We start from the raw sequence: 60,403 nt of genomic DNA on the forward strand, positions 1-60,403 counted from the left end.
GATTTTGCAGAAGTGGTTATGAATCTTGATGTGGGATTATTTTAGATTATCAAAATGGCCCCAACATAGTCTCAAAGTCTTTGTAAGAAGGAGGCAGGAAAGCCAAAGTTAGAAAAGGAGAAGTGGGAATAGAGGCAAGAATTTGATATGTTAGAATATGGGAACTATGAGTAAAGGAATGTGGACAGCTTCTAGATTTTGGAAAAGCAGGGAAGAGATCTCCGAAGAAAGGCATGATTGACCCTTGGTTTAGCCCAACAACACTAATTTTGGATTCCTGATCCCAGAATTTTAAGATACTACATTTATACAGTTTTCAGGCACTAAATGTTTAATAATTTGTTACAACAGCATTTGGAAACTAATATAATGTGATTTCAGAATGGGAAAAAAATCCCAGAGATTTAAAACGTTGTGTTACTTCTCATTTAAACTACCTGTTCCTTGTGTATTGGAGGCTCTGCCATCACTGTCACTCAAGTATCCAGACAAAGGAAGGGACCTCAGCATGGGATTTGCATGTGAAAGAGGAAAGTTGGTCCACAGAGGTTCTTGAAGTTAAATGCACAGCCCAGAAAATACATGTTCCCTTCAGCTCACACACAGTGGTCTAACGAAGTCTCGTGGTCCTGCTGAATGCCAGGGATCAGAAAGTACAAACTTTCATGAGGCTAGAAAGTGGACACCCAGAGACTTTTGGTGAAGTATGATGCTTCCAGAGTGTTGAGGCACTCAGACCTGGTGTGCCACACCACTGTGTCTCTCTGTGCCTTAGTTTCCTCATTTCGATAGGGTCTCACCTTATAAGCTCATTTTGAGGGCTGCATGCATGTACATGCAACATGCCGAGTCACGTCCCACTCACGGGGTGCACTCAGTCAATGAGCTGTTGTGGATCAACCCTTGAGGAAACATGCAGGATCACATAAGGATGGATAAATGACTGCTTTGTTTCCCCTCCAGGTGTGGCAGGTGAGGCAGAGCTGCAGGTGATCCAGCCTGAGAAGTCAGTGTCTGTTGCGGCTGGAGAGACAGTCACTCTGCGCTGCACCCTGACCTCCCTGATCCCTGTTGGGAAGGTTGAGTGGTTCAGGGGGACCGGGCCAGGCCGGGAGTTGATCTTCCATTACAAAGGAGGCCACTTCCCCGAGTAACAAATGCTTCAGACTCTACAAAGAGGAACAACACGGATTTTTCCATCCGCATCAGTAATACCACCACAAAAGACACGGGAACCTACTATTGTGTGAAGTTCCAGAAAGGAAACCCCGATGTGGAGTTGAAGTCTGGACCAGGCACCCTGGTCATCGTGAGTGGTGGGTATGGCATGACATCCTTCTTCCCCTGGTTGTGACAAGTCAATAAGAATGCCCTCCATTGTCTAGGCAACCGCTAAGAATCAGGTGTTGTAGTGGGTGCCCCTGATTTCAGCCCCTTCCACAGATCAGAGAAGTTGAGGTCTAGAGATGTTATGCTATTTGCTCAAAGTGCCCAGTGGGAAAATAGTGGGAAAATCTAGAATCGCAGGCTGAGGGCCCCACAGCTCTTACCTTTTCCAATCCTGACCAGCCCTCTGGTTCCAGGGATAAGGGAATGAAAGTCTGAGTGACTTACCCAGTCTCGAGATCTGACCTCAACCCTGGCTCCAGAGAGCACTCCCCTCAATGTATCACTGTTCTCTTTACTCAGCACTTATTGAGCACCTGTTGTGTGCAGGTTCTGCTCTGGGTGCTGGGGAAGCAGCAGGGAACAAAACAGGCAAGAGCTTCTCTCTCATGAAGCTTAAGTTCCCTTCCCTTCCAGTGACAATAAATGCCCCCTTGGCAGAGAGGTGGGTCAATGTCTTTCTTTCAGCTTCAGAAAAATCACAGTGAGAAGAGGCACAGGCTCAATGTTCACTCTGACATCTCACTTTGGAAATGATGCCAGAGTTTGGGCATATGTTGTGAGTCTGTAAAGAAAGCTTCATGCAATTCGAGTTCTAAATCACAAAATAGTGACTTAATCTCCCCACAAGCCCCTGGACAGAGACAGGGAAGGTAGCTTCATCCTGATGGTGCAAGTATTACAGAACTTCCCAGTGGCACATCCCCTGAGGACGACTGGGGGGCATCTTCTGGAGGGTGTTTTAGGTCCCTTGAGCAAGAGTTCCTATTCTAGACTCAGTTCTTGGGACCCCCACGTCTTCCCTCTGTTGCTGTGGCGTCAGCAAGTCTTGGCAGCCAGAAGGTCCCTTCCCCATAATTGCTTGCAGTGCAGAAACTCAGAGGAAAAGGAGGATGGTGTCACTGTCGGGCAGGGAAAGTGGGACACTTGCTCAGTTGTGGACAAGAAGCCTGGAGGCCACAGGAAGTCCCTAGGGATGCAGTAAGGGGTCGGAGTAACCTCTTTGTACCCGGATGAAAATAGTTTGGTTCCTTGGTGAGGTATAGACAGAGACTATCCAGGGGGGTTCTCTCACAAAGTTGTCTTCATTTTTACAGATAAGGAAATCATAGGGAAAAATTTCCAAAGCCAAGCTCTGCACAGGGGCAAGCAGCTCCATTTACTAGGGCTTGAGGAGAATATTCACAGGGGGATTCAACATTATAATGAGGTTGACTTAATTGTAGGTCACTTTCTGATTCATCTGCTCCTTTCATCTGCATTTCTGTGTTAAATTCCAAACAACTGCATCATTGCCTCACTTGCCCCTCACTGCAACCCCAGGGAAAGAGAAATGCCTGCTGTCCCATTTCACAAATGGGGGAGCCTTGCTGTGCCATGGCCACACCTCTGGTCAGCCAACCAGCCTGGTTCTGGCTTCCATGGGGTCCTGCTCCGCCCTTGCTTCCCCTGTAAGGAAGCTACACATGCTCTCTGAGGTTTCCAGGGAGGCAGCGAGGAACCCTGGATACCAAGAGTGAGAGCCATCAGAAATGTCCTTCCTGTGCCCAGATTGCTGGGAGTCACCTGGCAGAGGAGAGAAGGGACTCTGAGGTCAGGCCTGGAACTGCACCTGAGCCCCTGGGACCAACTCACAGTTCAGCTCTGGAACCTCGTGTCCTCCTCTGTTGATGAGGAGATGACACTGCCCTCCTCACACTATCAGGAGGGCTGAGGCTTCTCCACAGTGTCACACACGTACGGTTAGTGCTGATGACCACAGTCATGTTACTGTTCATTGATGCTCCTCTTGTAGCCAAACCCTCTCCCCCCGTGGTGTCCGGCCCCACAGCCAGGGCCACGCCTCAGCAGACAGTGAGCTTCACCTGCAAGTCGCACGGCTTCTCCCCCAGAAACATCACCCTGAGATGGTTCAAAAACGGGAATGAACTGACAGCCTCTCAGACCAGTGTGTACCCAGAAGAAGACAACGCCTCCTACAGCATCTCTAGCACAACCAAGCTGGTGCTGGCCCTGGGGGACATTCGCTCCCAGGTCATCTGCGAGGTGGCCCACGTGACCCTGCAGGGGGGCCCTCCTCTTCGTGGGACTGCCAACTTGTCTGAGACCCTTCGAGGTAGACGCCCCTCACCCTCAGCCCAAGCCCAGGTTGCCCCCAACCTAGGAGCCTGCCCCTCCCCTACTCTCTACTCTTGGCCTTCCATTGCCTGGAGTCTGACTCCTCACAGGCCCTCCCAGTCACCCTGCACCTACATGTACAGTCACCTACAGTCACCTCCCTTGTTTCCATGGCAGCTGCCTAGTAGACACCTACCACGTGCCGAGCACTGTGCTAGGCAGTCTCATTTACTTTACCATAGCGCTTCCAATTTTTGAGCACCTGCTGTAATCCAAGCCACCGCATGCTTGGTGATTTCATTTATTTTGCTACAGTTATTCTATTCCAACTGCCTGCCAGGGGCTGTGTGTCTTGATTTCACTCATTCTTGCCCTAATAGGAGCTATGGGTCCTTGAGCACCTACTGTGTGCTGGCACTGTACTTAGGGGTGTCATTCATATGCGAAGACTGCCCTCAGTATTTGAGCACCAGCTGCATGCCTGGCAGTGTTCTGGGTGATTCCCTTGCTGTGTGGTGGGAGCTAAGTTTTCAGCCCCTCCCCTGTGATCTGTTTGTTCCATAAGGTCAGAGCTTCTGCTCTGTGCTGTTTCAGTTCCGCCCACCTTGGAGGTTTCCCAGCACCCCATGGCAAGGGACCAGATCTATGTCATTTGCCAAGTGGAGGAGTTCTACCCTCAGCGCCTACAGCTGACCTGGTTGGAGAATGGAAACGTGTCCTGAACAGAAACTCCCTCAGTGGCCTCCAACCTCCTAGAGAACAAGGATGGGACCTTTAACTGGATGAGCTGGCTCCTGGTGAATTCATCCACCCACAGGGAAGATGTGGTGTTCACCTGCCAGGTGCAGCATGACGGGCAGCCTGCAGTCACCAAAAACCATACCCTTGTGGCCTCTGCCTCCCAAAAGGACCAGAAAACACAGAAAACCCAAGGTGAGGTCTCAGTGAGATTATTCCTAGCACCCTCCCCTTTGCTCCTTACCACAGTGATTAAGTCACTGTGCCAGGCCAGCCACCTCGTCCCCCAGTTCTTTCTCACCTAAGGGTGGTCTCTACCCTTCTAGAACTTCCCATCATCACCAATGCAAGTATCTGTACCTGCCTCTCTGAAATCCTAGAAGGTAGCCCTGGGGACCTGGAGTTTTAAGTTTTAGGTGACCATGGGTAGTCACAGCATGGGCCTCCTCTCTCCCACGATTTGGGACAACAGGGCATCAATAATCATGATCGCTTACAGCACATTTACTTTATGTCCAGTTCTTTTCTGATCTCCTTTCCTGCTTCAACCAACCCTGTGACCTTGGAATTTTCAGAAGGGACTCAGGGAGCAAAGTGGGACAGATGGTAAAGATTTCTTGCCCTTAGACTAGGTGATGAGAAAAACGATTGAAAGGAAACTGGAGTTCCTAAAACAGGTCAGAGACTTGTACAACAAACACGTGTTCATTATCGCAGCAGGGCATTGACTCAAGGGCGTAGAGAGTCCCCTTTCCATGATCAGAATATTTCTTATTTCTCTCTCCTGTAACATCAGGAGGAGGTTGAGCCAGGTTTCCAGAAGTCTGCTCTGGAGTCCCTCTCAAAGGCCCATGATCCTTCTAACATGCCCTATGGCATTGTCTTCACTGCTCAGTCAGCACTGGGTCATCGAGAGTCCATGTTCTTGCTGGCTCTGAGAGTAGAGAGAGGTAGGTTGGGGACACCTAATGATTTCCCTTAATACGAGAGGTATGCAGAAGTTGCATCGTTGTGTCCAGTAATGACCTAGTCATGGGTGCACATCCAGTTGCAAATGGAGTTCATAATGGTGTGGTCGTGTGATTAATGACATTGGTTTTTCTACAAAAGCAATACCGTTACACACCTTGGACAATTTAGAATAATTCCCTAACATCACCTCAAATGGTGTATGTATTCATATTTTCCTCATTTCTTCTATAAGTTTATTTTGCACATCGAACTTGGTTTTAATTCATCTGTAAATACTTCGAGGAAATTTCCTGTGAAACCCCTGGGCCTCCACAATTCTTTCTTTGTTTTGAAAAGAATCTGAATAGCTAAGGCTACTCAAATTCTTCATTTCATATTGGATGCTTGTGCCAGGCTGTGCTTTTGAGGAATTTGGTCCTTTTCCTTTCCGGTGTCAAGGTTCTGCCCATAGATTGCTCGTAATGTTACCTTGTTATCCTTGATGTCTGTGGTGATACCTCGTTTCATTCCTGATACTGCAAGTATGTCATTTGTCTCTTTTTTTGTTGTCAGAATTGTTAGAAGTTTTTCATTTTATTGAGCTTTTCAAAGAACCCCGCTTTTGTTTCAGTGATTTTTCTCTATTGTTTCTCTTTCCAATTTCATTGCTTTTTCCCTCATTTTTCTTGTTTGAGTTTATTTTGAAATGGGAACTGGTATTATTGAGTATAGACTTTTCTTAGTCCGAATGCCACTCTTGGGCCTCCTTCTGTGCTGGTGGAGTCAGGAATGTGGAGCCAGGGTACCTGGAGCCGTGTTCTTCCTCCAGTCCAGGGCACCCATCGTGCCTGCATTCCTCTTCCATCTCCAGGGCCCATCCTATGCTTGGACCTCATGTGATTTCCAGAGGTCAAGCTTGTACTAAACCAGGAGAGCAGGGAGAGAGAACTCTACATAATCATGTCTGGTCTACCTGGGTTGGGTTTTTGTCTTTGGTCTTGCCCGAGGCTCAGACCAAGGCTGTTACTTCTTATACTTCCAGTGGTCTGGAACTGACAACTTTCCTGTGTGCTAAGGATCGAAATGGATATTGGGGTTGTCTGGCTTGGCCTTCTGGGCGCAAGTACGATATGCCTATGTGTCCTGATGTACAAGGGTGCCACCCTCCCCTGGACATCCCAGGCAGTGACCACTGCCATCACAGGACCAACGGGTGTGGTGTAAGGATGCATATCTTTTTGTTCATGTTTATGGTACTGAGGAATTTTACATACTTCTAGCTTAAAAGAGCTCCCTTCTCTCAGCATAGCATGACCAGGTATGTTCCTAGGGCTTGGGGTTTGGTGTGCTGGGTTCGGAGAGTAGGGAGAGAGGTTCTGAGTCTCTGATCTTTCTAGTACTTTGTGAGGAACCCAAGTTTGCCTCCTCCATTGTTCTTTCTTCTCTTCATCATCACTCAATGGGAAAACACACTCTTTCTTCTTCTTTTTTTGCCTTTGCCCCCCACAAATTATGCCATTTTCATCAAGCCTCTCCCCTTTATTTCACATTTGTTGGCCTAAAATGTCCCTACCACCACCCCGCCAACCCCCCTGTATTAGGTTTCCTATTACTGCTATAATAGTTAGCAAGTGAATAGTGGCTTAAACACAAATTTATTTCGTCCATTTCTAGAGATGGGATGGCAGGGGCTGTGTTCTTTCAGGGACTCCTGGGGAGAGCGGTGCGTCCTTGCTGTTCCAGCTTCTAGAGGCAGCCACACTCTTCGGCAGAGGCCCCCACACACTCTGACCTCTGCTGTGGTCGTCATGCATCCTGCTCCCACTCTCTTTTGCCTCCTTCTTTTCACTTGTAAGGATCTCTGTGATTAAGTTTGGCGCTCGCTCAGGTACATCCAAGATAACCCACTCAAAACCCTAGCGAAGTACCACACAGTCTTTCTTGCCATTGTAAGGTACCAATTGTTTCCAGACTCTAGGGGTTCTGGGCCAGCCCTCTTATGTCAAACATACTTGGAAACCCCCTCTGTGTCCTGATCTGCAGGACACTTTCCAATATTTTTCTACTTTTAGCTGTATTTTATATGGGAGTGGCATTTCTAAATGCCTCTCAAGCTCCTTGGCTAGCTACCCTTGTCTGCTGCACTTGCCCTTTCCTGAGCAAGTGAGCGTGAGAGGGCAACATGTAAAGAGTAGTGCATTTGGATTTGGTGGCGTTTTCCCTTGTTTCCTCCCAGAGATTTTGCAGTTTGGGCATTGTTCTCCAAGGACTACTGAGAGCCAATTTTCCATAGTTTAGTGTCCTTTGGTTGTGTTTTCTTTGGGTTCAGAGTCTGTGTTTGGAGATGAGTAGCCAAGCTGCTACTTTTGTCCTCAGCAGACACAAGTGTCCTGAGGGTTTTGAATGCCTTGGCCCGGAAGTCCTTATCCCACATCTCCGTATCAATCTCCCATATTTCCCCCAATACGTTCCCTGTTCTGGCACAGCAGGTGCCCTGTAGCTGTAGACTTCGATCCTCTTTGTAGCACTGATGCTCTTAGGATTATGTTGAACCCAATCATGTCCTCAGCTTTTCTTCCTTTGCCTGTAGGAGGTAAAGAGTCTACAATGTTGCCCAGAAGTTCTGACTTTCCCAAGAACCTTTCACGTGTGATCAGTCGGACTTGGCTTTCTTTTGTTTTAGTTTTTTTCACTCAGCTTTCTCTTTGCATTGTCCTTTTCCAAAGAGTTGATGCCCAGTAACATCCACCCAATCCCATAGTTCTCGATAATTACCAACTCATTTCCAGAATTCCAGGGCACTCCCCTCCTCTGCTTACACCCTCCGGGGTCACCACAGTGAGGTTCCAGCAGTGACAATAGCAGAGCAAGCTGGTACCTACCTTACTCTACCTCCTGCCAGTACTGGGGCCCTCTTGGCCAGCCAGTTGATAGAGATCCTGGTCCAAAAGTGCACTTTAGAGCTGGCTTTCCAGACCCCCTCCCAGACAAGATCCACATGTCATGTGTCCTGGGAAGCAAACTCCAAGATGCTATGAGAAGGGGTAAAGCTCACTCTGAAATGCTGCCCAATCCATATGTGTGAGAGAGGGAAGGAGACAGGACTGGCAAAGGGAGATGTTGAACACAATCTAGCACAGCAAGACGGGGAGCTCAGAGAGAGCTGGCAATCGGGATGCTCTTTGTGAGTTGTTTTAACTGGAGTGAAGAGGCTAGTGTCCACTTAGCCTCCACTTCTTCAGTCCTCTACTTCAGGCTGCCTGCTAGAAGCAGGTGCAAAAGTGGGCAATGCAGCTCTTTCTACTGAGAGAACACTAGGTCGGGACCCAGCTGTGACCTACCATCCTCCAGCACCCCAAGGGCAAATATGGTGTGTTCTCAACAGCTTCCTTTCTTCTAGTTTAAAAAATTTTATGTATTTATTCATGAGAGACACACACACACACACACAGAGGCAGAGACACAGGCAGAGGGAGAAGCGTACAAGCAAAAACCAGTCATTGTGAAAAGGCAAATATAAAGTTGTGCTTCCTGACCCAAGCTCTATGTCCACAGAAACAGAGCAGCTGGTGTAGGTACTGGGGTCCAGGTGGGCTGGATGGTGTTTAAAATGCACTCCTAAGGATTAGACTCCATTTCCTTCCCTCCCCAGGAGGTTTCAAGAGATCAGGCCACCTTGAGGCCTCCCTCAGCACATGAGAACTTGAGGTCATCAAGCCCCAGCACACGGAGCAAGCAGGGCAGCCTTGCACCCTTGTTCATTGACACCTGTCCTCACTCTACTCAAGGCTGGGCTGACATTGTTCTTATTACCCTGGTATTAACTGCCTGGCCCAAGGACAAGGTCTCAGAGTTATCCCATGAGACACCAATGAGGGAATGCCTGGGATTTCTCACTTTCTGTGACCCTCCTTCAACTATGAGCTTATTCCCTCTTCAGAAGAGGAGCATGTGACCTGACCCATGGTGTTTAAGGACTACGTTAGTAAACCACACTTACAGGTTACTGAGCCCCGATTCTCTCCACTCCTTCCCTCAAGAAGGACTTTGAGGGAAATGTCCTGAGAAAGGTGAGCAAGATAAGGAACATCTTACTCTGAATTCTGGCCTCAACTTGAGTGCAAGGGCGATTCATGACTTTCAGAGTGTTGATGGGGCACCAGGGCAACCCAGATGGAATAATTGGAGGCCCCACAGAATGGACTCCACGGTGGCCCCTTCTTCTGCTTTTCAAGATCTTATTTATTTACTCATGAGACACACAGAGAGGCTGAGACATAGGCAGAGGGAGAAGCAGGCTCCCTGCAGGGAAGCTGTTGCAAGACTTGATCCCAGGACTCTGGGATCATGCCCTGAGCCAAAGGCGGATGCTCAACCACTGAGCCACCCAGGTGCCACCCAGGTGCCATATTAAAGAGGGTGCTCCTTAATATGGTGCCTTATATCCCTTCATTTCCATACCCAGATTCCTGCCAAGCCCCAGGTTCCCAGCCTTGGGTGAGGGTCCCCATTGGTCTTGAATAGAAATGAATTCCATCCTGGTCTGATGAGAGAGAATGATTCTCCTTCTTCTGCCTCCATGTCCTACTCCTCAAATCCCAGTGTCCTGCTCCACTGCTGACAGCCCTCCTCCTGAGCCCAAAGCTGCTGCTGCTCATCACTGTCCTCTGCCATCTATGCCCACAGGAAGCAAGGACCTAACTGTAAAGTTTGGGTCAGGGAAGGCAGGCCAAGGTCAGTCCCAGTAGGATCCAGGTCAGGAAGAGGGGCAAGCCCACAGAGCACAGAGGGTCAAGCACCCATCTGGAGTAAAGAGCAGGTAACACACTTCCCTTGATGCCCTCAGAAATCTCAGGGACCCTCCAAGAGGTCCCCAATCCCAGGGAGTGTGTGTGTGGGGGGGCTGTAGTTGGTGGTTGAGGTTCAAGGCCATCAAGAGTGTGCACAGAGTCCTAGAGATTCTGGGAAGGGAGTGGGCAGAGGGCCTGAGTGAGGGGCAGCTGGGTGCAAGGAATCCCTTGGAGACCATCCCTAGATTATCGAGCAGGGCTTCTAAGGATACAGGAGTCTGCTTCTAGGAGATGCTGATAGATGCCAGATAGTTGCTCTGAGGAGGGCTCCTGGCTGACCCTCTGTGGGACAGACTGGATGGGATGGGGAAGGGGGGTGAGAACCTGGGGGAGAGCCTGAGGTGGCAGTGTCCTATATCAGGGGCTGCCTGACCTCCCACAACAGGTGCCCCAGGAGGAAAATAGCACCAAGGACATAGCAGACACGTGGGGAACATTTCTGGAATGATGAGCAGGTAATTAAATGTGGACATGGATCCCACACCTCCTTCCTCCTCCCCTGCCACACGCCACCATCAGTGTCTGCTGCCTCCTTCCTTCCCTGAGAGGCCCAGCCTAAGAGAAGGAACAACTAGAACGCTTCCACAATTCTGCTCCATATGCATTGCTTCCCCCAGAAGGTCAGCCTACCCACAGATCTTGCGGCTCCTTCTCACAGTCCTTCTGCCTCAGCACTGGGTCTTCATCCCTGGGCCTGAGCAGGATCCATGGGAACTTGCTCTGGGGACTTATGTAAGGACATATGTCTGGAATATGAGGAACAGTTCACATCTACACATATCAGGCATCTCAACCATCTCCTGGGGACTGTGGCCATGAACTACACAGTCACGTCCATACTCTCAGGACGTATTCCTGCCAGACCCAGATTTCCCAGCCTTGGTGAGGTTCCCCATTGTGTCTTGAATAGAAATGAATTCCATCCTGGTCTGATGAAGAGAAATGATTCTCCTTCTTCTGCCTCCATGTCCTACTCCTCAATCCCAGAGAGAAATTCCTTCCTCCCAGTGATTGAAAGGTTAGCTCTTCTGTCACCTTCAGCCCATCCCAACCCCACTGCTCATGTACACCAGCTGGCAGTCCAGGAGGCCGAGCCATCCTTGATATCCTTTCATTATATACCACATTCAATTCTGCCTTTGGAATACTAAGTCCCATAGCAGGATGGTAAATGTTAAACAATCTACTCCCAGAAAGGAAAAGAAACCTGATTTGTAGTGCTTATGGACATCTGTGGGTGTCAACCACTCCGACGTGGCCAATGACAAGCTGCCAGCACTTTCACAATTAGCTCACAAAACTCTCAGGAGTGAGTGTAAGCCTCCTCCCGCACACCAGTGAGTCTCTAACCCAGAGTCTGCACACTGTTCCCTCCCAGGGCTGCTTGCTCCTGATCCTGGCCACCAGCATCTGTTCCTAGGACCATTGCTTCCTCTCTAGCAGGCCCTCTAGTTTCAGCCACAGTGTTCCTTTAAAAATGGAAGTCAAAGTATATGTCTCCTCTGTTTCCTCCCCCTAAGGATCTGCATGACCGTCTCTCCCTCTTTCAAGTTCTGCTGACATGTCACTTTATTTAAAGCCCCTTACATAAACCACCCTTATAAAATATCAATTCCTTTCTCTTGCTCTGTGTTCTGATAGATCATAGCTGAATTGAATTGTTTCCCTAAGAACTTATGGTCAGCGGACATGATAATGGAGGGCCGAATAAATTAATAAATAAGTAATAATAAATAATAAATAAATAAATATAAAAAAATAAAAATAAAAAAAATAAATGGAGGCCAGTGCTCATTTTGTTGGAGATTGTGGGACAGAAACTATCACTGTTTGGCTGAAACATGCAACGTTAACTCAGTAATCAACGGGCAAAAATAATGATTCTTCTGTGACCTTCACAAATGTTTTTCAAAACATAGAAAATCTCTTTAGCTATCTATTGTGAAAGTTATAGGGAAATTAAAAAACAATAAAACTATTGTTACTTGATATACGGTCATTTGAAACATTAGCAACACTGAAAAGGCTTGTGTTTATTTTTTGTAAAGACCCTATCAGAGTAGTTTGCACAGTGCTTGCATTCTTCTGACCTCACACTTGACAATATAGAGTCAGCATCTGAGTTATCTCACTCTGTTCTCAATGGATCAGCTTCCAACATTCCAACTCCTTGCACTTTCTTTTATTTTTTTAATTGTTTTTTTAACTCTTGCACTTCAATGTTGTGAAATCTTTACAGTATTACATTTAATTATTTGCTGGTGTCACTTCCTTGGGACATTTTCACACATCGCCCCTGCTTCAACCACCACTCTCCTGTTTCCACGGGGTAAGTTTGCCTTCATTCTGTTCCTTAGGCTGCATTATCCACACACTGGGGACCAGCGATCCCCTGTCACCATTCCATGGTAGCTAGGGGCCTGTATGAGCTCCACTCACATTCAACGTGAACTTCACCTGCAGCCTCATCTCTTCTTGTTTCTCCATTGCACTCTCAGCTTTGTGCCAATTCTCTTTTGTCATTTTTTCCAGCTTTATGCAATGTCGCTGTGGTTCATTGCTGAGAGAACAGAGCACAACACAACAGCCTGTGCTGCTGTGTGTGGTAAAATAAGTAACGGAGTCACAGAGATGAACCATTACAGTCTTTGAAAGATGTGATGCTTACTTATCGTGATGAAGCATTTGCTAGTTACATAGGGATTTGTGGCCGAGGAAGAAGAAGCAGCAGTAAAGTTTGTACTTCATGCCGTTGCTCAGTGGTAAATTCCTTGTGGTCAATAAAACTTGAAATGTGTGTTTGGGGACTAAGTGTTTTTTTTTTCTTTTTTTTTAAGATTTTATTTATTTATTCATGAAAGAATCAAAGGAGAGAGAGAGGCAGAGATACAGGCAGAGGGAGAAGCAGGCTCTATGCAGGGAGGCCTGATGTGGAAACTTCATCCGGGGACTCCAGGATCACGCCCTGGGCCAAAGGCAGGCACATAAACCACTGAGCCACCCAGGGATTCCAGGGACTAATGTTCTTTAACTGACTTGTGCAACTGACATTCGTTGCACTTCAGCACCATGCAGTATGAGGAATCCTGTGTGTATTTGTCTCTTCCTCAAATAGGAGTCAACTCTGACAGAGAAGGGAAAACCTGTGTCCTTGGTTCCCAGAACAATGACTGCCATTGGTTAGGCCATCAATTTTTAAAAACATATTGGTGAATACTTCATGGACGCTACTCAGTGTCTACCTAGATGTCAGATTATAAATAATATTTCACTTCATTCAATCAACTGGTGCAATGTACCTAAAACCTTTTCATTAAATACTACTCCCTCTTCTTTGTGTTGAAAAATTCTACCAGAAAATCATATCCTCCAGAAATAAGCAAGTGGATTCCAAAAAAAACACAACAATTAGCCCACTGATTGGAGTACGTCAAATGAGTACAGGAACCTCCTGGAAGAGCTCCCGATGGACAAAGTGCAACAGTTTGAGAACAAATAAGTAAAGCATTATATCCGGTTCTGCTATGGTCTGAATGTTTGAGTCCTCACAAAATTCAAGTGTTAGAATATTCAAAGCCCACATGCTGCTGTCAGAAGGTGGGGCCTCTGGATAGTAAGTAGGTCATGAGGATCCACCCTCATGAGTGGTAATTAGCCCTTTTAAAGAGACCCCATGGGGTGCCTGAGTGGCTCAGAGGTTAAGCATCTGGCCTTTGGCTCAGTTCCTGATCCCAGGTCCTGGGATCGAGTCCCACATTGGAATCCTAATAAGGAGCATCTTCTCCTACTGCCTGTGGTCTCTGCCCCTTTCTGTCTGTGTCTGTCATGAATAAATAAATAAAATCTTTTAAACAAATAAATGAATGAATACTGAAATGAATAAATATAATTAAAATAAATAAATAAGACCCCAGCCCTTCAGCCATGTGAGGACAAAATGAAAAACCTAGAGGCCCTCTCCCAAGCAGGCTGACTCCCTGATCTCAGGTTCCAGCCTCCACAAGATGTGAGCAGTACTTTCTTTTGTTATAAGCCACCTAGTCTGGGATATTTTGTTATAGTCCCTCTAAGACCGATTACACTCCCACATACAAAATAAATATCTTTAAGCCCAAATTGGTATAAAGTAATAATTGAGTAAATAGATAAAGTTGAAGAGAAGAAAATAATGTCCTGTGCAGAAAAGTCCCAGATGATTAGCGTAGATACTTTACCCTAAGGACAGGAAGCCTAACCGCCACTCCTGAAGGGTGGGCTGGTTGTGGTGACTTCTTCTAAAAAGGAAGCATGGAAACGTGGAAAAAGGAGTAACTACAGAGAGGACACTTGACAAAAGAGGTTCAGCCAATATGAATCATTGAGTTCACCGACAGCCACGAGCCATGGCCACAGTGTGCACCCTGGATATAATGTCATGAAAGCAGCACTTTTCCTCTGTGACCTTCCTCCCAAACCCGTCACCCAGTCTGCTTATGAGGAAAGCATCTGACAAATTGCAGAAGAGACATTCCATGAGATACCTTGAGCAGGACTGCTCTAACTGTGCAGGCCATCACCAACAAGGAAAGGCAGATAAGCTGTCAGAGCTGAGAGCATCTAAAGAAAAAAAGACAAGAAAATGGTCATGTGGTAACCTGCATGGAATTCTGAAAGACAAAAGGTCATTGGGGTAAAAAACTAAATAAATGTGTTGCTGGGCTGAGTATCTGTGTCTCCCCAAAGTCAAATGTTGAATTCTAAAAGCCATTGTGGATGGGATTTGGAAAGTGAGATCATTGATGGGTGTTGAGTCATGAGGATGGAGTCCTCACGAAGGGGATCATTGCCCTTATGAAGAGAGGCCAGGCAACCAGCTTGCCCATCCACCAGGTGAGAATACAGGTAATCGGCAGTCTACAACCACAAGCCCAAACCATCACAGCCCAACCAGTCCTGCACCCTGATCTCAGACTTCCAGCCTCCAGGTCTGTGAGAAATAAGTTCCTGTTGTTTCAAGGCATCCGGTTATGGTGCTATGTTATAGCAGCCCAAGCTAAGAAAAAATCTGAATAAACTATGCCCTTTGGTTAATAGTAATGTACCAAGTTTTGGTTCACTAATTATCACAGGTGCACCATATTTCCATTAGATGCTAATAAGAGGGAAACTGTGTGCAGTTATATATGGAACTCTGTGTGATTGTCATAATTTTTGTGTAAATGTAAATTGTTCCAAAATAGGAACTATTAAAAATGTCACCATCCTGTCCTCAGCTGGCTCTGCCTCTTGCACCTCATTGGGGGACAACACAAGACAATGTGTGTTGGGGAGACTTCTGTGTTTTTATACCCAGGGTTTTTTGGTTGGTTGTTTGTTTGTTTAAAGATTTCCATTTATTTATTCGTGAGAGACAAAGAGAGAGGCAGAGACACAGGCAGAGGGAGAAGCAGACTCTCTGAAGGTTCAGGTCGTGAGGCTCCATCCCAAACCCTGGGATCAGACCCTGAGCCAAAGGCAGACTGCTCAACTGCTGAGCCACCCAGGCGTCCCCATAGCCAGGTTTCATTTCACTTCACAGTCTGAGGTCCTTCTCCTCCTTTCTCTGTCCACTGCCAGAGCTCACTCCAGAGCCAAGCACTCAGAGATCCCAAAAGAAGCTGCTCTTCGGTCCTATGACATTCACCTAAATATTTCCAATTAGTAAAGCCCACCATGTTAGACCAAGCGGGGTCAGCACACTCTGAGCCTCTGAGTGATGTGGGGGAGGGGGGGCTGTAAGACCTCATGGGAGGGGAAGTGAAGTTAAACCATATCCTGAGCCCAAGGAACTGAAGTGGAAGGGGCTCAGCAGAGGGTGGTGAGTGCTATGACAAACCAGACCTCAGGAGATGGCCCTGAGCTGTCAGCCCTCTTGGGATGGCCTCAGCTGAGGAAAGCCACAATGCCAAGGTCATGCCTGGGAAACCTGCCACATCAGTGGCTCATCAACATGGGGATGTAAAGGTTCCAGCCCTCTCACCCCAGTTCAGGACAACTGTAAGGAACATCCTAGTACCAGAGATCCGTGGGAGATCAGCTGAAGTTTTCTTTGGGACTTCACTGCCACCCACTTCTTCTGAACAATCTCGCTCCCTTCTCCTCACTACCATGTTGGATTCTAGTGTTTTCCCTGAAAATGACCTGCTTGCTAATATTCATGTCAGCACGTTTCCCAGGAAACCTGATGGGGAGTAGAGAGGCTGTGGTGGGTACCAGAAAGGGTAGGGTGTCATTTTATCCCCTGGGGCCAAGCCAATCATGGAAGGATGGGCTTTTTAACGTACCACATACCACATACCTTATATCATATACCATATGCCACATACCAAATCCACATGCCATTTACAATATGCCTCTACCATATATCACCCACTATATGGCATAAACAATACACCAGATACCACATACCAACACACCACACACCACAGACCACATACCAAACAATCTAACTATGCAAGAACAATGAGAATCCACAAAAATGTTTATGCAAGAATGGATGTCCTCAGATCTGTGTGTTGGAAAAAGCACCCTGGATGAAGTAGAAAGAAGAGCAACAGCGGGCAAAGGAGTTAGGGATAGCTTATCCGGAAGTAATAGTTTTCACCCAGGCAGAAGATGATGTGGAAATGGGGACATAGATTCTAGAGGTGTTTAGGAGGTAAAATTAATAGGGGCTGGTAGGAGAGAGACGAGGGTGTAGAACATGGGTCCCTTCTTGGTTTGACCAAATGGTTACAAGTTGTGCCAAACACTGAACAGGGGCTAAGGGGAGAAGAGGAAAAGTCCAAGTGCAGACTATGAACACAGTTTTGAGTATTAGAGCTATACAAATGAACATTTCAAGGTCAAAGTTACACAGCTCAGCCACCAAGAAGTGCATTCAAGGTTTGAACCTTAACTGCTTCTGTTTGCAAAGCCAGTGCTCTTGGACTGTGAAGGCACTAAAAATCCCAGGCTCTAAGAGTTAAGAGTCTAATGGAAGGTGTGAGGTCTGCTAGAGAAGTATTAAATGGCAGGTTTCCTGAAAGCTGGGGGTAAGATCCTGCCCAGCTCTCAGCAGGGCTAATCCAGCATGGACTTCCTCATTCCAGAACACTGTGATAGGATGGTGTCATAAGTGGAGGAGGGACTCTTGTCATCTCCCATAGGCAGTTGGGACTGTTCTGCATTCTCCTCTTGTTCTAACACCTCTCCTGGCCCTAACATTCTGTCGATCCCTAGAGGATGTGGGGCTAACAAAGAAGCAAGCGAAATAGCCTTAGCGGTCAGTGCTGACAATGCACTCGTGGATATAAAGGTTCACTAGCTGAGTGTGGGCTAGAAGGCCCGGGACACACCTTTGTGCTTGGATTGAGCCAGTTCCGGAGGTGAGAGAAGGAGGCCAACATGCTGGTTCTCCTCTCTTTCTGAGAGCTTTTCTTCTGTCCCTCCACTCCCTTCTTCCAGAGCACCCCCAGACCGCACAGATAGAATAGGCAGCCCTCACCTTCCAGGCGTGTTTCTAGGTGCATTGCTTTTGCTCCTGCACAGTGGTCTCACGCTCCCTGTAGCACCCTCAATTCTAATTAAACCACAAATTATCACCATCGCCAAAAGTCTAACCTCTTTCCCGCATCATGTCTACCTCTACAGCAGCAGGGGTGTGGGTTGGGAGATTCTCAGATGGGATGAGGCTCAGCAATGAGCATAAGTTCATGGGTGTCATGCCCTTAACTCTGGAAACCCCAAACATTTCAAGCAGCATCTTCTCGCTTGTGGCCGCCTTGCCTGTCCCTTGATAATCTCAAAGAAAAAATGTTAAAGTCCTGTGGTCTCTCCTCTCATCACAGTCCCCTTCTTCTGACATCACCGAGGCAGGAGTATCTTCTCTCTTCAGAGCAGAGTCCTGGGCCTCCCATGACAACACTCAGACAGGAAGGCTCTAAGACCATGATGAAGCCTGTCCCTGGCTCTGCATCTGCCCACCCTCTGCCATCCCTGCTGCTGACTCTGCTGCTGGAATTCCCAGTGAGTGGAGCTTCAGATGTGTGTGGTGGGGACTCCCTTATGCCTGTTTACTCTGTTCTCACCAGTTTACCTAGAATTTCTTGGAGGAGAATTTCTCTGTCTGAGCCCGAATTGATAGAACTAGGTTGGAATAGCTCTTGGCTCAGAAAATCTCCCAGTGGCTGTGTGGAACAGTCCACACCATTACGTTCAAGGAAAGACACTCCTCTATGGTCACAAGCCTGAGCGCAGCACATTTTAGAGTTCTCATCCCCCGCCCCCCGCCCCCAGGGTTACATAGGACCAAAAAATCTGTCCTTTAATTTTTTACCACCACACAGATGCTACCTCTCAATGGACAACAAATGTGGGAAAATATGAAATTATAAAGGCAAGAAAAGAATCCTTAATGTTCCATCTAAACATAATCACTGTGAAAATTTGCAGAGGTTTGCATGCTAATGGAACACTGGCCAGAAGTGGTCACTAGGGGTCTCTCTGGGTCAGTGATGGAAGCTGAACACTGCAGGCTCTCCAACAGAACTTAAGGTTCTGACTCTACTGCTGAAAAAGCTAAACAAGCATGTGGAATCTCTTCCCCAAGGCCATTGGTTCATGTTGCAGAGGCTTTGAGTTCCAACTGCCAGAGCAGATGGCTTGAGAGGTGCACATCTGATGGAAGAGGACGCCAAAACCATTTTCTGAGTATAAGGAAGGAGGAAGAAAGCTTGGATAGTTTTTGAACGAGTAAAATATATGAGACATCTAGACCCCTTGCAAAATGTTAGTAACAATCAATTTGCAGAAGAATTAGTACCAATTTTATACAATCTTCCAGAAAATAGAAGAGGATGACACGTTCCTTATTCATTTGTTGGTCTATTATTACCTTGATAGCCAAACCAGATTTAATGTACATTAAAAAGATAACTACAGACGTATATCTCTCATGATTCTACATGCAAGGATTTTCAACATAATGCTAGCAAATAGAATTTCAGAATGTAAAGTTCTATACCGTGGTATTAATCCTAGGAAGGATTTATTCAGGCACGGAAGACTGTTCACTGCTTATAAATCAATTACTGTAATCTATCACATCAACAGGTTAAAAAAGAAAACTACATGATAATATCAGTTGATGCAGAAAAGCCTTTGACAAATCCAAAACGTATTCATGATGCAAACTCTCAGCCAACTGGAAATAGCAGAGAATTTCCTCAACTTGATGAAAAACATCTGCAGAATGTCCCACACCTTTCATTGCACTTAGTGGTAAATGTCTGAATGGCTTTTTTCCCCCTAAGGTAAGGAATGAGGGAGGTTTTTCATTCTCACAACTCATATTCAACACAGTACTAGAAGTTATAGGAGAACAAGGGAGAAGAAGAAAGGAAGAGAAGGGAAGAAACGGAGGGGAAAGGAATCTAAACTGAGAAGGTAGAAATTTTTTAAAAGTTAGAAATAAAACTTCCTTATTTGCAGATGAAAATCTCAGAGGATCTGCTTTTTAAGAAACTCTTTAAGTTGGGATCCCTGGGTGGCGCAGCGGTTTGGCGCCTGCCTTTGGCCCAGGGCGTGATCCTGGAGACCCAGGATCGAATCCCACATCGGGCTCCCGGTGCATGGAGCCTGCTTCTCCCTCTGCCTGTGTCTCTGCCTCTCTCTCTCTCTCTCTCTCTCTCTCTCTCTCTCTGTGACTATCATAAATAAATAAAAATTAAAAAAAAAAAAAAAAAGAAACTCTTTAAGTTGATAAGTGAGATCAGCAAGGATCCAAGATCAACATACAAAAATCAATTGTGCTTCTATATACTAAAAACACATATGATCATTTTCATTAGCATGCAAAAAAGGAGAAATACTCAGGTATTAATCTCATATAATATGTATAAGACCTAAATAAGAATGCTAGAAAACTGACGAAACAATCAAAGAAGAACTAAAGAAATAGAGCTACATCCCATGTTCAGGGATAGAAAGACTCAATATTGTCAGGGTATCCATACTTTCCAAGTTGACCTAGGGATTAAAAGCAATCTCGATCAAATACCTGAAAAGTACTTTATGTATAGTAACAAACTGATTCTAAAGTTTATATAGAGAAATTAAAGATCCAGAATAGCCAACTCAATGTTGGGGAAGAATAAACTAGAAGATTGACATGATTCCACTATAAGATTTACTAGGGAACTCCAGGAATCAAAAAAGTGGCATTGGTGAGGGACTAGACACACAAAGCAAAGCAAGAGAATAGAAAGTCCAGAAACAGACCCACATAATACAGCCAACTGATCTTTCGGGAAGTACCAAGATAGTCTTTAACAAATGTTGATGGAGCTACTGGACATGTGAACATACGTGAAAACAAATTGACTCCAGACACAGACCTCCTAACAGCCTTCATAAAAGTAACTCAAATGTAGACATGAAACTATAAAAATATCTAGAGGATATCTTGGAATAAAATCTAGATGACCTTTGATATGGATTGTTTTAATGGATTGACTTCATAGTTTAAAGTAGATTTAGGTTCACACCAGAATTGAGCAGAATGTGCAGATTTCCCGTAGGACTCCCCACCTCCACACATCACAGCTGCTGCCATTATCAAAATCCTCCACCAGGGGTACATTTCTTACAAATGATGAACCTACTACACTGATGGGTCCTTAACATCCAATGTCCACAGTTCACATTATGATTCACTCTTGGTATTGTAGAGTCTGCGGATTTGGACAAGTTTGTCCTGTAATTCACTACAAATTATCCTATTAGGGCACAGAGTAGTTTCACTTCCCCAAAAATCCTCTGTGCTCTGCCTATTTATCTCTCTCTACCCTAATCCCTGGCAATCACTGACATATTACTGTCTCCAAAGTTTTGCCATTTCCAGAACGTCATATAGTTGGGATGATGCAAGCTTTTCCTTTGATTAACAATAAGCATTTAAGGTTCTTCCTCATCTTTTCAAGGCCTAATAGGTCATTTCTTTATAGCACTGGGTAATATTCCACTGTCTGGTGTACAATCACAATTTCTTTATGCACTCTTTATTGAAGGTCATTTTGGTTGCTTTCAAACTTGGCAAGTATAACTAAAGCTGTCTTGTACTGTGAGGGGGAACCTGTTACAGGCCTCTCTCCCAGCCTCTGGTAGCCCCAGAAAAGGACTTCTTCCTGTGTCTTTACATCATCTTCCTTCCGTCTGTGCATGAGAGCTAAGTTAACCTATGCCTGAACTCCTGATCCACAGGAACTATGAAATAATATGTGTTTCCGTAAACCACTAAGTTTGTAGTAATGTGTTGTTCAGCAAGTCCCCTTGTTTATATAATGTCTACTATGCTCCAAGCCATCCCCCTGTTATGATGCAGAAGGTATGTACCATCTTCCTCCTTGTACATTGGTCTCCTTCCCCTCCTGCCATATGGCAACCCAATTTGTAATTTTCATATATTGGTGCCAAGATATGTTACTAAGAGTATGTAGTGAGTCCCCACCTTGACCTAACCAGGCCGTCAGACATTGGGCCAAGACAAAGAACATGAGAAATGAAGCAAAACTTCTTTCCAGGAATTTCAGTAAACAGTTCCAGGTGAATTAGCCTGAGAGTTTCATCAATACTATTCATTCTTTCATCCATGCATTCCTGCATCCAACCATGCATCAAGCATGGACTCAATTCACTTTCATTCTGCTATGCATTTACTTAATGGGTACCTGAATCTTCCTCTGAGGTGGACCTCCCACAGATGACCCATCTTCAAGGAACTCCCAGGCTCCCACAGTGGACATCCTCAAGTAGGAGTCTGCTCTCTCTAATCTGTATCATTTCCCTGTTCAGTGACAGTGTCCCAGTCATCACCCTCCTTGGATTGGTGGCTATCTGCCACGTGCAGAGACTCTATCCAGAGAGTGTGCATCTCAGTTGGTTAGAGAACTGTCCTACATTCAAGGGAGCTGAGCAACTCACATCCAAGGAGAATAGTGATGGGCACTACACCTTGGGAAGCTTGCATTTGGTGAATGTGTCAGGCCAGGAGTCTGAGCGGGTGCTCACCTGTAGGGTGCAACATGAAGTACAATCTCCCATCCAGGCCAACCTCATACTGTCCACAGCACCCCATGGCACATACAAGCCCACTGGAAGCCCAGTTAAGCTCACCTCTACTGCTCTGAGCTCCTGGTTCACCTTGTCTCCTGAGTGGAGTGAGGTATTTAAACTCACAGAGCCCCCCATTTGATGTCTCCTGTTGCCCATTGGGATGCCTGTTCTTTTCTTTGTAGCTTTGTTTCTGGGCTTCAAGGTGCTGCTGGCGATGAGCTTCATAGTCACCTACATCTGCAGGCGACAGAACCTGTAACAGGTGATTTGGAGGTAGGCCTTAGTGCCTAGAGAGAGAAGTCATGTCACCATCATGGGCTGTCCAAAGGAGTCCAAAGTGAGCCCACTATTTTACACAGTACACCAGGGGGATCTAGCTTCAAGTGAAGGTTGGGAAGCTCTTGTTTTCTCTAAATGTTGTTGGAAATCTCAGAGGCTTCCAGCTCTCATGCATCCTACAGTGCCCTTGGGTCTGAAGATTTTTAAATGAAGTCCCTTGGAGTCCTGGGTGGGGATCCCAGTTGTGGAGTTGGGATGAAGGTCAAAGCTTTGATCTTCAAAGTCCAAGAGTGCCCTCATATAATTTTATGTATCTCAGGATTCATAGGACTTATCTTTGGAATGATTAAGGAAAGTATTACTAAGACTATGAATGGAGCCCACTAAGCGACTGCAAGGCTCTGACTAGTGGGAAAGATAAATGTGGGTGTGAAAGAGCTCAGAACTGAGACAGAGGGGCTGGGGTGAGGTGAGTTGGCGTCTTTTTTCTGATCTGCACCATGAGTCCAGTTTTGCAGAGTGCCTGCCACATGGTAGGTGCTCAAGAGGTATTTGGGGAATTAATACAAGAATGAGTGAATGAGTGCATGATTTTCCCGACTGCTCCTGCATGCTCTGCAATCCATTGCCTCCCACTCTGTCCAAGAAGCTCACGCGGGGGCGGGGGGGTGGGGGGAGAAGCTGCCAGTCTTAACTCCTACCCTGGACACGATCCCTTCCTCACATCTCTGATGTTCCTTCTCTCTGAGCTTCAGAGCTGCATGGAGGATGGACTTTGATCTGTGGGACCCAGAGATGTCTGAATCCTGATGGACTGAGCTTCAAACTGGCCCTACCTCTGTCTTAAAGGAGAATCAAGTGGGTCAAGAAAACAAGGTTTCCATTCTGCTCCTGATCAGGAACAACCCTTAATTTTCAGAGCACATTTGACTTTTGTTTTTTATTTTTTTAATGTTAATTCCAGTGTAGTTACCATACAGTGTTATATTAGTTTTAGGTGTACAATATAGTGATTCAATAATTCTATACATTACTCAATGCGCATCCTGTTAGGTGTAATGTTAATCTCCTTCACCAATCACCCATTCCCACACCCGATCTCCTCTGGTGACCATCAGTTTGTTCTCTATAGTCAAGCTTGTCAAGCTTCTGTTTTTTGGTTTGGGTTTTTTAACCTTTTGTTTTGTTTCTTCAATTCCACATATAAGGGAAATTAGGTGGTGTTTTTCTTTCTCTGAGTGACTTATTTCACTCAGCATTGCACTCTCTAGCTCCAACCATGTTGTTGCAAATGGCAAGATTTCATCCTTTTCAAGCTGAGTGATACAGCATTATATGTGTATAATTATATGGCATATATATACACACATATCACGTCTGTATGTATATGTATATGTATATGTGTATGTATATGTATATGTATATGTATACACACACACATACACCACCATTTTTATCCATTCATCTACAATGGTCACTTAGACTGCTTCCATATTTTGAATGAGCACATTTTACTTTTCGACAGAAGTTCCGCAAGTAAGATTTTAATTTAACATCGATCTATTTTGAAATGTCTACATGGAAAGCATTTTTCAGTTCTGAAATATAGAGAAATAGAATAAAAATCCTCAGTCCTACCGCCGGATCTATGCCAAATATTAACATTTAGCCGTGATGTTCTGTTTCTTTTGAAAACACTGAGTGAATTTAGAGTTTTTCATTCTCCCTTTTTTTATTGGAGTTTGACTTTCCAACATATAGTATAACACCCAGTGTGCATCCCATCCAGTGCTCCCCTCAGTGCCCATCACCCAGTCACCCCATCCCCCTACCCACCTCCTTTCCACCACCCCTCGTTCATTTCCCAAAGTTAGGAGCCTCTCATGTCACCCTCACTGTCACCCTCACTGATTTTCTCACTCATTTTCTCTTCTTTCCCCTATAATCCCTTTCACTATTTTTTATATTCCCCGTATGAGTGTAACCATAGAATGTTTGTCCTTCTCCGATTGACTTCTTTCACTCAGCATAATACCCTCCAGTTCCATCCACGTCGAAGGAAATGGTGGGTATTCGTCATTTCTAATGGCTGAGGAATATTCCATTGTATACATAGACCGCATCTTCTTTATCCATTCATCTCCTGATGGACCCCGAGACTCCTTCCACAGTTTAGCTATTGTGGATATTGCTGCTATGTGTCTGTTTTTGTGCCAGTACCACAATGTCTTGATGACCACAGCATTGTAGTACAACTCGTAATACAGCATTGTGATGCCCCTGGCTCTGGTTTTCTTTTTCAATATTCCCCTGGCTATTCAGGGTCTTGTTGGATTCCAGACAGATTTTAAGATGATTTGTTCCAACTCACTGAAGAAAGTCCATGGTATTTTGATAGGGATTGCATTGAACATGCAAATTGCCATGGGTAGTATAGATATTTTGGCAATATTAATTCTTCCAATCCATGAGCATGGCCATCTCTTTGTGTCTTCCTCAATTTCTTTCAGAAGTTTTCTGCAATTTTTAGGGTATAGATCCCTTACCTCTTTGGTTGTGTTTGTTACTAGGTACCTTATGGTTTTGGGTGCAATTATAAATGGGACTGATTCCTTAATTTCTCTTTTTGCAGTCTCATTGTTAGTGTATAGAAATGCCATTGATTTCTGGGCATTGATTTTGTATCCTGCCACACTGCCAAATTGTATGAGTTCTAGCAATCTTGAGGTGGAAACTTTTGGGTTTTCTATATACAGTATCATGTCATCTGTGAAGAGGGAGAGTTTGACCTCTTCTTTGCCAATTTGAATGCCTTTTATTTCTTTTTGTTGTCTGATTGCTGAGGCTAGGACTTCTAGTACTATGTTGAATAACAGTGGGGAAAGGGGAAAGGCTCTCAGTTTTTCCCCACCGAGAATGATATTTCCTGTGGGCTTTTCATAGATGCCTCTTAAGATACTGAGAGATGTTCCCTCTTTCTCTACACTCTGAAGAGTTTTTTTTTTTTTGAAGTTAGAGGTATGTTTTAATATTGCAACCAAGATTTTTCTTTGCTTTCCTTCTTCTTTTTCTTTTCTTTTCCAAATTGATAGACTTTTTATTATTTTTTTTGTTTCTTTATTTATTTTTTATAAATTTATTTTTTTATTGGTGTTCAATTTGCCAACTTAACGAATAACATCGAGTGCTCATCCCATCAAGTGCCCCCCTCAGTGCCCATCACCCAGTTACCTCCACCCCCACTCACCTCCCCTTCTGACACCCCTAGTTCGTTTCCCAGAGTTAGGAGTCTCATGTTCTGTCTCCCTTTCTGATATTTCCCACTTATTTTTTCTCCTTTCCCCTTTATTCCCTTTCACTATTTTGTATATTCCCCATATGAGTGTAACCATATAATGTTTGTCCTTCTCTGAATGACTTATTTCACTCAGCATTATACCCTCCAGTTCCATTCACGTCGAAGAAAATGTTGTGTATTTGTCATTTCTAATGGCTGAGTAATATTCCATTGTATATTCACATTCAGAGTTACTATTGAGAGATATGAGTTTAGTGTCATCATGATATCTATTCAGTCCTTGTTTTTGTGGACTGTTCCACTGAACTTCTTCTTAAAGGGGAATTTTAAGAGTCTCCCTTAAAATTTCTTGCAGAGCTGGTTTGGAGGTCACATATTCTTTTAGTTGCTGCCTGTCTTGGAAGCTCTTTATCTCTCCTTCCATTTTGAATGAGAGCCTTGCTGGATAAAGTATTCTTGGTTGCATGTTCTTTTCATTTAGGACCCTGAATATATCCTGCCAGCCCTTTCTGGCCTGCCAGGTCTCTGTGGAGAGGTCTGCTGTTACCCTAATACTCCTCCCCATAAAAGTCAGGGATTTCTTGTCTCTTGCTGCTTTAAGGATCTTCTTTATCTTTGGAATTTGCAAGCTTCACTATTAATGTCGAGGTGTTGAACGGTTTTTATTGATTTTAGGGGGGGATCTCTCTATTTCCTGGATCTGAATGCCTGTTTCCCTTCCCAGATTAGGAAAGTTTTCAGCTAGAATTTGTTCAAATACATATTCTGGCCCTCTGTCCCTTTCGGCGCCCTCGGGAACCCCAATTAAACGTATGTTTTTCTTTCTCAGGCTGTCGTTTATTTCCCTTAATCTATCCTCATGGTCTTTTAATTGTTTGTCTCTTTTTTCCTCAGTTTCCCTCTTTGCTATCAACTTGTCTTCTATGTCACTCACGTTCTTCCACCTCGTTAACCCTCGTCGTTAGGACTTCTAGTTTGGATTGCATCTCATTCAATTCATTTTTAATTTCTGCCTGATTAGCTCTAAATTCTGCAGTCATGAAGTCTCTTGAGTCCTTTATACTTTTTTCTAGAGCCACCAGTAGCTGTATAATAGTGCTTCTGAATTGGCTTTCTGACATTGAATTGTAATCCAGATTTTGTAACTTGTGGGAGAGAGGACTGTTTCTGATTCTTTCTTTTGAGGTGAGGTTTTCCTTCTAGTCATTTTGCTCAGTGCAGAGTGGCCAAAAGCAAGTTGTATTGGGAAAAAAGAGAAAAGAGAGGAGAGAAAGAAGGAAAGAAAAGAGAAAGAGAAAAAAAAGGGAAGAAAAATAAAAAACGAAAAAAAAAAAAGAAAAAAGAGAAAAAAGAAGAAGAAGAAAAAAGAAAGGAGAAAAAAAGGGGTGGGGGAGGAGGAAACAAATCAAAAAGCAAAACAAAACAAAACAAAAAAAAAAAAAAAAAAAAAAAAAAAAAGAACCACCGGGGAGTATCTTCTGATTCTGTGTACTTTAAGTCCCTTGGCTTCTCCTGGAAGTTGTCAGGTAGTCTAGCTGGTGTTCTGGGGGAGGGGCCTGTTGTGCTGATTTTCAGGTGTTAGCAGTTGGGGGAGCTGCTGTGCCCCTGCCTGGTGCAGGGCTCAGTGGGGGTTGTTACCCGTGAGGCCGCAGGAGAAACAGCCCCAGTGGCGGGGCAGCTCTGGAAACCTGGATTCAGCTCCGGCAGGAACTCCGGAGGTCTCCGTCTGCAGGGCCTGGAGGCTCCCGGGCGGGGCCGCTGATCTGCTCAGCTGGGGCAGGAGCGTCCTTGCTGTCCTGGGCCCTCCCGGCCTCTGCCTGTCCCGGGGGAGGCCGGATCCTGGGCTGTGTCCCGGCGCCTGTGCTCCGGAGCCTGCGCTGGTGGATTCGCGCTCCCGGGCCGCGCAACCCCTCCGCGGAGCCGCCGCCCGAGCCCCCCGAGCTGCTCCTGGAACCGCGCAGCCCCCTCCGCACGGAGCCTCTTCCTCTGCCCGAGCCCCTCCGAGCTGCTCCCGGGGCCGCGCAGCCCCCTCCGCGGAGCCGCCGCCCGGACCCCTCCGAGCTGCTCCGGGTCCGCCGGGTCCCGCCGGGTCCCGCCGTGCGCGCTGCAGCCCTTAGGGAGCTCGGCGCACTCTCCTGGGCGCTCAGTTGCTGTTACTGTCCCGGGGAGCCCGAGGGCATCCCCGCCCTTCTGGGTCCTGCCCCAACTCCCTGGGAGAAACCACATCTCTTTATCCATTCATCTTTCGATGGACACCGAGGCTCCTTCCACAGTTTGGCTATTGTGGACATTGCTGCTATGAACATCGGGGTGCAGGTGTCCCAGCGTTTCATTGCATCTGTATCTTTCGGGTAAATCCCCAGCAGTGCAATTGCTGGGTCGTAGGGCAGATCTATTTTTAACTCTTTGAGGAACCTCCACACAGTTTTCCAGAGTGGCTGCACCAGTTCACATTCCCACCAACAGTGCAGGAGGGTTCCCCTTTCTCCACATCCTCTCCAACAATTGAGGTTTTCTGCCTTGTTAATTTTCCCCATTCTCACTGGTGTCAGGTGGTATCTCATTGTGGTTTTGATTTGTATTTCCCTGATGGCAAGTGATGCAAAGCATTTTCTCATGTGCTTGTTGGCCATGTCTATGTCTTCCTCTGTGAGATTTCTGTTCATATGTGAGATTTCTGTTCATTCTCTGAAGAGTTTTGATCAGGAATGGATTCTGTGTTTCTTCAAATACTTTCTCTGCATCTATTGAGAGGATCATATGGTTCTTGTTTTTTCTCTTGTTGATGTTTTCTATCATGTTGATTGTTTTATGAGTGTTGAACCAACCTTGCATCCGAGGGATGAATCATCCCTGGTGATGATCATGGTGAATCATCTTAATGTACTGTTGGATCCTATTGGTTAGTATCTTGTTGAGAATTTTTGCTTCTGTGTTCATCAGGGATATTGGTCTATGCTTGTCCTTTTTGGTGGGGTCTTTGTCTGGTTTTGGAATCAAGGTGATGCTAGACTCATAAACAAGTTTGGAAATATTCCATCCTTTTCTATCCTTTGGAACAGCTTTAATAGAATAGGTATTATTTCTTCTTTAAACATTTGACAGAGGGCAGCCAGGGTGGCTCAGCGGTTTAGTGCCGCCTTCTGCCCAGGGCGTCATCCTGGGGACCTGGGATCGAGTCCCATGTCAGACTCCCTGCATGGAGCCTGCTTCTTCCTCTGCTTGTGTCTCTGCCTCTCTCTCTCTTTCTGTGTGTCTATCATGAATAAATAAATAAAATCTTTTTTAAAAAGAAACATTTGATAGAATTCCCCCTGAGAAGCCATCTGGCCATGGACTTGTGTGTCTTGGGAAGTTTTTGATGATTGCTTCAATTTCCTCATTGGTCATTGTCCTGTTGAAGTTTCCTATTTCTTCCTGTTACAGTTTTGGTAATTGTGGTTTTCCAGAAATGCATCCATTCCTTCTAGATTGCCTAATTTGTTGGCATATAGCTGCTCATAATAAGTTTTTAAAATCGTTTGTATTTCCTTGTTATTGGTTGTGATCTCTCCTCTTTCATGCATGATTTTATTAATTTGAGTCTTTTTTCTTTTTAATAAGTCTGGCTAGTGGTTTATCTATCTTATTAATTCTTTCAAAGAAACAACTCCTGGTTTAGTTGATCTGTTCTACAGTTCTTCTGGTCCCTATTTCATTGAGTTCTGCTTGAATCTTTATTATTTCCCTTCTTCTGCCTGGTGTAGGTTTTACTTGCTGTTCTTTCTCCAGTTCCTTTAGGTGCAAGGTTAGCTTGTGTATTTGGTTTTTTCCCAGTTTTTTGAGGGTTGCTTGTATTGCGATGTATTCCCCTCTCAGGACTGCTTTTGCTGTATCCCAAAGATTTTGAATGGTCGTATCATCATTTTCATGACTTTCCATGAATCTTTTTAGTTCTTCTCTAATTTCCTGGTTGACCCTTTCCTCTTTTAGTAGGATGCTCCTTAACCTCCATATGTTTGACTTTCTTCCAAATTTCTTCTTCTGCTTGAGTCCTGGTTTCAAAGCATTGTGGTCTGAAAATAAGCAGCGGACATCCCAATCTTTTTTGGTATCGGTTGAGATCTGATTTGTGAGCCAGTATGTGGTCTATTCTGTAGAAAGTTCCATATGCCCTGAGAAGAATGTGTATTCAGTTGCATTCGGATGGAAAGTTCTGTATATATCTGAAATCCATCTGGTCCAGTATGTCATATAAGGCCCTTGTTTCTTTGGTGATGTTCTGCTTAGAAAATCTGTCATTTGCAGAAAGAGCTGTGTTGAAGTCTCCTACAACTGGTGCTTTAGTATCTAAGTATCTCTTTACTTTGGTTATTAATTGATATACTTGGCAGCTCCCAGATTAGGGGCATAAATATTCTTGATTGTTAAGTCTTCTTGTTGGATAGACCCTTTAAGTATGATATAGTGTCTCTCTTCATCTCTTACTACAGTCTTTGGGATAAACTTTAATTTATCTGCTATGAGGATGCCTACCCCTGCTTTCTTTTGAGGATCATTTGAATGATAAGTAGTTCTCCACCGTTTCGTTTTCAGGTGGGAGGTGTCCTTAGGTCTAAAATGATTCTCTTGTAGACAGCAAATAGATGGGTCTTGATTTTTCATCCAGTTCAATATCATGCTCCTTTTGATGCGATCATTTAGCCCATTCATGTCCAGAGAATAATTGAAAGATATGAATTGAAAGATATGAATTTAGTGTCATCATAATACCTATTCAGTCCTGTGTTTGTGGATTACTACTTTGGACTTCTTCTTTCTTTTACGGAGTCCCCCTTAATATTTCTTGCAGAGTTGGTTTGGTGGTCACATATTCTTTCAGCTTCTGCCTATTTAGAAGCTCTTTCTCTCTCCTTCTATTCTGAATGACAGCTTTGCTGGATAAAGTATTCTTGGCTGCATGTTCTTCTCTTTCAGTACCCTGAATATATGCTGCCAGCCCTTTCTGGCCTGCCAGGTCTCTGTGGATGGGTCTGCTGTTAATCTGCTGTTATGTTTCTCCCCATATAAGTTAAGAATCTCTAGTCTCTTGTCGCTTTCATGATTTTCTCTTTATCTTTGGAATTTGCAAGTTTCACTAATAAATGTTGAGGTGTTGAATGGTTTTTATTGATTTTTGGGAGGGACCTCTCTATCTCTTGGATTTGAATGCCTGGTTCCCACCCCAAATTAGGGAAGTTCTCAGCTATGATTTGTTCAAATATACTTTGTGGCACTCTCCCTCTTGGCCTCCTCTGTAACCACAGTTATATTCCCATGCTATCATTTATTTCCCTAAGCCTTTCCTCATTGTCTCTTAATTGGCTTTCCCTTTTTTCCTCAGCTTCCTTCCTTACCATCAACTTGTCTTCTATGTCACTCACTCTTCCTTCCACCTCATTAACCCTAGAAGTTAGGACATCAAGTTTGGATTGCATCTCATTTAACTTATTTTTAATTTCAGCCTGATTAGATCTCAACTCTACAGCAATGAAATCTCTAGAGTCTTTTATTTATTTTTTTTCCAGAGCCACGAGTAGCTTTATAATTGTGCTTCTGAATTGGCTTTCTGACATCGAATTGAAATCCATATTCTGTAACTCTGTGGCAGAGAGTACTGATTCTGGTTCTTTCTTTTGTGGTGAGTTCTTTCTTCTAGTCATTTTGTTCAGTGCAGAGTGGCTGTATGAGCAGGCTGAGTCAAAAATATCAGCCACAACCTACGTAAAGTACACCCTAGATGATTCCAAAGAGGTCAGAGACCAGAAAATGAAAAAGAAGATCAGAACAAAATAAAACAAAAGGACCACTAATGTGAAAAATAAATTTTAAAACAAAGTAGAAAAAATAAGAGGCCAAAAACCCCAAAGAAGAAGAAAAAGAAAACAAAAGTAAAGCAGAAAAAGAGAACAAAGAAAAAAAGGGGGGTAGAGAGAGAATGTATTCTACCTGAGGAGTCCTAGAGGGTGATTCTCTTGGTTCTGAGTGTATTTTGTTCTGTATGTTAGAACATGCTCAACCCCAGATTTATATAAAACAGCAACACTTATAGAATTATAGCCCCAACAATGACCACCAAAACATAAACAAGATAAAAGAGGGGTGCAGAATGGGAGTGAGGAGAGAATGTAATCTCACAGAATGAACCAGCACAGTATTCCACTTGGTTCTCAGTCTACGCTGGTCATGTTTTAGAAGTTATTACCTTCCACATTGTAGAACAAAACGAGGCAGGGAAAACACAAAACACAAAGCATTAATCCATTTCTCGTGTATCTCCCAAAATTAAACTGAATAGGTTGAAGGAAATCCAGAAGTGAAAAATGTATCTAAGACATGTAATTGTAGAAATATGAAAGTGAAAAAGGAAAAGAACTTAAAACTGAACAGCTGGTAAAATATTGTAGTTAAGGTGGAAAAAGAGAAAAAAATATTGGAAGTTTTTAGTCTGATACAAAAACAGGTTGTAATGGAAAAAGGAAAAAAAAGGTTAAAAAATAAAGGGGGGGGGGGCTTTAGTTCTATATACTATTTTCCCTTGGTCCTGGAGGTTTCCATCACTGCTTGGTCAAGAACTTGGTCCTGCCCTGTACTTCCAGCTGGTCTTCAGGGGGAGCAGTCTGCTGTGCTGATTCTCAGGTGTCTGTGCCTGGGCGGAGATGTCCCGCCCCTTGCCAGGTGCCCGGCTCAGTAAGAGCTGTTTATCCTGTGAGGCCTTTGTTCCCTGGCGGCCGCACCTCTCCCGGGCACTTGGTGAAACCAGGAGGAAACAGAATGGTGGCGGTGGCCAGCTCTCCAGCTCTGGAGTCAGCTCCCCGAGAGGAACTAATGCAGTCTTCCAGTCCACACTGGCCTACGTGCTCCCGGGGCAGGCGCGGGTGCACTGATCTGCACAACTTGGAGTCACCTAGTGGCAGGACAGTTCTCAGTGTCCTGTGCCCTCCCCTGTTCCGCCTGTCCCGGGGGAACGCAGGATCCCCGGCTTGGATGGCCTGGGATCCGGGGCCCTGTGCTGCTGGGCCCCAGCTCCTGGGGGCCGCCTCTCCCAAAGGGAATGGGGCACAGCCACCTCCGTCTAGAGCAGGCCCACCTGACCAACCGGGGCTGTGGTGCTCCAGCCCTTTATGGATATGGGACCCGAGGTTTGCGGTGAGCTTTCCCCCGGGAGCCCCTCCTCTAATAGTGACTCGGGGAATCTTGAGGCTTCACGGCCCCTCCTGGGATTTTGCCCGATTTCCCTACTAAGCACTTTTCCATCAGGGGAAATTCTGGCGAGGTTTTTCAAGTTCCCACTTCTCCAGAGCTGGGCTTTCCTGTCCCTGAGGCTCCCGCTGCTCCCCTTTAGCCCTGCTACTCGCGGTGCCCCTCCCCCACGTGATTCTTTTTCATTTATTTTTTTTTTTTTTCTCGCCTTCGTACCTTGTTAGAAGTGAAAACCCTTCTGTCGGTAGCATTCCAGCTGTTCTCTCTTTGAATCTCAGGTCAAATTCGTAGGTGTTCAGGATGTTTTGAAAGTCATCTAGGTAAGTTGGTGGGACCAGGTGAGTCGAGGACCCCTACTCTTCTGCCATCTTGCCCTTCCTCTGGAGTTTCTCATTCTCAAATTTGATTTTATAATTTCACAACATACGATAATCCTTAAGCATTATCCAATTTTACTTGCATGTTTTATATTTTATATAAATGCTATTACACCCTATACGACATTCTGCAACTTTTATTTTTTATGCTTAATACAGCTTGTGGGATTTCTTCATGTTGCTATACGTAGCTCCACTTTATTAACTTTCCACAGCTCTATAGCTGTGTATTATAAGAATATGCTACTGCTTAGAGATTCTTCTGAGGATGATATTAAAGCTAACCTACTATTTGGGTAAGACAACTTTACAAGTATTTCTCTCTACCCTTGGGCACACATGAGAGGATCCCTCGTGTTCTTCTGCCATGGTCCACATAGCAGCAGAGTTAGTATCATTTGGGAGCTACTGTAGCACAAAATAAGCTTTTAATCTTTGATGAAGTTTTGCTCTTTCCATTTATACCTGATCTAGCTTTGTTCTTCTGAGTTGCGTGTGTGTGTGTGTGATAAATGACAGGAATCTTGCATTTTTTCTCCCATTGGGATAAATTATCCAGCACTCACTGGTCAGCACAGCCATCTTTGCCATATAGTAAACCACTCCATCCATGTATGATTCTTTTTATGAAGCATATCGCCATTGAGGTTTGGAACTGCTTTATAGGATTGTAATTGAGTTTTGAACATCAATCTTATTCCAACAAGCTTATCACACTCATACTAATGCTCAAAGTATGGACATTCTCTTATGTGTAACTCTTCCAACACCAATCAGCTCAACTAGCTTAGTTTTTACCTTCATTAAACTTACATATGCACATGGTTTCAGAGGCAAATAGTTCTATATGTTCTACGTATGAAGATTAGAGTCTCCCTACCTCCCACTATTCTCTATCTCCCAGAGGCAACCATTTTATAGTCTTTTAATTGATTATTTTGCATGTCATTCCTGTGCAGGGGCCATGCTAACCCTCTCTGTACCATTCCAATTTTAGTATATGTGCTGCCAAAGCGAGCACTTACTTGGTTATTTTTAACTGCTTCTTCTAGAGATGATAGCCAGAACTCAGATAGCATGCTTATATTGCCACTTCTTGCCCGTCGGAAATATTCACTGACTTCCCACTATGGATGATTGGGATACAATGCTCTGTCACTCCTGACCCACCCACGTATGCACATCTTTACCCCATCAACATAATATTTTAATGTTGGATAACATCATAGTCAGTGTCCTCATTATAATGATATTGGATTTTATAGCTCAATCGTGTAACACCCCTAGCTTTTGTGCGTGTCCACCTGCTTATGTGTATTTTGTGTAACCACCACCATATTCAGGGTACAAACAGTTCTGTGGCCACAGAGGTTACCCTTGTGCTACTCTTTCTTAGGGACAGTCAGCTCCATCACACCAACCTCTGGCACATGCCAATCTGTTCTCTATAATGTCAAGAATGTTGTGTCAGTGGAGTCACACAGTATGTGACATCATGAGATTGATTTTGTTCACACAATGTAATGCCTTTGGAAACTTACAAGCTGTGCACATGAAAATAAATTATTCCTTTTTATTGCTGAGTAGTATTTCCTCGTAGAAATGTAGCACACTTGGTTCCACCATTCACTTATCACTGGGTATTTTACTTGTTACCAGCTTTTTACCATTACAAAGAAGGCTTCTGTAGACATTCACACACAGGTTTTTGTGAGGCTGTAGTCTTCATATCCATCAGATAAATGCCTGGGAATGTGATTTTGAGGACAGTGAAACCCACTTCCTCTCCTGAAAGAAAAGAAATGATGCAAACACATGCAACTTCTTCTTTTTTATAGACTTTTTATAGATTGTTTGTTATAGATTGTTTTATAGATTGTTTTTTCTAGACAAAAAGTTATCTCTACACCCACTTGGGGCCCAAAAACACAACCCTGAATCAAGAGTTACTAACTCCACCAATAAGCCAGTGAGGTGCCCCAAGCACAACCCTTTCTGAGGTCCACAGTGCACTGTGCATTGAGGTGAAGTTTTACCAGTTCCATCAATAAAGGGTTACAATAGGGAGTCAGTTGTGGAGCAGACCTCATTTGATCCCCAAGTTTTTCAGGTCCTGTCAAACCCATTCCTTCCTCCAGTACAGTAGCTCTTGGTGGAGGAAGGTACCGAATGAGGGCACAAGCTAGCCACCCCCAAGTGTCATTGGCTCAGGAGTTTAGGACAAGCCCCCAACCACAGATTCTTCTTGGCTTGGAGATTCTAAGTGAAGAATCACCTGGAAGACCTCCAGATGGGGGGAGGGGCCCAGTGCAAAGCGCAGAGGCCCCAGGTTGGCAGGAACCATTGTTTCTGCTAGAACTGTCCACTCCCTCTGAAACATAAGAAAAGGCCTCTTCCTACATTTCCTCCTCACCATGTAAGGTCTTCTGTACATGACTTCTGTTTCACAATGCAGAAGCAGATTGCTGCCTCACAGCTATGTCACTGCATCAGAGATGCTTCCCTTATATCACATGAGGGGTGGGTATTTCTTTTCTACAGAACAGAGGCTCATTTTCCCCAGCACACACGTTTGCACAGAGCAGGGTCCTCTGGCCTCCACAATGTCAGCTCCTGCCTCTGAACCCAGCCCCCCTCCCTACCTGCTGCTGGCTCTGCTGTTGGGACTCACAGGTGAGCATTGCCTTGGGGGAGACTCCCCTTTCCCTGACTCCTCAACCTCTCCCTGCCCGTGGACACTGAAGGCCTCCAGGTAAGCACAGATGTGCTACCTAGGCTTGCCAAAGAAGGCCAAGGACTGGGTATCATCTGAGAGCATGACATTAGGGATCTGAGCATTTCCTCTATGAATCCATCACCTGCAGCTGGTTACCAGAGGTGTCCAAACAGTTGATGCTTCAATGGATAACAATGACAATGTTGCGTGTGTTCGTTGATCTAATCCTCACAATGCCCTGCCTGGTAGCTCAGACTGTCCTGATCACAGATGGGGAACCTGAGGCAGGAAGAGCAGCAGGCCCAATATCACTTATTTAAGTCAGAGTGGCCCAGCTGGGATTCATGTCCAGGCCACCCAGCTGCACAGATCATTCTGTTAACCATGTTATGCTCCTTCATTTTCATTGGAGGCTAATTGCAGAAACATCAGAAAACACAGAGAGGCAGACAGAAGAAGAGCCATCACTTATCACACTCAGGGGTCTCTAGAGTTCCAGTTCTGCTCTGTGAACTCAGAAACTTTTATGAATGATGTGCTGGACGTTTCCTATGTGTCAAATTTTTTACTGAATTTTAACACGTTTTATAATTTCATTTATTCCTCAAAATGAACTCTATACTAACATGCTAGGCCACACATTATATATATGCGGGAATGCACTTGTGTGTGTTTGTCTGTGTGTGTGTGTCTTCATATGTGTACATGTATAGGTGGGTGTGAAAAAAGCTGCATACACAAACGCTCATGCTCATGGAATTTTTTCTTTCCTTCTTAAATTTAAAATAAAAAATTAACATATAGTGTACTGTTAGTTTCAGAGGTAGAGGTTAATGATTCATCAGTTGCATATAACACCCCGTGCTCATTACATCACGTGCCCTCCTTAATGCCTATGACCCCATCCTCCCCACCCCTCTCCAGCAACCGTCAGTTTGCTTCCTAGGATTAAGGGTCTCTTGTGGTTTCTCTCTCTCCCTCTGATTTTGTCTTATTTTATTTTTTCCTCCCTTCCCTATGATCCTTTGTTGTTTCTTAAATTCCACATATGAGTTAGGTCATATGATAATTGTCTTTCTCTGATTCACTAATTTCACTTTGTTCAACCCACATCATTGCAAATGGCAAGATTTCAGTTTTTTGATGGCTGAGTAATATTCCACTGTATATATACCCCATATCTTCCTTATCCATTCATCCATCCATGGATATCTGGGCTCTTTCCATAGTTTGACTATTGTGGACATTGTGTTTAAACATTGGGGGACAGGTGCCCCTTCAAATCACTATGTCTGTATCCTTTGGATAAATACCTAATAGTGTAACTGCTGGGTTGTAGGGTTGCTCTATTTTCAACTTCTTGAAGAACCTCCATACTGTTTTCCAGAATGACTGCACCAGCTTGCATTCCCACCAACAGTATAAGAGGCTTCTCCTTTCTCTGCATCCCTGCCAACACCTTTCATTTCCTGACTTGTTAATTTTAGCCATTCTGACTGCCATGAGGTGGTATGTCATTGTGGTTTTGATTTGCACTTCCTTGATATGGAGTACTGCTGAGCATTTTTTCATATGTCTGTTGGCCATTTGTATGCCTTCTTTGGAGAAATGTCTGTTCATGTCTTCTACCCATTTCTTGACTGGATTATTTGTTTTTTTGGCTGTTGAGTTTGATAAGTTCTTTATAGATTTTGGATACTAGACCTTTATCTGATAAGGCATTTATAAATATCTTCTCCCTTTCTGTAAGCTGTCTTTGGGTTTTATTAACTGTTTCATTTGCTGTGCATAAGTTTTTTATCTTGATCAAGTCCCAGTAGTTCATTTTTGCTTTTGTTTCCCTTGTCTTTGGAGATGTGTCTAGCAAGAAGTTGCTACAACCAAGGTCAAAGAGATTGCTGCCTGTATTCTCCTCTAGGATTTGGATGGATTCCTGCCCACATTAGGTCTTTCATCCATTTTGAGTTTTTTTATTCTGTATGTGTAAGAAAATGGTCCAGTTTCATTCTTCAGTATGTGGCTATCCAATTTTCCAACACAATTTGCTGAAAATATTTTTTTCCATTGGATATTCTTTTCTTTCAATAAATAAAAGATTAAAATATCAAAGATTAGTTGACCATAGAGTTGAGGGTTCATTTATGGGATCTCTCTTCAGTTCTACTGATGTATGTGTCTATTTTTCTGTCTTACTGATCACAACTTTGTAATACAGCTTGAAGTTCAAAATTGTGATACCACCAGCTTTGGTTTTTCTTTTTTCAACATTCCTTTGGCTTTTCAGGATCTTTTCTGATTCCATACAAATTTTAGCATTATTTTTTCCAGCTCTCTGAAAAATTCTGATGATGTATTGTTAAGGATAGCATTGAATATATAGATTGTTTGGGGTAGCAGATATTTTAACAATATTGGTTCTTCCCGTCCATGAGCACAGGAAGTTTTTCCAATTTTTTATGTCTTCCTCAATTTCTTTTATAAGTGTTCTATAGTTTTCAGAGTACAGATCCTTTACCTTTTGGTTAGGTTTATTCCTAGATATCTATAGCTTTTCTGATTTCTTATTGTATTGTATTGTTTTGTTTTTGATAAAAGCCAGCCATTCTAAGGAATGAAGAGATATCTCACTGTGGTTTTGATTTTCATTTTTCCAATGACTGGTGATCTTCAACATCTTGTCATGTGCTTTCTCACCATTTGAATACCTTCTTTGGAGAAATGTCTATTGTAGTCTTTGGTCCGTTTTTTAACTGGGCATTTTGTTATTTGGTTGCTGAATTATAGGAGTTCTTTATAATGCTAGTTATTAATCCATTGTGAGAAATATGCTTTGCATCATTGAGTTAACTTTCTCTTATTCTGTGAGTTATTTTGTCACTTTTGATATTGTCCTCTGCTGTACAAAAGCTTTTAATTTTGGTGAAGACCAATTCATATATTTTTTATTTTCTTATGTGTGCTTTTGGGGTCATGCCCTAGAAATCACTGCTAAATTCAATATCATGAGTTTTGCCTATAGTTTTTCCTCAGATGTTTATGGTTTTAGCTCTTAAACTTAAGTCCTTTCAAACAATCTGAGTTCATTTCTCTATGTAGAGCAAAGTAAGGGTTCAATTTTGTTCTTCACATTTAGATATCTTGTTTTCCCAGCACTTAGTGTTATTCTTTATGAAAAGGCTGTTCTTACTCCATTGAATAATCTTAGCACTGTTGTTGAAAACTATTGGACTTTATATGCGAGGATTCATTGCTGGGGCCTCTATGCTATTCCATTGCTCTATATTTGTATCTTATTCTCAGTATCATAGTACTCTGAGTATTACAGTTTGTAATAGGTATTCAAATAAAAAGTATGAGTTCCCCAATTATGTTCTTTTCCAGGATTGTTTGGTGATTTGACATCCCTTGAGATTGTATATGAATTTTAGAATGGGCTTTTCTGTTTCTGAAAAAAAATGCCGTGGGATTTTGATAGTGATTGTTTGAATATCAAGATTGCTTTAGGTAGTACTGATGAAGCCTTCCAACCCACCAGTGGGGGATGTTTTTCCATTTATTTATGGCTTCTTTTATTTCTTTCAGCAATGTTTTGCATTTTTCAGTGTTTTTTCCATACAAAAATTTACTCCTAAGTATTTTATAGTTTTTGATGTCAGTGTAAGTGGAATTGTTTGAATTTCCTTTTTGAGTTGTTCATCACTAGCATATAGAATGCTCCTGGTTCATGACTATTGTATTTGTATAACACAAAAGAGCTGAATCAATTATTAACTCTAACAGTTTATGTTTATGTGTGGAACCTTTAAGATTGCTACTCATGAAATCATGTCATGTGCAAAGAGATATAGTTTTACTCAGTCCTTTGCAGTTTGGATGCTACTTATTAATTTTTCTTGCCTAATTACATTTCTGGAATTTCTACTATTGTGTTGATACAAGTGGTGAAAGTAGGCATCTTTGCCATGTTCCTGGTCTTAGAGGAAACCTTTCAGACCTTCCCCATGTAGGATGATGTTAGTTATAGGTATTTCATATATGACTTTATCATTTTGTGTAGGTTTCCATCTATTCCTAGTTTATTGATTGTTTTTATCACGAAATATCTTTAATTTTGTTGACCGATTTTCTGAATCAAAAGAAATGATCATGTTCATTTTCCTTCATTCTATAAATGTGGACTATTACACTGTCTGACTTTCATATGTTGAATCTGCATTCTGCATTCCAGGAAGATATTCCACTTGGATATTGTGTATAATTCTTTTAATATGCTGTTGAGCTTGGTTTGCTAATGTTTTGTTGAGCATTGTTGCATCAATATTCAAACAAGATATTGGTGTGTAGTTTTCTTGGAGTGCCTTTGTTGGCTTTGGTATCAGCATAATGCTGCCCTAGGATGAGTCTCAAATAACTAGAAATTACTTAGAAGACTTCTTTCCTCTTATGTTTTTTGGAATAGTTTAAAGAGGATTAGTGTTACTTTTTTGATTTTTTTTTTTTTTAATTTTTGGAAAGAGTCTCTCGTGAAGCTATATGGCCCTGGGCTTTTCTTTGTTGGGAAATTTTTGATTATTGATTCAATCCCTTTATTAGTGATATTCTATTCAGAAGTTCTATATGTTCATGATTCAGCCATGGTAAGTTGTGTGTGTCTAAAAAGTCATCCATTTTATCTAAGATTTCCCATTTATTGGTGTACAATGTTCAGTGTATTCTTTTCGAATCTCCTTTATTTCTACGATATTCTTAGTAACGTCTTCCTCTTATTTCTGACTTTAGTTAGAGAAGTCATTTCTCTCTCTCTATCTCTCTCTCTCTCTCTTTTGTTAGTCAATCTAGCTAATGTTTTGTCAACTATGTTGGTTATTCTGAAGAGGTACTCTTCAGTTTGTTTAATTTCCCTCTTGTTTTTTATTCAAATTATTTTTTATCTCTATACTAGCCCTTTTTACTTCGTTCTGCTAGCTTTGGGTTTATTTTTCACTTATTTCTCTGATATCTTACAATGAGAGTTGTTAATAGATTTGTGATCTTGCCTCTCTCTAAATGTAGGCATTACACCTATAAATTTTGACCTGGCACTGCTGTCACCACAGACCATGGGTTTGAGCATGTTGTGTTTTCATTTTCATTTATCCCAAGGTGTTTTTTTTTAAAGATTTTATTTATTTATTCATAGAGATGCAGAGAGAGAGAGAGAGAGAGAGAGAGAGAGGCAGAGACACAGGCAGAGGGAGAAGCAGACTCCATGCAGAGAGCCTGACGTGGGACTTGATCCAGGGTCTCCAGATCACACCCTAGGCTGCAGGCGGCGCTAAACCGCTGCGCCACCGGGGCTGCCCCCAAGGTGTTTTCTAAATCCTCTATGATTCCTTCTTTGCCCTTTTGGTTTTTTTAGAGTGTGTTGTTTCATTTCAATACATTTGAGGGCGCCTGGGTGGCTCAGTGGTTGAGCATCTGTCTTTGGCTCAGGTCCTGATCCAGGAATCCCTGGATCAGGTCCTGCATCCGGCTCCTGATAGGTCGCCTGCTTCTCTCTCTGCCTCTATCTCTGTGTTTCTCATGAACAAATAAATAAAATCTTTAAAAAAATACATTTGAGAATATTGATTACTTCTTCTGCTATTGATTTCTAGTTTTATTTTGCAAAGAACTCCATCAATTGACTGCTTGAATAGTCCTTTCAGATTCTTTTTTTATAAATTTATTTTTTATTGGTGTTCAATTTGCTAACATCTAGAATAACACCCAGTACTCATCCCATCAAGTGCCCCTCTCAGTGCCCATCACTCAGTCACCCCCACCCCCCGCCCACCTCCCCTTCCACCACCCCTAGTTCGTTTCCCAGAGTTAGGAGTCTCTCATGTCTGTCTCCCTTTCTGATATTTCCCATTCACTTTTTCTGCTTTCCCCTTTATTCCCTTCCACTATTTTTTATATTCCCCAAATGAATGAGACCATATAATGTTTGTCCTTCTCCGATTGACTTATTTCACTCAGCCTGCTCACTCAGCCTGTATGATAGTGGCCCATACAAAATTTTTTTTTATGCTAACCTATTTCTATAATAGTCTGCGGAGACATGTAGTTGACAGAACAATGGCCCTGCAAAGAGGTCTGTATCCTAATACCCAGAACCTGTGAATAGTTTCCTCTTACACAGGAAATGAGATTTTGCAGAAGTAGTTAAGTTATAACTCTTGCTATTAAGAGATTATCCTAGATCATCAAAGTGGCTCTGACATAGTCACAGGAGTCCTTGTAAGAAGGAGGCAGGAAAGTCAAAGTCAGAAAAGGAGAAGTGAGAATAGAGGCAAGAATTTGATACGGTAAGAAAATGGGAACCATGAGTAAAGGAATGTGGGCAGCTTCTAGAATTTGGAAAAGCAAGGAAGAGATCACCAGAAGAAATGCATCATGACTGACCCTTGGTGTTAGCCCAACAACACTAATTTTGGATTCCTGATCCCAGAATTATAAGATAGTACATTTCAGGCACTACATTTTTAATAATTTATTACAATAGCATTTGAAAACTAATATAATGTGATTTCAGTATGGGAAAAAAAATCCCAGAGATTTAAAACATTGTGTTACTTCTCATTTGAACTGCCTGTTCATTGTGTTTTTGGAAGCTCTGCCATCACTGTCACGTAAGTATCCAAACTAATGAAGGGATCTCAGCATAGATTTGCATGTGGAAGAGAGAAGTTGATCCACAGAGGTTTTTGATGTTAAATGCACAGCCCAGAAAATACACCCATTCCATTAGCTCATACACAATGCTCTAAAGAAGTCTCATGGTCCTGAGAGTGTCTGATCAGAAAGTGCAACACTCCATGAGGCCAGAAAGTGAACACTCAGAAACATTTGGTGAAGTATGATGCTTCCAGAGAGTACTGAGGCACTTAGACCTACTGTGTGACACATCACTGAGTCTCGGTGTCCCTTCGCTTCCTCATTTGTGATAGGGTCTCACCTTATAGGCTCATTGTGAGGGTCACATGCCATGTATGTGCAATGTGCTGAGTCCAGGCCTGCTCGCGGGGTGCACTCAGTCAATGAGCTGTTGTGAATAAACCCTTGAAGAAATATGTAGGATCACATAAGGATGGATAAATGACTGCTTTGTTTTACCTCCAGGTGTGGCAGGTGAGTTGGAGCTGCAAGTGATCCAGCCTGAGAAGTCAATATCTGTTGCAGCTGGACAGACTGCCACTCTGCGCTGCACCCTGACCTCCATGATCCCCACTGGGATGGTTAAGTGGTTCAAGAGGACAGGGCCATGCTGGGAGTTAATCTTCTCCTTCCATTGGGACCACTTCCCCTGAGTAACAAAAGTTTCAGATGCCACAAAGAGAAACAACATGGACTTAACCATAAGCATCAGTAATATCACCCCAACAGACACAGGATCCTACTATTGCATGAAGTTCCAGAAAGGAAACTCCATGTAGAGTTCAAGTCTGGACCAGGCACCTAGGCCACCATGAGTATGAATATGGCATGACATCCTTCTTCCCCTGGTTATGACAAGTCAATAAGAATGCCCTCCATTGTCTAAGCAACAGCTAAGAATCAGGTGTTGTAGTGGGTGCCCCTGATTTCAGCCCCTTCCACATATCAGAGAATTTGAAGCCTAGAGATGTTATGCTATTTGCTCAAGGTGCCCCACTGGGAAAACAGTGGGAAACTCTAGAATCCCCAGTCTGAGGGCTCCGCAGCTCTTACCTTTTCCAATCCTGACCAGCCCTCTGGTTCCAGGGATGAGGGAATGAAAGTCTGAGTGACTAACCCAGTCACAAGATCTGACCTCAACCCTGGCTCCAGAGAGCACTCCCTCAATGTATTACTGCTCTCTTTACTCAGCACTTATTGAGCACCTGCTGTATACAGGCTCTGCTCTGGGTGCTGGGGAAGCAGCAGGGAACAAAATAGGCAAGAGCTTCTCTCTCATGAAGCTTAAGTTCCCTTCCCTTCCAGTGAGAATAAATGCCCCCTTGGCAGAGAGGTGGATCAATGTCTTTCTTTCAGCTTCAGAAAAATCACAGTGAGAAGAAGCACAGGCTCACTGTTTATTCTGGCATCTCACGTTGGAAATGATGACAGTGAGTCTGAAAGAAAAGCTTCATGTAATTTGGGGACTGACTCACAACATAGTGACCGAATCTCCCCATAACTCCTGGACATAGGCAGAGAAGGTAGCTGTATCCTGATGGTACAAGTATTACAGAACTTTTTAGTAGCACATTCCCTGAGGATGACTGGGGGCATTTCCTGGAGGGTGTTTTGAGTCCCTTGAGCAAAAGTTCATATTCTAGACTCAGCTGTTGGGACCCCACATTTTCTCTCTGTTGCTGAGGCGTCAGCAGGTCTTGGCACCCAGAAGGACCCCTCCCCATAATTGTTTGCAGTGCAGAAACTCAGAGGGAAAAGGAGGATGGTGTCACTGTTGGGCTGGAGAAGGTGGGACCCTTGCTCAGTTGTGGACAACAAGGCTGGAGGCCACAGGAAGTCCCTAGGGATGCAGTAAGGGATCGGAGTAACCTCTTTGTACCTGGATGAAAATAGTTTGGCTCCTTGGTGAGGTATAGAGACTATCCAGGGCAGTTCTCTCACAAAGTTGTCTTCATTTTTACAGATAAGGAGATCATAGGGAAAAATTTCCAGAGCCAAGCTCTGCACAGGGGCAAGCAGCTCCATTTACTAGGGCTTGAGGAGAATATTCACAGGGGGATTCAACATTATAATGAGGTTGATCTAACAGTCAGCCACTATCTGATTCACCTGCTCTTTTCATCTGCATTTCCATATTAAATTCCAAACAACTGTTTGCATTGCCTCACTTGCCCCTCACTGCAACCCTGGGAAAAGAGAAATGCCTGCTGTTCCATTTCACAGAGGAGGGCCACACTGTGCCATTGTCCCATCTGGTTCTGGCTTCCATGGGGTCCTGCTCCACCCCTGCTTCCCCTGTAAGAAAGCTGCACAGGCTCTCTGAGGTTTCCAGGGAGGCAGCGAGGAACCCTGGATACCAAGAGTGAGAGCCATCAGAAATGTCCTTCCTGTGCCCAGATTGCTGGGAAGTCACCTGGCAGAGGAGAGAAGGGACTCTGAACTCAGGCCTGGAACTGCACCTGGGCCCTGCGCCCAACTCACAGTTCAGCTCTGGAACCTCATGTCCTCCTCTGTGTGATAAGGAGATGACACTGCTCACACTATCAGGAGGGCTGAGGCTTCTCCACAGTGTCACACACGTACGGTTAGTGCTGATGACCACAGTCATGCTTACTGTTCATTGATGCTCCTCTTGTAGCCAAACTCTCTCCCCACATGGTGTCTGGCCCCATGGCCAGGGCCACACCTCAGCAGACAATGAGCTTCACCTGCAAGTCGCACGGCTTCTCCCCCAGAAGCAGCACCCTGAGATGGTTCAAAAATGGGAATGAACTGGCAATCCTTCAGACCACTCTGTACCCAGAGGGAGACAATGCTTCCTAGAGCATCTCTAGCACAACCAAGCTGGTGCTTGCCCGGGGGACATTCGCTCCCAGGTCATCTGCGAGGTGGCCCACATGACCCTGGAGGGGAGCCCTCCTCTTTGTGGGGCTGCCAACTTGTCTGAGACCTTCCAAGGTAGATGCCCCTCACCCCCAGCCCAATCCCAGGTCTGGCCCGCAAGCCTAGGAGCCTGCCCCTCCCCCACTCTGCTCCAGGCCTTCCATTGTCTGGAGTCTGAATCCTGAAAGACCCTCCCAGTCATCTGACACATAGATGTATAGTCATCTGCTACTGCTTCTATGGCAGCTTCCAGGTGAACACCTATCATGTGCTGAGCACTGTGTTAGGTTTCATTTACTTTACCATGGCAATTCCAATTATTAAGCACCTGCTGTAACCCAAGCTATCATGTGCTTGGTGATTTCATTTGTTTTGCTACAGTTATTCTGTTTTACTGCATGCCAGGAACTTGCAGTGTCTTGATTTCACTCATTCTTATCCTAAGAGCTATCAGTCCTTGAGCACCTACTGTGTGCTGGGCACTGTACTTAGGGATGTCATTCACATGCAGACTACCCTCAGTGTTTGAGCACCAGCTGCATGCCTAGCACTGTTTTGGGTGATTCCCTTGCTGTGCGGTGGGAGCTAGGTTCTCAAGCCTCCCCCCTCCCCCATGATCTGTCTGTTCCATAAGGTCAGAACTTCTGCTCTGTGCTGTTTCAGTTCCACTCACCTTGGAGTGGTACTCTAAGGCACCCCATGGCAGGGGACCAGGTGAATATCACTTGCCAAGTGAAGAAGTTCCACCCTCAGCGCCTACAGCCGACCTGTTTGGAGAATGGAAATGTGTCCCGAACAGAAATGGCCTTGGTGGCCTCCAACCTCCTAGAGAATAAGGATGGGACTGGTGAATTCATCCACCCACAGGGAAGATGTAGTGTTCACCTGCCTGGTCCAGCTTGAGGGGCAGTCCACCGTCATCAAAAACCATACTCTGTGGCTTTTGCCTGCCAGAAGGACCAGAAAAACACTTAAACCCCAGGGTGAGGCTTCAGTGATCCTGTTCTAGTATCCTACCTCCTGCTCCTTCACCTGACAGTGATTAAGTCACTATGCCAGGCCAGCCATCCCTCCCCCTGCTCTTTCTCACCTAAGGGTGGTCTGTATCCTTTCTAGACCTTTCCATCCTCACTCCAGCAAATGTCTATACCTGCCACTCTGAAATTCCAAGAAGTAGCCCTGGAGACCGGAGTTTTAAGTTTGAATCAGGTTCCTGGGTGACCATGGGTAGTCACCGCACAGCCTCCTTTTGTCCCATTTGTGATAACGGATCAGCACTAATCATGATTACTTACTGCAGTATTACTTTATGCGAATTCCAGTTCATTTCTGATCTCCTTTCCTGCTTCAACCAACCCTGTGACCTTGGAATTTTACAGAAGGGACTTGGGAAGCAATGAAAGACAGGTGGTGAAGATTTCTTGCCTTTAGATGATGAGATAAACTATTCAAGGGATACTGGAGTCTAAAATAGGACCAGAGACCTATACAACAAACATGTGTCAATTATAGCAGCAGGGAATTTTCCCAAGGACCTACAGAGTCCCTTTTCTACAATCAAAATATTTATTTCTCTCTCATGTAACATCAGGAGGAGGTTGAGCCAGGTTTCCAGAAGTCTGCTCTGGAGCACCTCTCAAAGTCCCATGATCCTTCGAACATGCCCTATGGCATTGTCCTCGCTGCTGGGTCAGCACTGGATCACTGAGTGTCCATGTCTGTACTGGCTGGGAGAGTAGAGATAGGAAGGGAAGAACTAATGATTTCACTTAAAACTAGAGGTATGCAAATGTTACATATTGTGTCCACTAATGACTTAGTCATGGATATACATCCAGTTGCAAATGGAGTTCACAATTATATGGTCACGTGATTAATGACATTGGTTTTTCTATGAAATCAATGCAACTACACACTTCCAAAAATTAATAATAATTGCTTAATAGCATCTAAAATGGAGTATATATTCACATCCTCCAAAATTTCTTCTGTAATTTTATTTTTTGCACTTAACATGGTTTTGAGTTAACTGTAAATTCAACTGTAAATGCTTGAAAGAATTTTCCTGTGAAACATGTGGGCCTCCACACTTCTTTGATTTGAAAAGAATCTGAATAGCTAACTAAGGCTACTCAAATTCTTTATTTCATTTTGGATGTTTGTGACAGGGAGTGCTTTGAGGAACTTGTTCCATTTTGTCAAATTTCTGCCCACAGAGCTGATTATAATATTACCTTATTTTCTTTTCAATGACTGTAGGTACTGTAGTGATATCTCATCATTTTTCTTTTTTTTTTCATTGTCAGACTGCTAAAAGTTTTTCAATTTTATCACTCTTTCCAAAAAACCTACTTTTGTTTCAGTGATTTTCTCAATTGTTTTTAATTTCATTGCCTTTCTCTCTCCTTTTTTTAAATTTCCTTCTGCTTGCTCTGGGTTTATTTTACTCCTCATTTTTTTTAAATGGGAACCAAGGTTATTAAACTAGACCTTTTTTATTTGAATGCCATATCTGAGCCTTCATCTGTGCCCAGCAATCAGAAGTGTGGAGCCAGGATATCTTGGACCTATCCTGTTCTACCTCCCACCAGGCCTTGGGACTTCATCAGCCAGCTGAAAGAGACCAAGGTCCAAATATGCACATTAGGGCTAGCCTTCTAGATGCTTCCCATACAAACTTCACACATCAAGTGCCCTGGGAAGCAGAATCTAAGATGATATTAGAAAGGGAAACTCACTGTGGAGTGCTGCCCAATCCACATGCATGAAAGAGGGAAGGAGGCAGGACTGGCAAAGGGAGATTTTGAACACAATGCAGCACAGCAAGACTTGGCCCATGGACATAGGATTGGCTAGTTGGATGCGCTTTTTGAGTTATTTTAAATGGAGTGGAGGGGCTAAGCCTCAGTACCCCCACTTTTTCCAGTCCTCTGCTGCAGGCTCCCTTCTAAGCAAGTGCAAACATGGGCAATAGAGCTCTTTCAACTGAAAAAAAAAAGCCCAGAAGTTTACCCATCTGAGACCTACCATCCTCCAATATGCCAGGGGGCAAATATGGTGAGCTCTCTGTTCCTTCCTTTAAGATTATTCCATGTATTTCAAAAATTATTTGCATTTCTTTTTTTTTTTTTTTTTTTTTTGCATTTCTTAATGTAAATATACAAGAAAAAAACAGTTATTGGGAAAAGGGAAAGAATATGAAGCTGTCACAGTGATCAATCACTATAGGCTTTAAAAGATGTGATGCTTACTTATCGTGAGATGAGCACCTATTCGTTACATAGGGATTTGTGGCCTGAGGAAGAGCTGGCAGCAAAGTTTGTACTTCATGCAATTGTTCATGGTAAATTCCACATGATAAAAAGAAATGTGTGTTGGGGGACTGATGCTATTTAACTGACCTGTGGCAACTGACATTCATAGGCATCAGCACCATGCAAAGTGAGAACTGCCTGTGTGTGTCTCTTCCTCAAATAGGGTGTCAACTCTGACAGAGAAGGGACCATACCTGTGTCCTCAGTTCCCAGAACAATGACTGCCATGTGGTAGGCCATCACATTAAAAAAAACAAACAAACAAATTGGTGAATACTTCATTGAAGATATCAGTTTCTACTAGATGTCAGATTGTAAAATAACATTTCACTTAATTCAATCAACTGGTACATGTACCTAAAAACTTTTTGTTAAATACTACTCTCTCTTCTTTGTGTTGAAAAATTCTACCAGAACTTCATATCCTCCAGAAAGTAAGCAAGTGGATTTTCAAAAAACAAAACAATAACCCTTTCCTGAGTGTGTCAAATGAGTACAGGAACCTCCTGGAAGAGCAATGGCCAAAGTGCAACAGTTTGAGCAACAAATAAGTAAAGCAGTATATCTGGTTCTGCTATGATCTGAATGTTCAAGTCTCCACAATATTCAAGTGTTAGAATCTTCAAGCCCACTTGTTGGTGTTAGAAGATGGGGCCTCTGGGGGCACTGGGTGGCTCAGTGGTTGAGCGTCTGCCTTTGCTCAGGTTGTGATCCTGGGGTCTTGGAATTGAGTCCCACATCGGGCTCCCCACAGGAAGCCTGCTTCTCCCTCTGCTTATGTCTCTGCCTCTCTCTGTGTCTCTCATGAAAAAAAATAAAATGTTTAAGAAAAAAAAGAAGATAGGTCCTCTGGACAGTGAGAAGGTCATGAATGTTCCACCCTCATGAGTGGGATTAGTCCTTATAAAAGAAACCCCCCAGTGCTCCCCAGCCACTTCAGCCACATGAAGACACAATGAAAAATCCATAGAGGGCCCTCCTCCAACCACACTGGCTCCCTGATCTCAGGTTCCAGCTTCCACAACTGTGAGCAAGAATTTTCCTTTGTGATAAGCCACCCAGTCTGGGATATTTTGTTATAGCTGCTTGAATTGACCAAGACTGATTATAACCCCACACATGAGATAAATATCTTTGAGCTCATATTGATAAAAATTAATAAATGAATAAATTGATAAATTGAAGAGAAGAAATAATGTATAATGACTGATATATTTACTATTCCATTTTCCATAATGCCATATAGTTGGAGCCATGCAGTATGCAGGATTTTCCTTTCGATTAATAATAAACATTTAAGATTCTTCCCTATCTTTTCAGGGCTTTCAGGTGCTCATTTCCTTTAGCACCATATAATATTCCACTGTCTGGATATACCACAATTTCTTTATCCATTTACCTACTGAAGGTCATCTGGATTGCTTTCATGCTTGGCAATTATGACTAAAGCTTCTATAAATTGTGAGAAGGAATCTGTTCTAGGCCTCTCTCCTACCTTCTGGCAGACTCAGACCACCCACAGATTGTACATGGCCTTCTCCTTGTGGTTTCACATCATCTTCCCTCTGTGCATGACAGCTAAGCTAAACTGTGCCTGAACTCCTGGTCCACAGGAACTATGAAAAGTATATGTTTTTTAAACCAGTAAGTTTGTGGCAGTTTGTTATTCAGCAAGTCCCCTTGTTTATATAGTGAGTACTACTCCAGGCCATTTTCCTATTGTGATGCAGAAGGAAGGTATCCTCTTCCTTTCTGTACATTGGCCTCCTTCCTCTCATCTCATATGGCAACTCAATTTGTAATCTTCATGCATTGGTATCGGTACATGTTGCTAAAAGAGTGTATAATGAGTCCTCACCTTGACCTAGAACCAGACCCTCAGTTTATCTTGGTCCAAGACAAAAAAACAAGAGAAATGATGCAAAATTTCTTTCCAGGGAACTTTGGGTGAAGAATCCTAGGTGAGCCAACCTGAGAATCCAGTTTCAGTCAGAAGTGGAGAGACCTTAACCCTGGGCATTCCCCAGTAGGACCTGTCTTGTGGTTTAGGGAGAGTGTCCAGAATGACAACTTGTCTACAATTTCAATGGAAGTTGCTGCCCCTGAGTAAATGAAGTAGAAAACACAGAGGTCAACCAAACAGACTATTCTATCTGCATAAGTGATGTGTTGCCCAAATATGTGGGCATCTATTACTGTGTGAAGTGAATAATAGGGCATCCAGGTGTCTGGAGGCTCTGTCAGTTAAGCATCCGATTCTTGGTTTCAGCTCATCTCATGATCTCAGAGTCATGAGATCAAGCCTCAGGTCAGGCGCTCTCTTGCACTCTCTCTCATTCAAATAAAGTAAATCTTTTTTAAAAAATAGGGCATCCTAACATGATGTATGTATCTGGTATAGGTACCTATGTGTCCATGAAAGGTGACTACAGTCTGAGAAACCTCAGTTTTTTGGTTTGTAAAAATAAATTTTTCAAAATTTGAAACACTTACCAAATCATCACCATACATTGGACACTGTGCCCCTTCATCTGCAAACAACCCTTAGGCTGGGATTCAATAAATGGCCCCTCTGTCCCTTGGAGGCCCTGTGCCCCATATTCAATCAAGCCATGTTGACAGACTATGCTTTTCTCTGATGGCCCAACCACCGAAACCTAAACATAGGGCAAGAGAAATTCAAAAATAAAAAGATATTCAGTAGGTAAATTGCAACCACAAGTGTGCACTGCATGGTTCAAAACATTGGTAAACTGAATCTAGAAGTCTGACTGGCTTGAACTCAGGGATAAACCTGAGCTCAAGAATAGACATTGTGTCTATTGTGGCTATTTCCTGACTCCACATATCAGTCACAGAACCTTGCCGCCACATGTATTAGCTTCTGAATTTGGATGAAATCTCAACATGAGTGAAGTGAGTCCCCAAACCTAATATCTCCTGAGTCAAAGCAAAGGGATCTATAGGTAGGCAGAACCTCTACAAGCCTGCACAATTCCACTCACCCATTTCTAACTGGAATGTGATTGAGGCCTGGTGGCACGTCCCTGAGGGCCACCACAATGCAGGCAGGGACCCCATTCCCCACACAGGAAGTCAGTGGGTAGATGTGGTCTCCTACTATGGCTTTGGGGGAGCCAGGAGACCAGAAGGAGGGGTTTTGGATATCACCACCCCCAGATATTGTTTGAAAAAGCTGTCCTGGAGGGGTTGAATCATTCTGTTGGCACTTGATCTTTCCCTGATCTGCCTTACCTCCAGTTCTGCTCTTCTCTTATTTTCTGAAGACAATCAGTGTTTCCTACTTCTTACCACTCTCTGAATTAATTACATTAAATACAATGAGATCAGTGTATCCATCTGTTCTGCTGGGAAAACCAGCCTTCTTCAGTAATGTTTTCTTCAAGTCCAACCACATTCCACGCCATCCAACTGGCCATGGAAAATTTACATATTTCCCTCAAGCTGAAAAATATAGTATAGGTGGCTTACCTGCCATTCTCTTGCATTTGTCTGTGGTTTCACTGTAGGTACCACAAGCTGGATCTCCCTGCCCTTGGTTTAGTGTTAGACTATACCATGCTGTGTGTTCGTATGAATTCTACTGAAATACATAACATTTTATCATATATAAACATCTTCCAGATTTTCCTCATTATGAATACATTCTACTGCATAGCTGAAATCAGTTGAAAAGAATTCTAGAAGTCGTTAGATTATAATTTCAGAAGCCAGGAATCACAAACATATAGTCTTAAAGTTGTAAGATCAGTATGATGGTAAACATGCTGCGTCTGGCATAATCTCAGCTTTGCCCCTTGTGACCTTGGGCAAGTTACTGAACTTCCCCAAACCCTAGTTCCTTCTTATGTAAAATCTCAGTATCTTGGACTCATAACTGTGTAGAGTCTGTGAATATTCAAATCTTAGAATTATCAAGTCACAGAGTAAGGAAACTGACTTGTAGGTTCTTAAATGGAATGTAACGCTCATCTTTGCATCTTTCATAGCCAAAGTGGAAAAAAAAAAAAACAGAGAGAAAGAGAGAGAGAGATTTTGATGGCTTTCCTCAATCTCATCATTCTTTCATCCATGCATTCCTCCATTCCCCCTTGCATCAAGCATACATTCAAAATGTACACTTTCATTCAGCCATGCATTTATTTATGCATACCTCTGTTAATAGATACCTGTGTCCTCCCCTGGGGTTGGCCCTGGGCAGATGACCCATCTTCAAGGAACCCCCAGGCTCTCACAGCGAATTTCCTATAGTAACTGATTACTTTCCTGGACTGTGTCAGTTTCCCCTACAGTGACAGTGTCCCAGTCTCCATTCTCTTCAGACTTGGTGTCTATTATCTGCTACATGCAGAAATTCTAACCACAGAGTGTGCATCTCACCTGGATAGAAAACTGTCATATCTTCAAGGGAGCTGAGCAACTCACATCCAAGCAGAATAGCAATGGGAACTACACCATTAGAAAAGCTTACATTAAAAAAAAAGAAAGAAAGAAAGAAAAAAAAAAAGAAAAGAAAAGCTTACATTTGGTGAATGTGTCGGCACAGGAGTCCGAAAGAGTGCTCACTGTAAGGTGCAACATGAGGTACACTCTCCCATCCAGGCCAACCTCACAGTCCACACACCCCATGGCACATACAAGCCCATTGGAAGCCCAGATAAGCTCATCTCTACGGCTTTGAGCTACTGTGTCACTCTTATATCCTAGGTGGAGTGAGGTATTAAACTCACAGAGAGCCATTTGCTGCCCCATTCTGCCTATTGGTACTCAGGTCCAGAGATGCCTGTCCTTATGTTCATGGCTTTTCTTCTGGGCTTCAAGGTGCTTCAACTTTCATAGTCATCTACATCTACAGGTGGCAGACCCTATCACAGGTGAGTTTGAGGCAGGCCTATACAGGAAGAGAGGTCATGGTCACCATCATGGGCTGACCAGAGGAGTCCAAAGTGAGCCCGCTATTTCACACAGCACATACCAGGGGGATCTAGCCTCAAGGTAAAGTTGGAAACATTCTTGTTTTCTTTAAATGTCTGTTGGAAATCTCAGAGGCTTCCAGTTCTCATGCAACCTACAGTGCCCTGGGGTTTGAAGGTTTTTGAATGAAGTCCCTTGGAATCCTGGGTGTGGGTCCAAGGTGTGGAGGTAGGATAAAGGTCAAAGCTTTGAGCTCCAATTTCCAAAGGGTGCCCCCATATACTGCTATATATGTCAAATTTCATAGAATTTATTTTTGGAATGAATAAGGAAAGTAATGCTAAACTCTACTAATGGAGCCCATCAAGAGACTGGAAGGCTCTAAATAGTGGCAAAGAGAAACATGAGTGTGGAAAAGTTCAAAACTCAGACAGAGGGGTTGGAGTGTAGTGAGTAGGGGACTTTTTTCTGATCAACACCATAAATCCAGGCACATAGAGTGCTTGCCACACAGTAGGTGCTCAATAAGTATTTGGGGAATTAATACAAGAATGAATGAATGAATGAATTTTTTCCCAATTGCTCCTGTATGCTCTACAATATATTGCCTCCCACCCTGTCCAAGAGGCTCACATTGGGGGAGAAGCTGCTGCCCTCACTTCTACTTTGAACATGCTCCCTTCCTCATACCCCGTGATGTTCCTTCTTTCTGAGCTCCAGAGCTGAGTCAAGGAACGGACTTTGGTCTGAGGGACCTGGGAATGTTTGTACCCTGATGCATTGAGTTTCAAACTGGCCCTGCCTCTGCCCAAAAGAGAATCAAGTGGGTCAAGAAAACAAGATTTCCATTCTGCTCCTGATCAAGAACAATCCTTAATTTTCAGAGCACATTTTATCTTTATTTTATTTTTTATTTTTAAATGTTAATTCCAGTGTACTTAACATAGAGTGTTATATTCGTTCAGGTGTACAATATAGAATATAACAATTCTTTTTTAAAAATATTTTATTTATTCATTCATGTGAGACATAGGCAGAGGGAGAAGCAGGCTCCATGCAGGGAGCCCAATATGGGACTCAATCCCAGGACCCCAGGATCACGACCTGAGCTGAAGGCAGACGCTCAACCACTGAGCCACCAGGCATCCCGAATATAACGATTCTATACGTTACTCAGTGCTCATCCTGACAAATGTACTCTTAATCCCTTCACCAATCATCCACCCCTGCACCCACCTCTCCTCTGGTGACCATCAGTTTGTTCTCTATAGTTGAGTCTCTTTTTTTTATTTGACTCTTCCTTTTTCCTTCATTTGTTTTGTTTCTTCAATTCCACATATAAGTGAAATCAGATGGTATTTGTCCTTCTCTGAGTGACTTATTTTGTTGTGTTATACTCTCTAGCTCCATCCATTGTTGTTGCAAATGGCAAGATTTCATTTCTTTTATGACTGAATATATTCATATATATACACACATCTTCTTTATCCATTCATCTATTGATGAATACTTGGCCTGTTTCCATAATCTGGATGAGCACATTTTACTTTTATACAGAGCTTCCCCCAGTATGATTTTATTTTGACATCTACATATTTTGAAATCACTACATGAAATAAGCATTTTTTGGTTCTGAAATATTCAAGAAATATATTTTAAAAAATCCTTGGTCCTACCATCCTATCTTGCAAAATGCTAACATTTTGCCATTATGGTCTTCTGTTTCTTTTAAAAACACTGTCCTGAGTTCAGAGTTTATCATTCTCAAAGTTGATTTTATAATTTTACAACATATTAGAAATCTCTAACCAATTCATATTTTATATAAATGCTGTTATACTGTATACAACATTCTGGAACTTTTATTTTTATGCTCAACACAGTGCATGGGATTTGTTCATGCTGATATGCAGAGTTCCATTTTATTAATTTTCCATGACTCTATAGTTCTCTATATAAGCATATGCTACAACTTAGGGATTCTTCTCAGGATGGTATGAAAGTTCTATTTGGTGTTTGGGTAATACAACTTTGCAATGAGCATTTTTCTGTCTGTTTCCTTGGGCACATATGGTAGAGTCCCTCTAGTTCCTCTGCTGTTGTCCATGGAGCAGGAGTGTTAGTATTGTTTGGGAGCGTTTGTAATACTAAAAAAAAAAAAAAAAAAAAAAAGCGCTTTTAATTTTTTATGAAGTTTTGCTCTTTCCATATGTCTTTGACCTAGCTTTTTTTCCCCTAACGTGTGTGTGTGTGTGTGTGTGTGTGTGTGTGTGTGTGTTATAATTGGTAGGGATCTTATTTTTTTCTCCCTTTGGGATAAATTATCTAGCACTCACTGATAAGCACAGCTGCCTTTGCCTTTTAGCAAACCACTCCATAAATGTATGGTTCTTTTTATGAGATCTTATTGCCGTCGAGCTGCTTGTGTGTCTCTGTCAAAACTACCCTATCCTATATAAGTCATGGGGATGAAAGTATAGCATAGGGAAATACAGTCAACAATATTGGAATAATGTTGTATGGTGATAGCTAGTAACTACTCTTACTATGCCGTGACCATTGCATAATGCATAGAATTCTTGAATTACTATGCTGTGGACCTAAAACTATTATAGTACTGCATATCGGCTCTAATAATAAAATTTTAAAAAAATATTTTAAAAATAAAATTTGCCCTGGCATAAAAAAAAGAGAAATAGATCCATACATAATATGTACTTGGCTAAGTGATTTTTGAAAAAGTTGCCAGAGAAATTCAGTGTGGAAAGGATTGTCTTCTCAACAAATGGTGTTGAAACAATTAGATACTCATGTGTAAAGAAGAAGAAGCAGAAGCAAAAGCAGAAGAATAATCTTGACTGTTTCCTTATAACATACACAAAATTTAATATTGTTTTAAAATCAAGCTACCTTATAGCAATATTACTACACATTTTATAGCAAAATACTAAGAACAAATATGAGATGGATCATAGACCTAAATTCAAAACCTAAAGCTATAAAGCTTCTAAAAGAAATCATAGGATTTACCCCAAAGATACAGATGCAGTGAAACGCCGGGACACCTGCACCCCGATGTTTCTGGCAGCAGTGTCCACAGTACCCAAACTGTGGAAGGAGCCTCGGTGTCCATCGAAAGATGAATGGATAAAGAAGATGTGGTCTATGTATACAATGGAATATTCCTCAGCCATTAGAAACGACAAATACCCACCATTTGCTTCAACGTGGATGGACCTGGAGGGTATTATGCTGAGTGAAGTAAGTCAATTGGAGAAGGACAAACATCATACAGCCTCATTTATATGGGGAATATAAAAAATAGTGAAAGGGAATAAAAGGGAAAGGAGAAAAAATGAGTGGGAAATATCAGAAAGGAAGACAGAACATGAGAGACTCCTAACTCTAGGAAACGAACTAGGGGTGGTGGAAGGGGAGGTGGGTGAGGGGTGGGGGTGACTGGGTGACGGGCACTGAGGGGGGCACTTGATGGGATGAGCGCTGGGTGTTATGCTATATGTTGGCAAATTGAACTCCAATAAAAAAAAAAAGGAAAAAAACAAAACTAAATCTTTATAGTCTTTGGTTCCCAGAGACTTTATTTTTTTTATTTTTATTATTAATTTTTTGTTAACATATACTGTATTTAGTTTCAGACATAGAATTTAGTGATTCATCAGTTGCATACAACACCCAGTGCTCATTACTTCACGTGCCCTCCTTAATGCTCATCACCCAGTTATCCCATCCCCCCATCCACCTTCCCTCCAGCAACTTAGTTTGTTTCTTAGAGTTAAGAGTCTCTTATGGCTTGCCTCCTTCTCTGTTTTCATCTTATTTTATTTTTTTCCTTCCCTTCCCCTATGTCCATGTGTTTTGTTTCTTAAATGACATATATAACAATCACATTTTTTATGCGCATAAAAGATTTGACCAGATGCTCCACCAAAGAACATATATGAGAAGTAATGAGAGTTTTGCTGATGTAAAATGTATTTTTTTTAACTGCTCTGTCTTAATAAGAACAGCTTTATAATAAGTTTCAATACCTCTTTTGCAAACTTTCCCACCTCGCCCTGTTGCTCAGAACTGCCATGGCATCTCCTCAGGCCAGATGTATCAACTTTCATTAAAAACCGTTGTGTGGAATGTGAACTGGTGCAGCCACTCTGGAAAACTGTGTGGAGGTTCCTCAAACAGTTAAAAATATACCTGCCCTACGACCCAGCAATTGCACTGTTGGGGATTTACCCCAAAGATACAAATGCAATGAAACGCCGGGACACCTGCACCCCGATGTTTCTAGCAGCAATGGCCACTATAGCCAAACTGTGGAAGGAGCCTCGGTGTCCAACGAAAGATGAATGGATAAAGAAGATGTGGTTTATGTATACAATGGAATATTACTCAGCTATTAGAAATGACAAATACCCACCATTTGCTTCAACGTGGATGGAACTGGAGGGTATTATGCTGAGTGAAGTAAGTCAGTCGGAGAAGGACAAACATTATATGTTCTCATTCATTTGGGGAATATAAATAATAGTGAAAGGGAAAATAAGGGAAGGGAGAAGAAATGTGTGGGAAATATCAGAAAGGGAGACAGAACGTAAAGACTGCTAACTCTGGGAAACGAAGTAGGGGTGGTAGAAGGGGAGGAGGGCGGGGGGTGGGAGTGAATGGGTGACGGGCACTGGGTGTTATTCTGTATGTTAGTAAATTGAACACCAATAAAAAAAAAAAAAAAAAAACCGTTGTGTGGGGTAGCCCGGGTGGCTTAGCAGTTTAGCGCCGCCTTTGGCCCAGGGCCTGATCCTGGAGACCCCAGATCAGGTCCCAAGTCGGGCTCCCTGCATGGAGCCTGCTTCTCCCTCTGCCTGTGTCTCTGCCTCTCTCTCTATCTCTCTCTCTCATGAATAAATAAATAAAATCTTTAAAAAAACCCACAAAAACAAAAAACAAAAAAACCACTTCTGTGGAGCACCTGGGTAGCTCAGCAATTGAGTGTCTGCTTTCCGCTTAGGTCATGATCCCAGAGTCCTGGGATCAAGTTCCGCATCAGGTTCCCCACAGGGAGCCTGCTTCTTCTTCCTCTGCCTATGTCTCTGCCTTTGTGTATATGTGTCTCGTGAATAAATAAATAAAATCTTTAAAATAAATAAATAAATACCACTTTTACAATTATGATTCAATTGCATTGACTTTGTATATTCATGTGAGCAATTTAGGTTTCTCTTTGATGACTTTCAATTCACCAGTTTACAGGGATTTTTAGTCCTGTGATGGTCTTATGTATACTTACTTAGAGCTATCTTTAATATTTTCTAGTTTATGAAAACTTTAAAATTATTATAATGTTTGCAGTGGGTTTGGGACTGCCGTATATGAACGTAAATGAGTTTTGAACATAGATATTATATCCAGCAAGCTTATCACATTCATACTAGTGCTCATAGTATGGACATTCTCTTACGTGTAACTCTCATAACATCAGTCGATTCACCTAGATTCATTTTTACCATCATTAAACTTACATATGCACAAGGTTTAAGAAGCCAATAGTTCCATACATTCTACACATGAAAACTGGAGTCTCCCTACCTCCCAGTATTTGCCACCTCTCAGGGGCAACAATTTCCCCTCTTTCAATTGATTATTTTTAACTGATTCTTCTAGATGTTACAGCCCGATTTCATATAGCATCTTATATTGTCACTTCTTGATCTCACCCATAGGAAATGTTCAATGACTTCTCACTCTAGATGATGGGGATACAATGCTCTGTTACTATTAACCTCACACCACATGTGCACATCTCTACCCCATCAACATAATGTTTTAGTTTTGGATAACATCATAGTCAGTGTCCACATTATAATAACATTGTGTTTTATAGCTTGATCTTGTAACATGCCCAGCTTTTGTTTGTGTCCATCTGCTCATGTGTACTTTGTATAACCACCACCATATTCAGGGTACAGAACAATTCTATGACCGCAGAGGTTACCCTTGTGCTACCTTTTCTTAGGGACAGTCAGCCCCATCACATCAAACTCCTGGCACATGCCAATCTTTTCTGTATAATGTCAAGAATATTGTGTCAGTGGAGTCACACAGTATGTTACATTATGAGACTGATTTTGTTCATGCAACATAATGCCTTTGGAAACTTATAAGCTGTGCACATGTAAATACATTATTACTTTTTATTGCTGAGTAATATTTTCTGGTAGGAATGCGCCACAGTTGGTTTAGTCATTGACTTATCATTAGATATTTTGCATGTTTCCGGTATTTTCCATTACAAAGAAAGCTGCTCTAAACATTTATGCAGAGACTGTGTGAAGCCATGGTCTTCATATCTCTCAGATAAATGCCTGGGAGCGTGATTTCTGGGACATAGAAACCACTTCCTCTCCTGAAAGAATGGAGGAAATGATGCTTTTTGTTGGAGGCAACACATACAACTTCTTTTTTTAAAAAAGATTTTATTTATTTTTAAGTAATCTCTACACCAAACTTGGAGCCCAAACCATAACACCCAAGAT

At 43.1% G+C, this 60,403-nt stretch overlaps 1 long non-coding RNA gene, 1 other non-coding gene and 1 pseudogene across 3 annotated transcripts; 2 read left to right on the forward strand and 1 right to left on the reverse strand.

Annotated features, from left to right (window-relative positions):
* LOC119877467 overlaps window positions 1-5,185 on the forward strand; it is a 118,205-nt pseudogene extending 113,020 nt beyond the window's left edge.
* A 17,151-nt stretch (window positions 5,186-22,336) lies between these two features.
* Window positions 22,337-43,613, forward strand: LOC119877471. 2 transcript variants are annotated; one of them, XR_005377688.1, is made up of 3 exons: window positions 22,337-22,427; window positions 23,189-23,291; window positions 43,189-43,613. It is a non-coding gene; the product is annotated as an uncharacterized LOC119877471 (long non-coding RNA). The 2 variants fall into 2 exon arrangements; XR_005377689.1 differs by having other exon boundaries at window positions 22,369-22,491.
* On the reverse strand, window positions 34,244-34,350 carry LOC119865787. The gene has a single exon (XR_005378146.1). It is a non-coding gene; the product is annotated as a U6 spliceosomal RNA (small nuclear RNA).
* Window positions 43,614-60,403: the final 16,790 nt, after the last annotated feature.

The sequence above is a fragment of the Canis lupus genome, chromosome 24 (assembly GCF_011100685.1).
Source record: "Canis lupus familiaris isolate Mischka breed German Shepherd chromosome 24, alternate assembly UU_Cfam_GSD_1.0, whole genome shotgun sequence".
Classification (NCBI taxonomy): Eukaryota; Metazoa; Chordata; class Mammalia; order Carnivora; family Canidae; genus Canis; species Canis lupus.